Source organism: Haemaphysalis longicornis, unplaced genomic scaffold, assembly GCF_048455015.1.
Source record: "Haemaphysalis longicornis isolate Haplotype H1 unplaced genomic scaffold, Haemaphysalis longicornis Haplotype H1 scaffold_10, whole genome shotgun sequence".
Lineage (NCBI taxonomy): Eukaryota > Metazoa > Arthropoda > Arachnida > Ixodida > Ixodidae > Haemaphysalis > Haemaphysalis longicornis.
This window is the reverse complement of record NW_027526204.1, coordinates 28,982,587-29,054,675: the sequence shown is the minus strand read 5'-3', so window position 1 is coordinate 29,054,675 and position 72,089 is coordinate 28,982,587. Positions and strand designations below refer to the sequence as shown.

General features: G+C 46.4%; 1 pseudogene; it reads right to left on the bottom strand.

Moving 5' to 3' along the window:
- Positions 1-16,916: 16,916 nt before the first annotated feature.
- LOC144158030 (uncharacterized) lies at positions 16,917-57,210 on the bottom strand (annotated as a pseudogene).
- Positions 57,211-72,089: the final 14,879 nt, after the last annotated feature.

The window sequence follows — 72,089 nt, the reverse complement described above, 5'->3', positions numbered from 1 at the left end:
CAGAGCTTGAAAAAACAGGCAAAGAAGCAAGCCAAAGCGAAGAAGAAACAGAGGATTCCAACGATTTCAACAGAGACTCTTCTTCTGAAGACGACGATTCCTTCAGCGATGAAGATCTGCGGAATGAGGACGTCTGTCAACCAGTCCCGTCGGACATGGTGAGCCCCAATTTAATTTCCTGAAGCCGAAACAATTGGTACGGATGTTTGATTATCGGTCTGCGTGCACGGTGGCCGATGTCATGCGCACGATCTCCGCAATGCATTCTTGTTTGGCCCGACGAAGTAGAAGCCGATTATTTCCTTGAAATGAGCAAAAATCGAAAATTTTCACTTTAAAACTAAGCAAAAATCGACGCATTTCTCGAAAAGTGCGTTTTTAAACATGCAATAATACGTTTTGCTAATGAGAGATAGGCATAAAAATAACTTCTTTTCTTCTTTTAAAGAAACAACTTGTCTTAACACAAATGCTGGTTTGACATATGTATACTCGGCCACTTATGCGTGCACTCGCCTGCCCGAGCACACATTCACACATACTTCATCGCACTGTAGTGGGACCGCATTCTTCAGTGAGGCCTCCTCACCACACCGATAATCTCTCTCCTTCAAATAGTTTAGATGAGGATGGTTGAATCCTTCTGGGGGTGAAAAATAGGGAGAAGCTAAATGAATCTACCAATTCAAGGGTTGCTAGCAGTAATTTTGTGGTGGGAGACAGTGGAATTCTGCTCAGCTATGTGTTATGTAATAAAGGGCTACAAAATATTCTGTACTGCCTGGGGTTGTTCAACGGACATCAAAATTGGACATCAGGACATCAGAATGAACACCCACAAAGCATTTTTTTTATATTTTGCATGCAACACAGGTACAGCCGCCAGAGGCTGGAATTAGGCTTGCAATTTTGTGCGCAGCACCACAGTGCCTTGGCCCTTATTCCACTGTGGCAGGTACAGGGGGGATTAAAAGAAATACCAACAGTGGAGGACACAGCCTCTGATGCATGCCGCACTGTCTGGCGCTGCACTGCCAGTAAGCTGCACGCATGCGTAGTTCTTTCAGAGCGTGTCAGAGTCGTCTACTGCTACGGGAAATGCTCGATAAAGAAGCGACAGGTGGTCATTTATTTTGTGGCGTCTTTTTATGTTCTACCACCACTGAGCAGCCTGTTATTTACTACATTCAGGAGCGAAGCGTAAAGCAGACTGATTGCAGCCAGCATGACGTCCTTCAATGACCATCCTGCTCAGTGGCGACGCAGTGTGAAATTCACCTCAAAAGAAACGACCGGCGTGGCTTCTTGATCAAGCATTTCCCTTAAATGCAGGCCACACTCTCAGGCGTTCTCGAAGAAGTGCACATGCGCGCAGCTTATTGACTTTGCAGCCAGATGGTGCAGCATGCGTCCGTGGCTGTGCGTCCAGTTCGCATTTCTTTTAATCCCCCCTGTTCCAGGAGGGGGATTTAGTTGTGGCAGAAAGAACTTGCAATGTCTATAGACAGATTATTGCTTATTCTAAGCTTACATCACACATGCACCTGCACAGCCTGCTATAAAAGACAAGTTAAACATTTTGGTTGCATTACGACTGGGAGCATACCTCAGTACATAGACACTACAGAGCCAAATGCCACCAGTGTGTTTTTTATCTGCTCTTTCCTTTTCATGAACTGTCACATGTAAATCTGTGCAGATTTCATGTAAACAAAGAGCCTTGTGTGCTGTTGCTGAATGCTTATAGGAGGACAAAAAGAACTGGGTCTGTTATTTAGACTAAATTCTTACGTTAGCTTGTCCCATGGTTAGAAAATAGTTTATAGGTATTTTGTAAGGATATGACTGAGCGTGCAGGAAATAAGGAGGACGAGGCTCGCAAAGTCAGTTGCAATGCAAAATGTCGACGTGCCTTGACCTACCCTTGTCATATGCCGTGGTGGTGAAAGCCTAAGGCATTGTGCGACTTGTGGAAACACATTTCGTTCGATGTTGATTCTTGGGAGTGTAGCTACCGACTTAGAAAAGCTGGTAAGGTGCTCAAATATGGTTGAATACGAATGAACTTTACACAGGTATTTACGTGTTGACTGCCGCGCCAGGTGTGGATACCGAATTCTCACTACAAAGTTCCCAGACTACTTCTGGGGACTTTGGTTTGAAAAATTAGGGACTACACTTCCAAACACTGTGGGTATCCCCCGCACTAGAAGATGTCCCCGTGCCTCCCCATTGGATTACAATGCCAAGAAGGTGTCAATAATGCGTCGGGAAGACCTTTCGTCTGAGCACTGCGCATAGCCAGGTTCACTTAGCTGCCCACTGGACAGGCCGTCCACTCCATAGATTGTCCTCTTTTGGCCCATGCCATCCCATCATTGAAATGGCTCGGCTGTTAGTTGAAATAAGAGAATTACGTGGATGTTTGGGTCTACAAAAGATTTTGAGGCGCCTGCGTACCCTTGGGAGACGACCCCACTTGAACGCCATGTTGTAGGCAGCAGGCACCAATTTTGCCGATCGTGACGTAGACACTAGAAGCAGTGTTGGTGTGCCTTTTTGGCTTGAGTTGGTTCAGGGAACAGCTCGATCGTGACACGTATTAGATTATTTGAGAGGTCGAGCGTTGCACGAATTAGGAGTTCTTCGTCAACCCAACCTGTGTTTGCCAATTGGGTGCTTCAGGAGTAGGAGCAAGCTTTGGCCTCCAAACCTCATGTATGGAATTGGCACATCAACTGGGGGCAGGGCCGCTACGGCTCCGCATTTGATTGGAAAAGCACCGTTGACGGGCATTTTACCAGCACTTGGCTTGAGCGTCAATCCCCCTCCTCCTGCACACCCACCCACACACTCACATAGACTTTAAAGAACCCGTCATGGTGGTTCGGTGACTAAGGCGTTGTGCTGCTGAGCCTGAGAATGCGGGTTCAATCCCGGCCGCGGAGGCCACTTTCAAGATGGAGGCAAAAAGCAAAAAAGCCCGTGTGTCAACATTTTGGCGCATGTTCAAGATCCCCAGGTGGTCGAAATTAATCCGGAGCCCTCCACTATGGCGTGCTTCATAGCCCAGCTGAAGCTTCGGCACTTAAAACACCCAAATTTTTATTAGACTTTAAGGGTTCTTTTTCGCCAGGCCATGTCCAGTTGGCCCATTCTTTACCAGTACCATGTGAGCGTTTGCTGCCATGCTGAACTGAAATTGGCCCATGGGCTGTTACATTGCTAAATTAAATTTTCCTGCCTTGAAGCATTGGTATACTGCCTGCCTGCCTGCCGAAACAAGTGCTGGAAGTCATCAGAGTGGAGGCCAATACTTCTATGCAAAATGTGAAAAAAATAGTGTTTTCAAATAGATTTGGTGATCTACACATAAATACACTGATTATTTGCTGTTCGTTGCGCAATGTTGAAAAAACCAGCATGAGAATAAAGGATGCAGATGAACTCAGTGCAAACAACAAACAGCTGGCAATGTTTTTCTACATGTCCCTATAAAAGTGCCCCTTGCGTATGCTTGGTCTGACTACTGGCATGCTAACGCAGTACAAGAGATGAGGGTCAGAAACGAAATGTAAAAAAAATCACTGCAGGCATTTTTGAAGTTCTATTAATAAATTGTAGAGTACACATTTTGCCGTGCTCTTTCTAAAATTTTAGTCATATAATACTATAACAAAGTGAGATAGAGGGCGACACAGTAAACTTAGTGGAGGGATAAGGGAATAAAATTTGTCGCAAGGAATTCATTTGGATGACTCAAGATAGGTGTGGTTAAAATTTTATGGGAGAGGCCCTCGTGCTGCATGTTGAGGGTGAGCACCATAACAGCAGAAGTCCATTTTAATTAACTGGCAGTAGGTATTGAGGTAGGCCAGTTGCACTCTGCGGTGAAACAGACTGGGAGCTCACGAAGGCCTTGCCTGTTATGAAAACAACGCACACCTCCAAAATGTCACCAGTACGTACGTTATCATGTGCTATGAAAACTGATGCTGTTTAAAAGCTGGTTTACATATTGTTCAAGAATGGCAGTGAATGGCAGTTGTTACTGGTTCATCACCACAAAGGTCAAGATGGATTGGCCTGTTTGGCCTGCCCAAGAGAGGAGTTATCTCCTTGTAGCCTGCAGAGTGATTGGCGGGCTTTTTTCTCGTCAATGGAAGCTCATGCGCTTCCAACACTTTGGTCCCGCACTCTTATTAGGAACTCACCGCCCCCCCAGCTTCTTTCTTTTTCCTTACACTTTGTTGGAGCTCTGGCTGGCTCCCCATGCTGCCATCAATTTCATGGCTTATCAGGAGGCCCTCTGCAATCCCATGAACTGGATCCTCAAAGTGATCCACCCCAACTTCCAGAATTCCAAATCGTCGGCACCATGAAACTGAGCTTTGGCATATACCCGTGCCACACGTCCACGAAAAATGACATTACGTGCTTAAGGCCTTAAGATTTAATGCCGTTATTTCGCTGCTACACGCAAAAATCTAATGCCATTTGCTACAATGTCATTTTTGTTTAGGGAGTTCCGCACAACTCATTCACCTTCACGAACGCCTTAAATCTGCATACTCTTGAACGCGATGAGCACCAAATGAAACCAATGGAACTGTCAGCACCAGAGGGTTGAAGTGGAAGGGTAGCTGAACTTCGAATTAAGAGGATTTTTTGTGCACTCTTGGTAGCGAATTTCTGAAGAAGACGAAGTTAACGAAAACAGTGGCAAAAGGCAAAACATCATGTTACCCGTCGTGTTAAATTTTTCGGACTTGGCTACCGCTGGCACGGGACGGCCGCTGCTGAAGCCACTTTTAGAAACGGCTCGCGCCATTTTCAAGAAAACACTATTTCTCATTCCTTGCGCTGCTGAGTACGAGATCGCGGGTTCGATTGCTGGCCGCGGCGGCCGCTTTTCTGATGGAGGCGAAAAGCAAAAACGCCCGTGTGTACGAGATTTCGGTGCACAATAAAGATCCCCAGGTGGTCAAAAAATCCGCAGCCCTACACTACGGCGCGCCTCATCACCTGCTTTGCGTCGGTGCGTTAAACCAACAGTCAAGTCAACTATTTCTCATTTTGTTTTCTTTGCAAAAAACATTTTTAACCCTTGTACGACACTTTTCTCCACGTTAAAGACTTCTAAAATATGAGTGAATGCCTTTTGGTCGTGATCGCCATCATGCCTAACCCATTTAATGCCTTTGCGTTTTCGCGTGTAGCACGGCCCGCCTAATTTATGTCATTCGGTATCTTTAGACCTTAAACACTTAATTTTATTTTTTCTGTACGTATGGCACGGGTATTAGATCCTTAATAGTACACCTTCACTTCTCTCTCTCTCTCTCGCTCCCCCCCTCCCTCCCTCCCTCCCTGCAAAAATTTCAATTCAGAACGGCTTTTTGGGCTTGTAACAGAAAAAAAGCCTGTCAAGAGCTTTTGAGGTTGATTGTAACGAGCACATTGTTTATGAATTTAATCTTTGTGTAAGACAAACAAGTCAGTGGTCACATGGGGAAGCATGTTATTTCTTGTTAAGAACTGGCCGCATGCGAGTGCAAGAATACCTTAGTTAGAAAGTTTCATGTGTGATGTCGAGGTTCATTGTGTTGCTAACAGTGCAAAGTATCCGTTGTAGTTACTTCACTAATAAGCATTTTGTGTTTCTCTGTGCAGGATCAGCCACTGTTTCCAGGCTCAAAGATTACTAGAGCTGAGAGTGTGCTTCTGACAATGGGACATAGCCTTAGGCATTCCATGTCTAAGGAGGCAACGGAGAGTGTCCTAAAGCTCGTGGAGGCTCACCTTCCTGATGGGACAGACTTTCCCTCAAGAAAGTATTCTTTTTATAAGAATTTCTTTGCGTGCAGGAAGAAGACACGCCATTTCTATTGTCAGTGTAAGGCATACATTGGTGAACTTGATGACGCCACTGATGTGATTACATGCTCCGACTGCAAAAAGCCACTCCAAGTGAAATATTTGGAAAAATACTCATTGTATTTTTCTATGCTTGACCTGGAGGAGCAGGTCCGTACTGTTCTGGAGGAACGCGGCACTGTGCCAAACAAATTTGCTCCTTCATATGATGTCGGTGACATCACACAGAGTGCAGCTTACCACAATTTGCCACTACAGCCAGGGGACCTTACAGTCACATTTAATACAGATGGTGTGCCGCTGTACGAAAGTTCCGGTTTTGGAATATGGCCTTTACTTCTTCAGGTAAATGAGCTGGCCTACAAAGAAAGTACACAAAGGCTCCTCCTGGCTGGCCTCTGGTTTGGCCAGAAAAAAACAATAATGAACTGCTTTCTCCTCCCTTTTGTGCAAGAAATGAACTTGCTTTCGACCCAAGGGGTTCGCTGGAAAGACAGGTCTGGGGCAGAGAGAACATCTAGGGTTTTGCCTGGCCCATGCACTGTCAACACTATTGCAAGGCGAGATGTAATGGCCATGGCACAGTTTAATGGCGAGTATGGCTATGCATGGTGTGAGCAGCGTGGTGAAATTGTTTCGAAGGGCAGAGGGCACTGTCGTGCATACAGTGCCAAAGTACCTGTCCAAAAGAGACGGACCGATGACTCTTTCATGGAAAATGCCAACAAAGCCCCGACTAAAAAGAAAAAGTCCAGCTGTCGCATCAAAGGTCTCAGTGTCCGCCCCTTGCTTAGTTACTCCAGCTTTAGTTGTGGATTCGTAGTGGACGACATGCATGCTGTGTGTTCAGGTTTTGTCAAGTCTACGATGTCGGTTTGGCTGGAATCTGAAATGTGCAAAGATTTCAGGATTCGTGAAAATCTTGAGGAGGTGAATGAATTGTTGGTACAAATGACACCGACCTGGGAACAGTCTTGCTTGGTCGCCCACTTGCGATGCGTGTTCACTGGAAGTCGTCAGAATGGTAGAATTGGTTATTGTTTTATTCCCCTGTGATGCTTCGTGGTTACATTCCTGCACCTAACTACAACAACTGGATGAAGTTCGTTGAAATGATGCAGTGCATGCTGGCTGCAACCATATCAGTGGAGGTTCTTGGACTGCTGAAAACTGACATGAGGAAATTTTTCGAGGAGTACGAAGGCTTGTATGGTGAAGAAAGCATGTCATACAATGCGCATCTCCTCATTCACCTCGTTGACTGTGTAAGTGACTGGGGTCCTTTGTGGGGATATTCCTTATACCCATTTGAATCTATGAATGGCAGATTAGGGAAATTTGTGTCTGGCACGCGGTATGCAGAAGTGCAGATTGTTGACAAGTTCAACATTCTTTATGCTCTTCCAAAGCTATGGAGGCATGTATCCCAATTCAGGCTACATGAATATGATTGCGACAAACACTTCGAGCGTCTTTTGAAGGGATATAGCCTAAAAAAGAATTGCGTACGTGTTGGGGGTGTACTGCTGCATGGAAAAGGCAAGCTAAGAAATGGCTTGCTGCACTACGACAAGATGAGCATAGGAAATTTCCGCTAGTGCGCTGCCGTATTGGACAAGTCTAGAAGTTCGAACTCTTTCATTCATTCAGGATCCATAATTGGACGCATTTCAGACACCATGGTAACCTGCACCTGTGGGCAAGCAAGGGGAAGGTGCAGTTGTCTTGTGACGCATGTCAGTCTTCATATTGAAGTGTTTAGGTCAGTGCACAGCGTTATAACAGGCAAATACAACAGTAGTGGCACTGTATTTGTGCAGGCTGAACCAACAGGTCAATTTGTGACTGTGGCAGCCACATCAGTGACTAAGTGTGTGGTGATGAATCATAATGGTACTGTTTATATGTGCACTCTGTGGGATGAACTTGTTCTTGAGGCTAAATAATTGTTTTTTGTTGAGCCAGTTGTAATTGTCAATTGTAATTCATTGTAATCCATTGTCATTGTTTATTGTAATTGTAAGTTGGAATTGTTCAATTGCATGAAATTTAATTATTCAAGCTACAAGGTGTGGCCGTTGCCCTGCAGTGGACACAAATAGCTGATGATGGTGACACTTGGTAATGTGGATCTGGTGTTTCACTTTTTTTAGGGTTTTGTGTGCCAAAGCAGCGCCTGGCCTTTGAGTTATGCCATAGTGAAGGGTTCCACATCAATTTAGACCATCAGGGGATCTTTAAAGGGGTCGTGAATAGAAAATGCATTTGTCTTTGCTTAATTTTGTCTGCTTGAACGGCCTTTTAAGAACATAAATCCCAAGCATTACCGGGGTTATGAAAGTCCGCAAGAGTTACGAAAATCCGTTCAAAATTAATGAAACTACGCGCGATGAGAAATCGCGCATAATCGTTCCCTCTCAACTCGACCGCGGACAGCGCGACGAAAGCTGCGCGCTCTCTCCCGGAGAAGGGGGCGGCTCGCGGCGTTCTCTTCGGCGGCCTTCGATATATCACATGCCGGGTAGTTTTCTCCTTTTCTCCGCAACGCGGAGGGGCCAATTTCCGGTCTGGTGCCACAAAAAAGCAGGCATGGGTGCCTGCTCGCAAGTGCGCGCTCGGGCTGGTAGGGCGTTTTTGAAGCAATAAACGTTTGTAGTCGAGTGGTCCCGTTGAAAGGAAAGTATTGAGCTCATCACTCGAACTCCGCGCGCACTCAAAACACAAAATAAACGGCAAAACTGTGTCTACAGGTTCAGGCATAGAAGAGGTTCGTACACAGCGATGACGACGACGGAAATGGGAGAATCTAGCCGCGAAGTTGACTAGTGACAGCCGATCGGGCAGCCATGGCCTATGTGACAACCCTTAGGCCATGCCGGGGGTTGCATAATGAGGACAACTGAAGAGAAAGCGGTTGGTTTTTCCGCGTCTTTCACATCGATTTGCGCGCTCACCGCGTCACGTGCACGTGTAATATTTGCCTCAGGTATTCCTGGCACTGTAATCTAAACGTCGCGCAGGTTTACTTGCACTACTCAAAGAGTGTTGCAGGGTCCCTTTAGTTCAGCTCTGCTTGCTTGTCAATGTGATGTCATAGCTGACGTCAGCAAGTTGCCAGGGAAGATGATGTGGGGAAAGTGGCACTGTGCACTTGTCTCGTTAACTGCAGGATAGACAAAACTGAACATTCCTTCTCTTTGAAGAACTCGTGACAGGGTAGACCGAGGACAATATTGCCCATGGACTGTATTGTTTAATCTGGTAATTAGGAAATGTTCACAACTTGCTGGAAAGTTTAACCCCGATCTTCAGAAAGCAAACTTAACTTACTCCATACGGCAGCCTTTTCGAAAGGTTGGAAAGGACCAGAATAAAAAACGACCAAATTGGTCTCAGAAACCTTCCTTTAAGACACCCTTCTCGCAGGAAGTTAGGCACCTGGAAACAAGGCTAATGTGCGACATGCCAGTCCACATGCGGCATGTGGGTGGGAGTTGACTTTTGCACCAGTAGGGAAGGCCGTCTCAGTGGCAGCGGTTTTGAAGCACCCAAATCAGCCTGCTCCATCAGTATGCCCTGTCCGTACCCCAGTAGAGAAATTGAAGGGTAACATCGTGACAGATATTTGATCAGCACTTGCACTAGTAGCGCGGTTCATTGCGCAGTTTTTCTCTACACTATCACTCGCTTTCTCGAATGTGTAACTGTTTTCCCCCATATGTTGTCTTCTTGCGGGCGACGGGAAACTGTAGCTATGCCTGCCTGTGTCGTTTTGTGTGCGGAGGCAGTGTGGTGGTGCTGGCGCTCACGTGCTGTCCATGACAGCCACTGTGCATGTGGGTAGTTTTTGTGTGCAGGGAACGCTTCATTCTTTTCAGCTTTACCAGTGTCTCGCACACAATGCATGCAATCTACAAACTCAGATAAGCTATCGTAGTCTGCATTGTTGGTTGGGAAAAGGGCATGTTTAAGGTGAATCAGGAGCTACCTCAGGTAGAGCTTACTTTTCGTACTGAAATCTCAGGAAGAGCTTGCATTCTGGCATGTTGGTATTGCATGATTGTAATTTCAGCGCATAAAAAACACTGAAGGACAATACAGGGAAACATTGGGCTAAAATGTCTAATCTCATGTGTACCTCTTCACTAGTCTTTTAGTCTTGTATATTCATGCCTGATAAACAAAAATTTAGTTGGAAGTTAGCGCTTATCCCCGTCTTGTTTTTTTTAAAACTCGTTAAGGTGCCAAACTGTGTCGGAAGGAAAAAGTTCTTCTTCAGCTAGGTTTGTGATGCATGGGTTAGACACAGAACTATGAAAAGGTGGTTTTATTGTTTGCCTGGTTTATTGAACACTAAGTGACAACCATATTTTACCACCTACATCTTTCATAGATAAAAAATGAGCCTGTTATGTCACTACAGGCCTTGTTTTAAATAGCAATAGACAGGCTGCTGCTGCATATTTTTTTGGGCTGTAAGAAGCATTCAAAAGTTTCAGCGGGAGTAAGCACGTTGCATTGGAAACCTGTTGATTTCATGCTGGAGAACTAGTACAGTGGAATGCTGATAATATTGCAGCATTTCCCGTTGTACAGTGTGAACTTCCCGCCAGGTACATAGTGGTGTACCTTCCCGTTTGTCTGTTAGGCGGTGCTCGAAAGCAAGGAAGAGGACGAGGAGTGCGCGCCGAACATAAGGAAAAGAGGAAGAAGACCGTGGAACGGTTGAGGCTAGCCAGAGCTCGTTGCTTGTGGGCACAAGTCGCCTTGTCTAATAAACCCAGTTTGCCTTTACTATTGTAACCATCGTTACAATATGACTTTCAAGGAACCGCGAGGAAGTGTCGTATCACGGGGGTTGTCGTGCGACCGGGGTGCGGGTAAATACCGGCCTAGTCGACGGTCTCACACGACAGGTGGGCTCAGGACTTATTTAAACTAGTACATTCAGCACATTCTCGCGCACACTGCGTTCCTTTCACTGAAATCTCGTTTAAACAAAACATTGGCTTCAATGCACGCTGCGAAGGTGGTTGGAAAGCAAAGCTTTAAAAGACACCCACGATTTCCCGTGCGACTCCACTTGAATTGACACGTGGCTCTACAAAGAGTGAAACCAAAGTTTCTGCCAGCCATTACAAGGAATTCGCGGGGCGGCATCGGGAACGCAGCAGCAGCGTCGGCGAAAAATGTCGATTTATCTGTGCCACGGTGCGTCGTATGAAGTGGGTAGTCGCAAGTCCAGTGGACGTATCAGCGTGGTTTCACTGTATCCATGCTTTATTCTTTGTGTATAAATGTAGTTCTTACTATGGTAATTTTATAAACGGAGCATAATCCTATCAGCCTCCAATATTTGTGTTCAAAGGCTGGGGAATAAATAAAAAAGCATAACCATAAAGCAGTTAGTTCCTTGGGATTTATCACCACTGAAACATAATCCAAGGTTCTTAGTTAATATGCAATTGGGTCAACGACAGCAAGTGTAAGCATTTTCCATCAGTGGTTTTATTCTAGGAGGTTTGTGTTGTTTGAAAATTTTGTTTTCACCGTGGAAAGAATTTGATAAAGTAAGCTTCATCCCTGAAATGCACGAGTGTAGTCATGCCTCTAGCTTTCAAGTTGTGGAAAATGTCAATTTGCGGCATTACAAGTGAGTAAGATAAGTGGCGCTAAATGAATTGTGGTGTTGGTTCTGTACACTGTATGGAGAAGTTTCAAGGGGAAAGATCCCTTTATCCTGCTCTAGGTAAACCATCATCTGTCTCTCGATAAGGCATGTAGCTGACACATATCGATGACATTTACGTTTCCTTTGTGTATTTATAAATGGTCATGAATTTGCAGAGGCCTCCAAGCTGCTGAAGCAAGCCAGAAAGATTCTGTTTGGAGCGGAAGAAGGTGTGCCCAACGTGCGAGCTTGCCCCAAGGTAATTTCCTCTTGTGTACCTGCATTTGTTTGAGCTTTGCTAGTTGTGACAATTTTGTGACCATGACGGTGCCAACCTGATGTGAAATTTGGTATTTATATTACCGTATTTACTCGCGTAATGAACCCACCTTTTTTTCAGAAAATTCGGCATGAATTTGGGGGGAGGGTTTATTATTCAGGAAAAAATTGTAACAGCTTTTTTAAAAGTTGAAATTCCACACAATAAAGTTGCTAAGAGAAGCTTGGCAGAGCCTTACCATTTCAGTAAAAACACCTGGGTGATTATGTAATGGATTTTTTTTTATTCTGAACATGCCAGTGTCCCCCTACTCGCCATGGAGCAGTCCTCCTCACTGAAGTCGCTTGCGGCTTCACATTCGTAGTCGGCCCACAACGCGCAGTCTTCTGTGCCGTCAAGACACTCCGAAACTTGTTTTCTCACACCTGAAACTTCCCTTTTTTGGGCCTACGAAGCACACGACGATCCTTGTTCATTGACCAAAAACTTTATTTTCGCCCATAGCATACACGCAGTGGGTCAATACTCAAATGCTGCCAGCCGCGCGGTTTCTATGTGCATCAACGCATGCTCCACCACCTTCAGTTTAAAACTGTCTGTGCAGCTCATGTACTGGCCCATCGTACGGCGCGCACCAGGAGCACAAAAAAAGGTCGGAACACAGCTGAACAACAACGCCATAGATCGTCATGGCGAAGTCGCGGAACAGCAAGAGCAGGGGAGTGCGGAGTACGTTTAGTGTTTTGTTCGCACACCGCCAGAACCAGCCGGTATGGCAAAGAGAAGGGAAGGAGTGCGGAGTGCGTTTTGCGCTTTGCTCGCACGCCGCAAAGTTTTTATGGCAGAAGGTTTTTGTGTTCAGCAGGCGGCACACCGCAAGCGTGCAATTTTTAAATTGTGAGCCACAGCATTCCCACTCATGTCTCCGAATAGTGTTGAGATTTCTTTTTGTTGGAATGCGTTTTTAGCATTTATGCTTGTACTGTGGCGCAATATCAAGCTACTGTGATCGTCTACAGCATCAGCAACCATGCTGAGATAAAAACATATCTCCGCTGCATTTTTAAGTGTAATTCACTTCTTAAGCAACCCTGAACCTGCGTCCACCGGCGATGTCCGCGCACGTGGAGATGGGCGCGCGCAGCCTGGCCGCTGATATGGCACATACCCACGTGGGGGATTGGCCAGGAATCTCCTCGTCTTCCTTGGCAACGGGGGGAGATGGGCGCGCGCTGCCTGGACGCTGACATGGCACATACCCACGTGGGGGATTGGCGAAGAATCGGGCGTGAGAAGGGCTAATGCACCCGCTTAAAGGAGTACTGACACGAAATTTCAAAGCTCAGATCCGCTCTAGCAATCAAGTACAACGACAACACAAATAGGTGTCTGTGCATGGCACATACCCACGTGGGGGATTGGCCAGGAATCGGGCTTGAGAAGGGCTAATGCACCCGCTTAAAGGAGTACTGACACGAAATTTCAAAGCTGAGATCCGCTCTAGCAATCAAGTACAACGACAACACAAATAGGTGTCTGTGAATAAATGCATCTTTCTTTCTTTGTAGTTGTGTGTGTGTGTGATCTCTCTTTCGCGAACATTACCGAACCGCGCAAATTCAACTTCTGCATTCGCACTTTCACATTCTTCCCCTCGGGGAAATGCGAGGAAATTTTTTAAAGATGCTTACCTCCATAAGCAGCACTGTATGACAGTATTCTTTGATCTTGAAAAGGCGTACGACACTGCTTGGCGGTACGGCATCCTCAGCGATTTGAAGTCCTTTGGTATGTCGGGTAAAATGTGGAACACGCTTGCAGTTACCTCTCTGAAGGAACGTTTCGCGTGCGAATTGGAACTGCACTCTCTAGAGTTCATGTGCAGGAAAACGGTGTTCCGCAAGGTGGAGTTTTGAGTTGCACGTTGTTTATTGTAAAAATGAACTCTCTTCGGAAGGCTCTGCCACCAACCATTTCCTGCTCAATCTATGTAGATGACGTGCAATTATTTTTTAAGTCTTGTAACCTGTCTATCTGCGAGCGACAAGTCCAGCTTGGTGTTAACAAGCTAGCTGGCTGGGCAGATAGCAAGGGTTTAAATTTAATCCAGTGAAGTGTACTTGTGTTTTGTTTTCGAAAAGGCGCGGCATTCGGCCGGATCCAGACATCAAACTCAATGGTGTCTCAATTCCAGTCAGAAATGAACACAAGTTTTTAGGTGTAGTCCTTGACGAAAAGCTCTCGTTCATTCCACACATAAAACAACTTAAACATAAATGCTTAAAGGCCATGAATATACTCAAGGTTCTCTCCCACTCTTCATATGGGGCTGACAAACAACTTCTTTTACGTGTTTTTACCAGCCTGATAGGTTCACGATTAGACTATAGAAGCGTTGTTTATGGGTCAGCAATTAAGACATCCCTCAAAATGCTGTACCCAGTGCTTCATCTGGGGCTCCGGTTGGCATGTGGCGCCTTCCGGACTAGCCCGGTCGAAAGCCTCTATGTGGAGTGTAATAAGTGGAACCTACAACGTCAGCGAGCATACACAGATCTCCTTTTTGCTTTTAAAATTTAATCTATGCCACACCATCTTTTTAAATTGGCTTTTTATGATACGTCTATGACTGCACTACTCCTAAACCGACCATCGTTCTCTGCGCCCTTCTCGTACAGAGTTAGAGAGAAAGCGTCAGAGCTTTCTGTCACCTTTTTAGACACCATACAAAGTTCTCAAACAGATTTTATAGCACCATGGCATATCCGCCCTGTATCATGCGACACATCCTTCACACATGTAGATAAATACCGAGCTCCCACACGTGCAATTCTGCAGCACTTCTTGTATTTGCAGCAGAAGTATCAATTTTCTGAATTTTATACGGACGCCTCTAAAACTGCCACCTCTGTGTCCTGCGCGGCGCATGGGCCCGGCCTTAATGTCACTAGAACTCTTAACAGTAATACCAGTATCTTTACGGCAGAGGCTTATGGTGTACTTCTTGTTGTTAATCATATCCTTCAAAGTCACATCCCACAATCCATTATATATACAGACTCCCTCAGTGTCGTGCGGGCGTTGTCGTCAACAAAGTCTTCAAAAAATCACGTTGTAAATCTAATAGTCAAGGGTATTATGTCTGTGTATGTCCACAAATTTGAACTAGTCCTTTGCTGGGTCCCTGGCCACTGTGGTATAGCCGGGAACGAAGCAGCGGATCGAATGGCCGCTGCTGCTACACTCTCGAATACAGTAGACATAACCACATTACCCTACACCGACGTGAAACCACACATCAGACAACAACTTCGCAAAACATGGCAAACACACTGGAGCGAACAAACCGACAAGTTACACTTACTAAAACCACACTTGGGACCATACACCACCGACACACGCAATAGATACACTGAAGTCGCCTTGGCTAGATTACAGATAGGCCACACTCACGCAACGCACTCGCACGTGCTCACTGGATCTCCAAGACCTCTGTGCAGCAGGTGCGGAGAGGCCCTATCCGTGATCCACATCCTCATAGAATGTAAGGCACTCGACACTACACGACGCAAACACTTCCCTCAACTACACACACGACATATTCCACCACACCCATCATACTTCTTAGGGGATGATGCCATGTTTCCTGTTCAGCCCACCTTTAGGTTCCTATCAGAAGTTAACTTTTTACAACTCATCTCATACCACCCATAGCTTTACCCCTGGTCCTATACACCAGCCACCTTATTTATTTTTCAACCACTCTTGTTCTTCACCCTGGCCCTTTACACCAGCCGTACTCATAGTTTTTAACTGATTTTATTTCGTGTTGTCTCCTCATCAAATAACTTTCTGTTTGGCGCTCTTTGCCCGTGTCGGCCTTGCGCCAATAAAATCAAACCATCATCAAGACAGGGTATCGCCACATCCAACGAATGCAAATTGTTTAAAATGCAGGTTTTGTGGGAATATGTTCATCAGTAGGCGAGTCAGCGATAAAAAGCCATGGCACATGGAGACAGGAGGTAGTAGATCCTTAAAGGTACCTGGTGCTGTGCATCAGTAAGCGATCCGTCCTTGCCATCCTAGTACAGTCATTACGTGGAAATGCATGAATTGGTGACAGATTTTGTGGGTGTTAAAGGTGACCTCTTCTATGAAATTGCACACAAATGACCTCTTCAATGAAATGTTACCAGACAGCAAAGTGGCGAAGGCCTTCTGTCATGGAGAGGCAGCGCACTTACACAGCATGATGTTCTTTGGCCCCTTTTCATTTACTTTTTTTCATTTGCGCTACGAGAGATAGAGAGAAATGTGGCATTGTTTGATGGGTCTTCAAATGATTGCTTACATCGAAGCAAGTAGATATTCCAAAATCTGAAACCTCAGTTGAAAAGATCGTCGAGAAGGGACTGGCAACATCAGAAAGATAAAGGCAGAGCTTGCAGCAACAGTTACCGATTTAATATTTTCAGCTGATACCTTTGCTGACAAAGTAAGAGGAGAGCAACATTACGTACGTTTGAAAACAGTACAATTGAATAAATAGCCTGAAAAAAACAGCAAGAAAAAAAACCCTCTAAACAGCAACCAAGAAAAATAAAGCTGGCGGAGCTTTCACGAACTCCTTAGCACCTACCTAAATTTCGTGCGCTAATGTTTTAGGTATTGCACAATAAGAAACTTTTGCATTGTGTTAGAAATATAATCTCCGATTATTTCAAAGACACATTACATGTGGTCATTGGAAGTCCTTGAAAGCCCTTGAATATTTTATTTTGGAGCCTGTACGAACCCTTAATATGATGGGTGGCGAACACAGCAGCTAAGTGTCTTGGCCTGCAATCAGTGTTGAGCTTTTTGTTTCTCATTAGAGCATGCATTGCGCTGGCTCTCACTGTGTGAGTGCAGCAAACAGTGCCTGGTAGCAGTTTTGTTTTGAAGTAGCAGCTGTTGCTGTTCACCATATGTGGGATGTGCACCTCTACCAAGTAATTTTTAGTACTGTTTGTGAAAAGAACTGGGCTTGACGCCACAACAGGGCTATTGACAAAACTGCTAAATGCTTCTTTTTTTTTGTCAGATTCACATTGGATTGGGCGTGTTGGTAGAGGAACCAGGACTGGTGGCCTTGAAGGAGTGCTGTCCCGGGGCTCCTGCAAAGTTCGCGAAGGGCCTGCTGAGGCAACTCTTCACGAAAGAGGAACTCCAGGGCAAGTCCCTCTATGGACGCAAGTCCAATGCGCATCCTGGCTGTGTGCAGAGAGAGGGCCTTGACTCGGTCAAGGTGAAAGCCATCATTGGTAGGTAGCTTTTCCACTTTCGGTAGTACATGTACCCTATTATCTTTGATATCCTATATATGGATATATGGGTAATCACAATGAGTTGATTCAGTCTTCAGTTGATGTGTGGGGGAAATCAACCATTTAGAGTCCAACTAAAGTTTGGGTTTGGGCTAGTTGGTTCATATTTAAACTGGGAAACGGCGCTTTAAACGACGACAGCGAAGAAGAAGACACAGACACAGCGCTAGTGTCTGTGTCTTCTTCTTCGCTGTCCTCGTTTAAAGCGCTGTTTCCCAGTTTAAAACTTTAGAGCCCACATTGTGGTCGACATATGTGATGCTGTGAATGAGTTTTGGTGTTTTATAAGCAGCCTAGGTGTGAATTTCAGTCTATTCTTCAAAACAAATGGTACCAAGACTGAACATCTCTGTGCATGAGATCTGAGTACAGGGTCGCTAACCCTGCCACACAGCACACAACTGGCACAGCACGTCACAAATTTCCCCGCTATCTGTGCTGTTCTGATATTTTGGTAGTTCTGTGCTGTTCTTATATTGGTCATAAACATCGCTGGAAAGTGGCTGGGAGTTGCCACTAATTAATGTTTTCCTTAGCATTTCCATTAATTGTTTGAATTTTGAAATATAATTGGTATCGTTATTGGGACGATTAGGGCAAAAGCCTGTCATTCTGCGAAAAAGTGTTGTCGCCGTGGTTGTCCGGTCAACAAAATGGTTGCCGCTGTAAAGAGTAGAAAATAAATGTGGGTGATTCGATGGAATTTGAACCTGGGTCACCACGGCACCAGTTCCTTGCGCTACTACTGCGCCATCTCTGCACCTTGCCAGCGGTGGAACAAAAGTTGTTGGTCATTTCTGGTCAACGATGACAAGTTTTGTTTTTGTTGTTGCTCCACCGTGCGCCAACGTACAGAGATAGCGCTGTGGTCTGGCCAGGAGTCGAGAGCTTGAAGAAGCCAATGTGCTTGCTTCACATAAATCGCAAAACTATGAAACGTAAAAGTTGTAAAGTTCGTGTCGTAACACCTGAACGTGATGTCATGTGAGTATAATAGGTGTACACCAACCATAAAAAGCCCCAATTCTAGGGAAGCTGTTGCGTGTGCCAGTCTGCTCTCTGGTGTAATCGAAAGCGACAAAACGAAATGGACAAGACGCAAGCATGGTGTCGCAGAAAAGAAGCTGGTCAAAGTAATATGCGCCAAGGGACAAAGAAACCAAAGCGAAGATGTGCAAATACAATGTAGCGGTAACGAATCTAATTACTATGCCCAGGTTTTCGCCTTGAAAGCGCACGAGTTCCTTGAGGAATTTTATTGCCTTTATGACCGCTTTAAAGCAGCCATGAAGAAAAAATACAAGTTTGTGTTATTCGAACGATCTTGTGTTTTATAGTGCATCCAGTGCTTGTTCGAATGCAACTGATGCTTTATTCACTGAGAAATAAATTAATTGAAGGTAAAAATTTGATTTTCCCGCTAAATCGTGTGTTTTCGTGGTCTGCATTGACATCACTGGAACCGACCGCTCTGGAGACGATTGGGAAGTTTACCGTTAGTGAACCTAGATGGCACCAATATACCCCGGCAAGCCGTTTGCTGCCTTTGGTTTGTTTTTGTCCCTATTTAAACCTGGGTTGTTTTTGTTTAGGGAGAAAATCGTTTCGTGAAACACTGTGCTCGTTCAACAAATATAGTCACGTAAGAAAACGTTGGTTGCATCAATCCGCCAGTGTCGTCTGAGACAACCCCAAAGCCCCCCAGTCCTGTGCAGCTAAACCAAGCATAGTGCGTGCAGTACCAACAGCAGTATGCATCGGTCCTTCTATGTTTAAGTATGCTTTCGTAACTTCCACTGTTCGTCCCACCATTCTTAAGGCTTCAAAAAGAATGTGCCCTGAAGTTAAGCGCAAATCGCTCGTTCGGCAAGCTTATAAGCTCTGCCTATTTTGCTTTTGCCGGCCTCCGCCAATCGCAGAACTGGCTTGTATGACATCATAGGTTCTGTTGCGGGAAATTAGCTAGTGGATCGCATGGTCATTCCCTTTTGTCCTAATTATGAAGCTTATTTGAACGAAGTTTGTTAAAAGTGGTGTCAGGATGATTCTAATGATGCAATCTTTTGAATGAACCAACTTTTTTGTTTTCTCTTCATGGCTCCTTTAAGGTGCTTCCACATAGCATTTTAGTAGCAGTCCAGGTACAATAAGCTGTTGTAATAATTTATTTCCACTGCTTTTTCATTATTGTTTTAAGGGGAATGCAGTCTAGCTCATTACAAAAAAGATTCATTCATACCTCGTGTAGCATGGAGAATAGATTTACTTTACTATAAGGTGAACGTTGATGAGCCTTTGCACTTTTTGTGATGTCTGGTGTTCGTTTTTTTTTGCGAACAATTTTGTTTTAGCCACATTTGTTGTCATCAAGTTGTTTGCAATGTGGAATACCATTAAATACTATATACTTTCTTGCTCCTCTATTGCAAATGCTTTGCCTGGCCCATTTTTCCTTAAAACCTTGAAGTGCTTCAACTTGTGGTTCTACATAGAGAATGCTCTCGGCGAAGCATTGTGCTTTGTTCAGCAGCAAATTCGTGTTGTAGTTTCACAGATGCTCCTTAATGTGTGTACACCGTTCATTGCCAGAGAAATGATACAACACAGGGAGACGTGGTAGGCCGTTTTTGCAATGGTGTTAGCAAAGCAAAAATCCGCATTATGCTGAGGCTCGTGCTGCGGTGCCATTTGCTTGTAACCAAAATCTTGGTGAGAATGGCACAGTTTGCCTGTAATGGCTCTCACTAAACCTGTTACCCTGACTCAAGGCAGCTGACAGGGAGAAGTGTTGTCACCCACCCATTTAACCTTCTTTGGCCAATTCTGCTTTTGTTAGTCAGGTGTGGGCAAAACCTGTAAACTTTTAACTTCCTCTTGGAGGAATACTTCTAGAGAGTGACGAATTTTGAGTTACCCAGTTCAAAAGAAAAGTGCTAGCCGGTTTTTGTTTACTTTAGTCTCATTATGCTCCCTTATTATTTTCTCTGTGTAACATCGGAGCGAGCTAACCTTCCCTTCTATGGGGGAGGGAGCACTTGTGGGAGCAGCCGCCAGCTGCGGGAAAGGGGGAGGAGGCAGGGGGATTTTGGCGAATGATGACGACGCACAAGTCGGCCATAGAAAGCTTCACTTTAAAAACTGCTGTTGCATATTGCTAGGCTCAGAAATGCAGCACTAGATAACCACGAATTTACTACCGCAATTCTATGTTCAAGTGCATGCCAAGTTTGTGACATTCTCTGAATTCGTTTGTTTTGCAGCATACACAAGCACAGAATTCAAAGTGGACCCGATCAGGCTTAAGGCAAGCCTTTCGTCCCTCCTTTGGCGGAAATTGAAGTGAGGCTGCTAAAAGTACCGCTAACAAAAATAAAGCCTATGTAACTAAAAAACAGCAGCCACGTGACGTTTGTTTGCATGTTTTATCACAGATTAAATGCCCACATTGATTTTTACGTTTCTTCCCACACACACGAATGAAAAGTCCCCTGTACAGATTTATTGGCCTCAAAGTTTGGTTTATGTTACTTTACTGAGTGTCAATAAGTACTTGATAAAAATTCTTTTAAACTCAATAAAATGTGCAGAGTATATATTCAATTTAAACTGTATAGGGAACTTTTATAGAAACTTAATAGAGTTAATCTACCAAGTTTCAATAAGTACTCGATAGAAAAAGTCTTTTGAAACTCAATAAAAATTTTATGCATATTCATTTTAAACTCTGTAGGGAACTTTTATAGAAACTTAATAGAGTTAATCTATTGAGTTTCAATAAGTACTCGATAGAAAAAGTCTTTTGAACCTCAATAAAAAGTTTTATACATATTCATTTTAAACTCTATAGGGAACTTTAATAGAAACCTAATAGATCTAGTCTATCAAGTACTCGATAGAAAAAGTCTATTGAACCTCTTCGTCCCATTTCAATAGGAACGCGGTGGCCAAATAACGTTTGAAACTCTATAGGCAGAGTCAATAGAAACTTAAAAAGAAATCATTAGGTTATTTCGACAAAACTCAATAAACTTTCAAAACCAAAGCGATAAAAATTTTTATAAGGGCGTACGCACCGCTGATCGGGAGCAGCAGGGCGTAAGAAGAGGCACGCGCTGAACAGGACAAGCAAACAATGCCCGCGAATCATACCCGGGAAGTCGGTGCGAATCCGCTTTCACAATGTTAAACCCTCACAGATTTCTTATTAGTTTAGAGCTTTGTTCTTAGTTTTCTATAGAAAATAAATTGTAGTGCGCGAACATTTATAATCACTCCAACGCTACCAATCAGAGCTGTGAGCCTAGCTGGAACGTAAAGCGCACGACAAAATTCACTTTTTCCACATCAAGATGCCCTGATCTAAGTGAACGTTTTCACGCTAGTAGAATTGCTGATGCCAACGCCTCTTTTTCGTATCACCACCTCCTTAGTAACTCGTTTGATGCTTTTTGCCCTCGGGGTAATTCGTTGCAGATCAATATTATCTTCCGTATACCCGTCACAAAATAATTAGATACAAGAACGCAGAGCTGAGGTTTTAACTACTCTTCTACACTCTTAAAAAAAAGGTCGGAGCATTCACTAATGGAATACTAACAAGTTACTTGTCCCAGTATACACTAGGTACTTAGTAACTGGAGGTAGTAAATGTAGCACTTGTCAGAATTACTAACCGAAGCAGGCAGTAAGTACCACTACCCCCACTAGTAAAGTCCCAGCGATAGCACTCTTCTGAGTTACACGCGTTTACTAACTGGCCATGCACAACCTAGTCATAAGCACGACCTCAATCTAGTGCTACCACTTCCTACACTCAGTTAATTTACTAACCATGCCGTTGTTAGTGGCAGACTCTACGTACAAAACCGCGAGGTAGTAAGGTTCGTAAGGAGTTAGTAAATACGGCCGTTACTACCTTTTTACGACCTTTTTTATTAAGAGTGTATTGATTTAGATTTTCAGAGGGTTTCGGACCATAAATATTGGCGTGATTTTAACTACTCACCACAGCTGGTTTAAACGTATATGTTCAGTCGGCAGCATATCTGTTGAAAATTTGACTACCTACAACGAACTATCAGTGCAGCACCAGAGGAAACGAAATTACTAATGTGCAAATCACTAACTGCTCCGGTTCATCATTACGCCTCAATTGTTTTGTGTCCGTATAAACAATACAGTTTAATCAAATTGAACCCATGCAAAGAAAACCAACCTGTTTCATCTGTCGTCACTATTACCTCATTCTCACAATTCAGCCCTTTTATCCTTAAACCTCGCGTCACCTTCTACGCGAAGCACTAAAAGATGAAGTGAGATATGGAAGTAGAAAGTGAAGTGAACACGCCACAAAGTAATACTAAAGATTAAGTACTTTAGGGATTGCTTTCTGAAAGGAAAAACTTAAAAAAAATGTCTGGTAATAAAATAATTTTCTAAGCATTGTAGTATGCCGAATTGCGATATTTGTGGCCTCTACAGACCAATACTTTGTGCTGTTAGGCCAGTGCAGAAGTGTATTGTCTTAAAGTTATTGTTTGTGGCGACACATCTGTGCCGCAGCGGAAAAAAAATTAGGTGACAGCACTGCAACAACTCATCCGCTGAATGCGGTTGCGTATAACGCGATGCCTATCTGTATTAAGAGAACAAGCCGTAATTTTCTATGACAGTTCTTCACCCGTACAAGTTCTGTTCAGTTATTTCAAGGAGGAACCTTACGAAAGTCTGAGGCCGAGCCATTATGCGTAACACTACACCAACCGTGATTCATAAAGAAGACCGGAATATTCTGTCGCCGTCTACTTAAAAGCAAAAAACGCTGTGAAACAAAAAAAATGGCCGCGTATCTGCTCCTTTTGTTGCGAATGTCGTCAAAAGACGATAGTCTTTGTAGATATTTGCCAAGGAAATGCCCCTCTTTGCTTTCCCGCTCACCTCTCATGCTGTTCCTGTACCATCGCGCTCATCGCAAGGTGAACACACTAAAGATTTGCGCAAGGTGATTTGAATTTACCGCGTTCCACTGCTACAGGCCAGGTTCCTCGATGCCGGTGCTGCAGTACGGCGAAGACGCGCGCGAATGGAGGCGGCCGACTACAAGGTTTATAGAACCGCGTGGCCGTGCTCCACGTGCGTTCCAAGCAGATCGTGGAACCTAGCTAGTGAAACCTTTCGTTGCTGTTGCCGCATGATTTTTCATATGCCGCCAGGAGGCTGCGGTTTTCCGCAGTAGATGTAGAATATATTTTGCTATCGAAAAACCAAGCACCCACGATTTTTTTTTATAAAAGAACACTGTAAATATCCCTTGTGTACTAATTTGCTGTCTTATATTTGCGTAATGTCTTGTTCTTGTTCAACAAAGTTGACAAGTATGAACTCATAAACCGGGCTTAGACGCTCACATTTGGCTATGAGTATATAAGACTATTGCGCAGTATGCATTTTACTTTGGCCGGGTGGCTGAATCGAGTCACAGACGGACAGAAAGACCGACAGACAAACAGACAGACCAAAATTTCTGAGTTTAAGTAGCCCAAGAAAGACTACCGTCTTTAAAAATTCGGGCTCACCCATTCATAATAACATTAATCGTCCCGCATACCTTCAAGGGCTACGCCATCTGGCAAGTCGCCGACTCCGCCTTCCTTGAAGACGTTTCTCGTGTAATTTTTAATAAGTGCCCTGACGGTTCGTAGGTACACAAGACAAATATTTTGCCGTTATGCTTGGCTATGCCTGTGCCCAGTCTTTTTCTTTGTTGCCCTATGAGCTGAGTGAAGCGGCTTAAGTCGTCCTGGTGTTGGTTTGCCCTTTTGTGCAGCTTGACTTCGTCGCACCAGGAGTCTAAGTTCTTCCTTCCTACGCATGAACAGAGCGGGCAATGGGGCAAGGTGGACACGAAGTGTCACAATCTTGGCGAAACCGTTCTACAAATTTAATTAGTAAGTCCTGCAGATTACCTGAGCGAAATCCTGTGCAGGCGCATGTAACTCCTCACCGTAATGGTCAAACAGTGACGGTTTAATATTCCCGACTGTTTAGGCGACAAGGGGTCAATTAAAGCGCACGTAACATGCACAAGTTATTACGTCGTTAGAAGAAGATGGATTGAAATTTTACCCGTCTGTTTTGTGGGGTAGCAAATACTCTCCAGGGTGGCACTCCTGGAGTTGGCAAAGCATGATTCTAATTCAAAGCGCGGCTAAAACTAATATACGAGGGCGCCGGCTGTGTATCAAGGACAAAGGGGCTGTGTGTCCTCGTCCCATAGCAGTTTTCTACACCTTTAAGGGACACTGAAGTGACTTTGTCAAGCTCCCGTTTTTGCTTTTACTGCGTAGACTGTCTAAAGTGAGCACACTTTTCATCAGTTACACGAAGAGATAAGGCGGTTTTTTAATTTGCAAAACCTGAAAGCAGAAACGCTACCGTGCGCAGTTTTTGCCGGCTCTACCAACTAACCGCAGTGACGTCCAGTAACGGTGCTACGTGATTGAACAATGTCCAAGCTTAGCATTCAAATACGTTTCAGTTTCGGTTATGTGAAGCAACATGGTTGGCACCCGACATTATCGTTCGATGGGCATTCTCGATTTCTCAATATTCGCCACCCCACGCTTCTGCCCTATCGGCTGCAAGATGCCTAAGACAAGCCTAACAAAACGGTTTGAAATCGTAGCAATCACTATCCGAGGCCCACGCAGTGGACGAACCTCCTCCGCTTTACCGCAGACGCCCAAATGCCAAGCGCTTTTCCCCCCCTTTTGGAGCTTGCCTCATTCATTCGTGTACCACAAAAAACGTGTTCGCACGAGACCAAGGGTCTGCTGATTCTGGCCTGTGCCTACACCCCGAAAGTATTCGGTACTTAAGGCAACATCACACCAAGGAGAACTCGCAAGTGCGTCAGTGTCAATCTCCGCCCGTTTTGCAAACTCGGTCGTACAGCGATGAACGTTACGGCCCGAAAATGGTGAATATAGGATAAATGACATCGGCCGAAAATCAAGAACTCAACTTACAAAAAAAAGAATGTCCCCTCGAGGATTCGAACTTGCAACTTGCATAATAGTATAGCTACCACATCAGACGGCTCGGACACAAGCCAACACTGCCACGGCTAGAAATACAAGGTATATAATGTATACCCAGTTTACATATTTATTTACTTTAGCATTTCAAGCATCTGAGATGATTTTGTTTTATTGCTCTCGTGCAGTAAGCGTCCCCCAAATTTCCACGCGGAAAAGTGTCGATCTATATTTCCTCATGTGCGCTGGTGACATTACGGTGTGGTCAGTGCATCCAGACCTGTCACGGCAAGCCGAGTGCCTCCAGCAAGCACTAACAGACTGCCAGAGACGGTGCAAGTTTGCGGGCCTCACTCTCTTGCAAGAGAAGACTGCTTTAGTTCCCGTGGCCAAAGCGTCGGCCCGCCGCCTCCTTGCAGTGTCACACTTTCACTGCAACTGAATGGGGACGACATGCCTACTGTTTACCGTCTTGAAGTCCTAGGACTAGAAAGATGGGCATGAGGGTCAGCAGATCAGTGGCTCCGATCTGCTCGACAGAAAGCCGGACAGTCGTTTGACCTCACTCGCCGCATCTCTCAGAAGTCTGGCGGGGCCTGCTGGACGATTGCCCGTCTCCTAGTGCGTTCCGTACTACAGCCACAACTCACAGTTCCAGCACATGACGCAAGCGGACTGGGCTCGGCTTGAGGCCATCAACAGGGCCGCCATGCGCACCATTACTGGCCTCCTTGGCATAACACCAATTCCACCGCTACAACCCGAAACCCAGCTAAACACGCTAGGTGAGATAATTCATCAGCGTGGTTCCGCTGGCCTGCTAAAGCGTGGATGTGTAACAGAGGCAGCAGCTATCGATGCATATATGGGCCTGGTTTCTGATACTATGCAAGCCTTTTCTGTGACTAGACCACCCTGGCTCTACCATAAGGTGACGGACAACATGCCCCTGGCAAGGGTAAATGTGCGAACCTCTGGCCTTCACCAAACTCCGGATGCAGCCCTCCTTCATGTCCTTCACTGGGCGCCTGCGACGCAGATACAAGTCATGCAGGCTTTCGTAGACGCCGGGGCACACGGCTGCCTCGTAACCACAGCCTTGGCTTGTCCCTCTCACCCAACCTTAAACCAGTGCTGCGCCTACGAAACCTTCCGCCCTCTACCAAGCCTGTTGGCAGAACATGCTGCTATTCGGGATGGTCTCCAAGCGCTTGCATCGACAGTAACTACCAGCGTGAAACTGAAAATATACACAGATTCAACGAAAGCGATACGTGGTCTACGTCGCGTTGATCGTAGCACCGGCATGTCGGCGCGTATTCACGCGATCCTGTACACACACCCATACTCTGTGCGTGTTTTGTGGATTCGCCGGGATATGCTTCCTACCCACATAGCGGCGGATCGTGCCTGTCACCGTATAGACCCTCCACGTCCGCTACCATTTCTTCCCGTGTTCACCCTAGAAGAACTGCTGGTGGAAAAGAAGAACCTCCGCCGCGCCACGCGTAATTTATTTCCACCGCGTGGAACTGACCTCCCCACTGGGCTCGCTTGCTGGGAAGAGGTCCTGCTACGGAGGCTTCGAGTTGGGGTGGCCTTATCCCTAGCAGAGACGCACGCTTGGCCTGCCCGCTATCACGCACCGCTTGCAGACACCTATCCCTTTTATACGGTTCCTGCGTCCGAAGCCGACACGAGCCACCTTCTATGGACCTGCCCTGCCCTTCAAACCTCCCGCCTGCAACACCTCCGGGGCACAGGGCTCCATCCTAGGAGACCCCCTTCTCTACAGCGGTGGATATGGGCTGTCAGTACCGGTCTGTGCTGACGTTTCTGCGTGAAACTAATGTGATATTGTATATATAACGATTATGCCGTAATGCAAACTCTTGCAAAAAAATTGTGCGGTCGTGCTGCTGACCACTGGACTTGTTCACTCACAGCAAAAAGGGCTTCCTGCACCCTATTTTTAAGCTGTACGGTAAAAGAAATTTCAGTCGATTTTATTTCGTTTGAACCTATGTTAGCTTCGCTTACTCTTGTCCTGCCTTTAATTCGAATTAGGCCTATCAGCGTAGAAGTCAGCGAAGCGTCGCTTGTGCGCTTGTGCAGCGCTTGGGTGGAGCGAACTGCATTTGGAGGTTGATTCAGTGTAGAAACGAACAAACAAATAACGGCACATTCGTTCATTCGCAAACTTGTCGTGGCTTGGTTTCAGCTGAGCGAACTAATTGCGACGACTTAGGGATGTGCCGCTCAGGAGCGAGCCGGATCTTTTGCGCCGCTCTTTTTGAAGAGCGGGTGAGCTGTGGCTCAGCAAAAGTAGGAGGCGGTTCCTTGGTAGAGATGGACCCCTTTGTGTCGAATGGGGCGAGCTACAGCAGAGCCAACTGCACGAAGAGCCGTATCAAATGAACCAGTTGTTTGCTGCAAGGCTTCAGGATATTGTGCTCGCGCACGGCGGGCGTTTACCTACTACCAGGCGCGAAATGCAAAAGAAAGATTCCACAGATCCCGCCGTAGTTCCCGACAAAGGCTCGCCCGTACTGACAGCCGTTCCTCGAGGCAAGTCGGGGCAAAGGTGCCGCAAGCAGAAAACAAGTAACCCTCCCATTATTCCGCTGCCAGAGACGGATATTAAGATTGTTCTCAGGCCTAGAGGCGGAATAGCTCTGACATCTGTACCCGTTGCCATGTTGGCAAACCTCATAATGACGGCCGCATGCTTAACCCCCAACTACACAGACCAAGTCCGGATACAATCGGAGCCGAACTTCATCATCATCAGTACTTCCGATGAAGAACATGCCAAGAGATACACCAGCGTCACTGACCTCGAACTCAACGGGCAGCAGTATCCGGTCGCACTGCACGTTTCAGCCCCAGCGAAAACTGCGTTCGGCGTTATCTTGAGCATCCCCAGCACAAACACGGCTGGACAAATTCTCTGTAGCCTTACGCACTACAACCAGGACAGGGGAATTGCGGAGGCAAGAAGGCTAAACACATCGAACATCGTCCAAATCTTCTTCAAAGGAACGAAGGTGCCGTTCTGGGTTTGGTTACCGGGAAGCTACGTGCCGATGCAAGCCGTTCGAACAACAGACGGAAACTTGTAGAGCATGCTGGCGCACTGGCCACCGCCGCGAAGTCTGCTCTGAAAACCAGCCACAGCCATGCTGCTCACTGTGTGGGTTGACCAACCCTATAGATAACCACTCGTGCGTTCTCAAGTGTATAGTGTGTGAAGGAGCCCATCACACGTGCTCCGCGGACTTTTCCCGCGGTTTCTAACCGCAGAGGCCATCACCCACGTATGCACAAGTGGCCGCCAACTATCTGAATCCCACAGTTGGGACCCAACACGGAATAAACAGGTTCCAAAGACCTGTTCCTCCGGAAGTTCAAACAAACAAGCCCAGAAGAGCAAGCCCAACCAGGCATCTCGGTCTCCCAGCTCAACAGGAAAGATGAACGCTCAACGACTCCCATTTTTGTGGCTCACTACAATCTCCGCTCACTCCCCCGCCAATCCCCGAAACGTTCCAAAATGTGTGGAGAATGATTCCCAGAGAACTGACTCAGCTCCGCATGGAGAACGAAAAGCTCAGGGACGAAAACTAGGCTCTTCAGTGAGCTGTAAAAGTGATAGCCGACAGGTCAATCAAGCCCCCGTTGCTTCTTTCCCACAATCATTCTCAATGCTTCCGCCCCCTAAGAGACGTGCAACACAGGCGCCTGAGCCGTCTGGGGAGAGTATGCCATTCTCCGAAGACAGGCTCGTAACGGTCGAGCACACTGGCCAGCCCGCTCTCGAGGAGCAAAAAGCTGAAAATGCCCATTTTCATCTAACACTCTTGAATAACCAAGCCGCTATGCAAGCAATGTGGAGGTCTTGAAAGCAAAGGTCGCTAAGTTAACGGTTACCATGGGTCTAATATTGGCCCCAAAGGTAATCTCGCAACCTCTCCCTGATCAACCTGTGACGATGCTCAAGATTTCTGGGACTCTATCAGTTTGGCAGCGGAATTGCCGGGGGTACACACGAAAAGAAACGCCCTTCAGCTTCATGTCCAATGCCAATATAACATTTAAGATATTATAACCATTCATTAGGCAGGCACAAAAATCCAATTGCCCGGTTACAAAAGCTTCCAGAGCTCCGATTCACACCTAACTGCTGGTGAGGACGCTGGTTCGATTGCCGGCCGCGGCAGCCGGTTTTTCTGAAGGAGGCGAAAAGCAAAAGCGCCCGTGTGTAAGATTTTGGCGCACGTAAATATCCCCAGGTGGTTTATATTATTCCGGAGCTCTCTACAAAGGCGCGCCTCATCCCTGCTCTGCGTAGGCGAATTAAATGCTACAATCAATCAATCAGACCTAACGGCTGTCAAGGTCTAACGTAATCTCGCAGCGGATCGTGTGCAGCTAGCGGAAACGAAAATTCCGTACAATATAGAAATCATACCCCGCAGGAACAAAGAAGGCCACGATTGGTCCTCTGTACTAATCTTCTTGCGTCGCCATCATCATCATCATCATCACCAGCCTATCTACGCCCAGTGTAGGGCAGATGCCTCTCCCATTATCCTCCAATTAATCGGTTCCGTGAATCTTCTAGCATAGCAGTTGCCACACCTGTCACCTTGGCTGAATAACCTAAGTTCATGCACAGCATTGTCGAAACTTGCAAAACCCACATAATGATCAGAGTTTTTGTGCTTGTATCCGGGCGATGGGGGATTGAGCACATATTATATTCGGCGCTTTTCGTAACTCATGATGCTTTGATGTGATTGTGACAATGATGATGGTTACATGAAGCGTGAACTTAAAATAAAGGTTAAGGCAGATTTCAATTCTTTCTGTGTTCTTTGTTCAGCAACCGTGCCCATTCCTTTCATCAATTGCTCTTTCTTGCGCGTTTATAATGAAATTACTGTTTTTATTGTTCTGAATCGGCGCCTCCTCTACGTTTATCAGCCAATCCAATTCTCTAACGGCTTGTGGTAATGTTTTTTGCCGACAAGGTATTGCTTCGCCGAATTTTTATAGCTAGTGGTTTTAAAGCGTGTACAACAGTCCGTTTCAGACCAGTTGGATACTTTGGTGTGGCAGTATTCTCCATTAGAATGTTTATTACAATCTTAGATTTATTAGAATAGTTTCGCTTAGCATGCACGAGCGTAATCAGACAATGAGCTTATTCTTGCGGAATTCATCCTCGCCAAGCTAGGTGCCGGGGTCCCAGAAAACAATGCATTCCATTTGACGTTATTAAAAAGTTTTTTGTAATTGCTCAGTTACCAGTTTTGTGGACCCCGTTTAGTTTTGAAGCGAGCAATTCTTTGGCACCCCAGTGGTTTTACCTGCGCTACTGCTGCGGTTGCTCCTTGGCTGGCTACGCCAGTGATTGATTGATTGTAGGGTTTAACGCGCCGACGAAACGCAGGTGATGAGGCGCGCCTTAGTGGAGGGCTCCGGAATATATTGACCACCTGGGTATCTTCAACGTGCTCCAAAATCTCGTACACACGGCCGCTTTTGCTTTTCGCCTCTATCAGAAAATTGGCCGCCGAGGCCGGGAATCCAACCTGCTACCTCGTGCTCAGCAGCGCAACGCCTTAACCACTGAGCCACCGTCGCGGGTCTGGCTGTGCAAGCGAGCATGCAGCTTACACCAAACGTTGTCGGTGGAGTATCGCGCACATAGCTCCCTGAAAGAGACTCGTGAGGGTAGGTGCCATCCTAGAGGGTTGCCCGAGATAAGGCTCGCCTCCCGTACCGCAAACGAGGGGTCGGCAGGTGGAGCGATTGGAGGAGTAAGCTCAAGTGAAGGGAAACTCTGCTCGGCTAACTGCGTGACAGCGTTTAATAAGAACTCGATCTGTCGGGTTGCCACTTTTTACGTATATGTGCCCTTGACTATTCGTAGTCAAGAAACTCTATGCAGAACTTGCAACCTTTAAGGCTACCAATGTCGGGCAAGCTTGTAGTGAGATACAGAGTGTGTGCGCTGTTTTTTCTTTGCAATCTTTGCCATTTCCCGTTTTTTGTGTGCATCCTTATAAACCCCAATAACACATCTTGCAGAGAGGATGTGGAAGTGTTGAATGTTGGGATAGTTGGATATGGTCCACTATACACAAAATAGAGCGCAAATCAACGGTGACGAGAAAACATGAACCCACAACGAGCGCTCCCCAAAATCTGTTTTACAAAACGTATCAAAAGTGTAAATACCTGAGCAATCATACGACCCGCGCTACATGCGTCAGTATGGTCGGCACACATGCGAAAAACAAAAGTGACAATGTGAAACCAGATGAAAAGTTGGGCGAGTTCGTACCTGTTCATGATGCAATGTAACAGCTTAATAAACGACGAGAGACACACAAGAAAAATCACAAGAGACGGGCGCTGACTCACAGGTAGTATTTTATTGGAGAGGAACAAACATTTGTAGCCGACGCGTACAATCTGATGTGGAAACAAACAAAATAAGCTGCTTTCATCATCATCATCACCAGCCTATCTACGCCCACTGCAGGGCAAAGGCCTCTCCCATTATTCTCCAATTACCTCGGTCCTGTGCCAACTGTGACCAATTTATCCCGCAAACTTCTTGATCTCATCTGCTCATCTAACTTTCTGCCGCCCCCTGCAACGCTTGCCTTCTCTAGGGATCCACTCTGTTGCCCTTAATGACCAGCGGTTATCTTGCCTTCGCATTACATGCCCTGCCCACGTCAATTTCTTTTTCTTAATCTCTACTAATATGTCTTTAACACCAGTTTGCTCCCTGACCCACTCCGCTCTCTTCTTGTCCCTTAATGTTACACTATCATTTTCCGCTCCATTGCCCGCTGAGCCGCTCTCAATTTAGGTTGAACCCTCTTAGTGAGTCTCCAAGTTTCTGCCCCGTAGGTGAGTACCGGTAAGATGCAGCTGTCATACACTTTCTTCTTCAGCGACAATGGTAGGCTGCTATTCATTATCTGAGAATGTCTGCCATATGCACCCCACCCCATTCTGATCCTTCTAATTATCTCTGCCTCATGGTTGGGATCTGGGGTCACAACTTGGCCTAAGTAGATATATTCGCTTACCACTTCCACTGCCTCGCCACCTATCTCGAACTGCTGTGCTGTCCCGAGGTTATTGATCATTACTTCAGTTTTCTGCATAGTAATTTTCAGCCCCACGGTTCTACCCTGTTCGCCCAGTGCGGAAAGCATGCTTTGCAATTCCTCCCCCGTGTTACTTAGCAAGGCAACGTCATCAGCAAATCAGAGGTAACTGAGGTATTCTCAATTAACCCTTACTCCCACCTGTTCCCAATCCAACGTTCTGAATACATCTTGTAAGCATGCTGTGAATAACATTGGAGAGATTGTGTCTCCTTGTCTGACACCCTTCCTTATAGGAATTTTACTGCTCTCCCTATGGAGGATGATGGTAGCTGTAGACCCATTGTAGATATCCTCTAGTATTCTTACATAATGCTCATCTACCCCCTGGTTCCGTAATACCTGAATGACTGCTTTGGTTTCGACCGAGTCAAATGCTTTCTCATAATCTCTGAAGGCTATATATAGAGGTTCAGTATACTCAGCACACTTCTATATCACCTGATTGATCGTGTGAATATGGTCCATTGTTGAATAACCTTTACGGAACCCTGCTTGTTCTTTAAGTTGACTGAAATCTAAGGTTGCAGAGATTCGGTTAGCGATTATTTTGGTAAATACCTTGTAGACGACTGACAGTAAGCTGATCGGCCTTTAATTTTGCAAGTCCTTCATGTCGCCTTTCTTATGGATTAGGATGATGTTCGCGTTCTTCCAAGTTCCGGTACCATTGCGGTCATTAGGCATAGCGTATACAGGTTTGCCAGTTTTTCAAAGCGGCTTTATCAAAATCTAAACGTCTGATAAAGCGGCTTTATCAGACGTTTAAATTTTGTTTGTTTTAACCACATCAGGTTTTACGCTTCGGCTACAAATTTGTATACCTTTCCAAAAAATATACTAGTTGCGAGTCAGCGCTCGTCTTGTAAATTTTCTTCTGTGTCTCTTGTCGTTTATTGGGCTGTTACATTCCATCATGACAATCTGAAGCCACAAAAGATGGAAAAGAAATAAATCAAAGATGACCGGATCACGCACATCCCCTCGGGCAAGGCTTCACCATCCATGCCCGGAAGCGGCATCGAAATTACGATTTCCCGTTGCAACGTATACATACATCAAACCTGGCGTGGAACATGAGCAGGAAGGGGAGAGTGAAGAATCTTAGTTATTACGGTAGCCTCCAACTGGGCTTAACAGTGACCATGTGTACATTGTTAAGCAAACAAAACAGATTGTAAAGGAGACGAATGGTACAGGCACTAGTGAAAGAAAAACGGCAGTGTGCCAGACTCCGCAGCCGCGAAAGCTGCATTGGCAGTGATTACCAAATTAAAACCACCCACGACAAAGAAGACAGGCCCGCTTCTGTGAACCCACTCCACCACCATCTTGGATAATGGGCATTAAAGGCCTTTCGTCGGCTACCTTGCGTTGAGCAATACATCCCCTTAGAATTGATCGAGGGTGCTGTGGTCCTGACCTCTCTATACGCTGGAACTCAGCTCCCGGACGCTCCCCAGTGCCATGGCTACTCCTCGCGAGACTGAGCCCCCGCCTCCACCTACTTCGACGACCATCATCTGCTCCGGTTCTATTCGTCAGCGGGATCCCCCATTCTTCAATGGCACAGACGAGCAGGATGTAGAACACTGGCTCACCACGTACGACAGAGTAGGCACCCACAACAACTGGGATGACAACGGGAAGCGGAAAATTACGCCCACTTCCCCTCGCGGGAACCATGGTGTGATACGACGTTGAGGGGGGTTCCGTTGGGTGTTTCCGTTGGGTCGATTAGTCGAATTGCGTGAAACGCGTAGTGAACGTGAATTGCGTTTCAATCACATCGTTGTGTTCCCCGCGAGGGATGCGGCGCAAGCGCAAGAGCGGGCGACCGTCGACTGAGAGACCGGCCGGAGCGCGGCACTCCGCTTATATGCGCAGCGCACCCGAAGGAGAGGAGACCGCGGAGAGAGAGAGTACTGCACATGCGCACAGCGCGATGATGATGATGATGATTGCTATTGGTTTCCCCTTTGAAGCGGGCTGATGACATGTCATCTTACCAAAAAGGACTAATATAACCATGTTTTACACCCTTGGTTTAATACTAGCGCTGCTAAGGGTAGGCACTAAAGCACTGCGTCATAACCTTTTCCGGCGGCGGCAAAGGTTATGACGCAGCATTTTGAACCACTCTTACGTACTGCTTCAGCACGTTCTATCGAATCAGTAGGCACATGTACTGCCCGGGTGTTCATCCAAGACGTTCTGTACATTGTTCACTTCATTGACCTTCCTTCATGCTCACATGACGTCGTCCTGGGAAGGGAATTCCTCTCCCAGCACATTCCTATCCTTGACGGCGCCCGAGCCGAAGTTGAGTTGTTTTCACCGCTTGATATACTATCTCAACTTTCTCCAACACCACTTTCCTTAAAAGTTTCTGTAGCCGATGGCACAGCTATTTCTTAATGCTCCACCATACCTGTGCCCTTAATCTGCCATTTTCCTTTCGACGTCAATGCACTTTTCACGTCATCGCATTTGTTCTGCCAACGCCGATGTCTGTTGCTTCCTTTCGCCTCGCTCAGTATCCGCGATGGCCAACCCGCCCTGTTCGTTTATAATCCTGGGGCAAGTCCTTGCTCTTTGCTCCTTGGCGAGTGCCTTGGGCGCGCCGGGTCAATGGAGTCCGCCATTTTCATCGCCGCTTTAGACGACCAGCCCCACGTTGAGGTGACCAGACTCTGCCCACCTCCTGCCACTGCATCTCGGCTATCCCTGGAAGTTTTCGATCGTACGATCGACGCCCACCTTACGCCGCCCCAACGAGACCAACTGATTGAACTGCTTTTTCAATTTCATTCATCCTTTGACTGTGCGCAGACGTCGCTTGGTCGTACCACGACGGTCAGCCACCCTATCGACACCGCCTCCAACGCGCCTTTACGTCAGCCACCTTACCGCGTTGCCCCTTCCGAAAGGAGTGTAATTGATGAAGAAGTGGGTTACATGCTCCAGCGCGGTATCATTGGACAATCGAACAGCCCCTGGGCGTCGGCGGTGCTACTAATGCGGAAAAACGACGGCTCTGTCTGTTTTTGTGTCGACTACCGTGGCCTAAGCAAAATAACTCGCAAAAATGTTTACCTGCTACCACGCATCGACGATACCCTACATTGCCTTGTAGGGGCACAATATTTTTCGTCCCTTGACGAAAAATCGTCCGGATGGCCGTTGCGGATCGTCCGAAAACAGCCTTTGGTACTTCCGAGGGTTTATATGAATTTACCGTCATGCCATTCGGCCTGTGCAACGCGCCCGCCACATTCGAACGGATGATGGACAATCTTCTTCCCGGCCTCAAATAGAAAATATGCCTGTGTTACCTGGACGACGTCGTAGTGCTGTCACCCGACGTTTCCACTCATCTACGGCGGCTCGAGCAAGTTTTAGCTTGTATAAAGGAAGCAGGCCTTCAACTAAACCTAAAGAAGTGCCAATTTTCTTCTCGCCAGCTGACGATCCTTGGCCCCGTCGTTTCCCCGGATGGCGTTCTTCCCGATCCGGACAAGCTTCGTGCCGTGGCTGAATTCCCGAAGCCGACCGCGATCAAAGAGCCTCGTCGCTTCATCGGGCTATGCTCGTATTTCCGCCGCTTTGTGCGTAACTTCGCCTCCATCATTGCGCCATTGACACAACTTTTTGGCAACAAGACGGGTCTTTTGGCTTGGTCATCGGCTTACGACAAGGCCTTTACAACCCTACGTCACCTCCTCCCGTCCCCGCCAATTCTTCGCCATTTCGACCCGTCGGCCCCAACGGAAATCCACACTGATGCGAGTGGAGTTGGTCTGGGTGCTGTTACGGTTCAAAGAAAGGCCTGGTTCCACGAATACGTGGTCGCCTACGCGAACCGCACACTTACACCTGCGGAGTCGAATTACTCTGTTACTGAGCGGGAATGCTTGGCAATTGTGTGGGCCCTCTCGAAGTTTCGTCCTTATCGGTATGGCCGACCTTTCGACGTAGTCACCGACCATCATGCGCTTTGTTGGTTGTCGTCCCTGAGAGACCCTTCTGCTGACTGGCGCGTTGGGCACTCCACCATCAGGACTTTGACATCCGCGTTGTGTATCGCTCTAGCCGCAAGCACCACGACGCTGACGCCCTCTCCCGGTGTCCGATGTTGCCTGACGAGACGACTTATTCCCCCTTACAGTGCTTTGTATCGCTCGTTGACATGAGTTCGATCCCGATCCCGAAGTGTGCCCACGCATATTCCTCCTCTCCGTGTGGATAGTGTATCGAGGACGATTCGCGTCATCTGAAATGCTACAGATTGTAGCAAGCAGGATGATGGCGATCCCGCTCATTAAAAAAGTGGATGGTAGTGTACCGTATTTGGGGGTTCTAGTGGATGCTACACAAGAGAGCAGAATTGCACATTTCTGCCGCTCTCCAGAAACCGGGTATGATAGCTGCAACATTTGATAAAGTACCACCATCACGTGTTACCCAATGTGTTGTTAGAAATTGATTTTTAAGGCAGTGTCTAGCATTCTGTTCAGAAGAAACAATAACAAAAGCTAAAGATTCCGTCTAAACAAAACCGACGTAAGATATATGGTTCTGTCTAGACCGAATGAAAACCGGCTGATCACACGTCACTTTCCATCGTTGTATTTGGTGTAGAGGTTACGCCCCTCCTGACCAGCCTTATTTTCGCCGGTTCCAATCTGCCGCAGCTCTTTTTTTTTATGTGGCTACAATTTCGTAACAGCTGTTATTTCATGCCCGCTTTACAACTACGTGGGGAGACCAGTCGGTCTTGATTGTTTACTCAACCGGCTTAACCTCTGACGCTCCTTATTGCCTAGGATGATTTATATCCATCGCTAGAGACACGTTCGATAACTTGTAATTATAATATTGATCAGTAATTAAGAGTGACTTTGGAAACCTCCCGGCGTGGCCGAGAGGTTGGGCGCTTTGGTGCTGCGTTTGTGTATTTAAATTCCATGGTTTGAATCTTGAAAAGACCTTACATTTTTTTGTTGCTCGAGGGCTTGATCATCATTATTTTACAGGGTAAACAAACGGTGCCGGAGTACCTTGCCTTTTAACAGACTAGTGACGTTCGACGGTAACCGCCATATCAAAGCAGCGCAGAAATTTGTTATGCTTGCACTTTCTGCAGTCGGTACATAACATCAGGATTAAATCACGTAGCAAGTAAAGACGTTGTGCGAGTTGCGTCTTCGTTTATCATCCTATCTTACTTGGTTCAGATGTGACGGTAATGACTTGAAATACATTTCGCAGCATTGCAATATTTGCCCTTAAACATACGTAGCGATGAACGAAGGCTGCCAATTTATTTATTTTTTGTTAAAGCTAGGGCCCTAATAACTGTAGTTAAACAATCGAAAATGACTGCTCATAAATGCCTTCAACAGAATGTCATGGTTAATACAAACGTGTACGGGAACGCACGCCGACGCAGCGGCTTGCGCGTCTCCCCCACTACATGCGTATGCGCACGTGGCCACCGAACTACCCCGACGCCCGTACGACGTGTGATGTCGCGTCCATGCTGCTAGGGAGAAAATTATACAAACTGTACGAGCCAGCTTTTAGGTGCGCAGAACCTTAGGACCGGACAATGTCCCTCCTTGTCCATGCGCATAGCATTTACAATCACCAAAAATGACACAGGCACTGGCAGGATTAGAGCCTGTGTCTCCTAGACCAGACAGAGTTAGTGACAGTCGTCTTATTTATTCGGCTTCGACCGTGAGTTAGTATTCCCGAGAGTCAAACGGCTTACTCCCTCGCCTGTAACGGTGCGGAGTACCTTAGGACCTCCCAATGTCCATCCGCGTCCATCCGTGCGCACACCTACATCAAGCGAAAATCAAGCGAAATTTGATTTGATCCGGCAGTCGCTGTTTTATTTAGGAACTAATCGAGGTGCAACTCACGGCTCAAATTGAATGACAGCCGGGGCGCAAATAGGATGTCACTCAGGGTGCAACTTGGATGTCATTTCGAGTCTCTGTACTCCGCACCCTCGCCATCATCTATGGAGTGAAGATGCTGCCATGTTTTAGTTTTTGTCATGCTTTGAAGGTCGTATTTTTAGCACGTAAGAAACCCATTGTGCATGGGACAGGGAACGATATCCAAGGGAAGACGGTAAAAACCGACACACACCGGCTTGTGTTCGCCAATTAGGCAACCCTGCTGGGCCGCTGCTCTACTTGAGAATTGTGAGGTGGATGAGTGCGCCTGTTAAATACCACCTCGAAGCAGGAGCTGGCGACGATATGTTACGCCAGTTCACCCACAGCACCCCAAATAAATATTTTTTATCCCATAGCAAGTTTACGCATTTACACAGCGCATCAGTCAACGGAGGCTTAATCTGCATCGGTGGCTCGTGTGCTTGTAGCCGTACGAAAGCTTGATATGAAACGTGAACATTGATCTGGAAATAGTGTGATCACTCTTCTATTTTGAAAGCGAAAGCTTTTTTAGTAGGACCGACGATCTTCTGTCAAAAGAAATGCATTTGCCGTAGACCAGTTGGTCGACCAAAAAAGTCTAATAGGATTTCTCTACCCACGGTGCGTGTGTGAAACTGGGCTTCCGTTGCGTCAAAACAGTTACTCGAAAGTCGCGAAAAATAAACTGCTCTGTAGATAAGATAATATACGCACGGATGATGGAAAAGGAGTAGACCGTATACCTTATCTCATAAACCACGTGTCTTTATACATTTAGATTGTTCATAGATACGTTTAATTACTGCGCAAAAAATAGCCGCATGGGTTCCTTCGCCGTTTAAAATTACCGTCTTCCAAGATTTGGTTATCGATTGGGCGCACTTGAGGCGAAGGTTTAATGCAGTTTTGATATTAGAAAGCTTTCGCGCTTCTTTCAACCTTCTTTATTAAGAGATGGTAAAATTTTTATTCAGTGGCGTTACGCGTACTGTGGGCAGAAATTGCCGTGGTCCTGCAAAACAGAATAGCGAACTATAGTCATTACATTGCGGGTGTTTTTGACAGGAAAGAACAATTCTTCATGTCGCTATTCCTCGTGCCATTTATATATCCTAATGTGATCTGAGGCACACAGCATAGCCTATGCGTGCACCTTCGGTGCTCAAAAGCTCGTCTGATGTTTGTTAGTATTACCTATAGATTATTTTATGCACGTGTAAACAAATTTAACAGTGCATGTAAGCTACTCTCGAAGCAAATCAACCGAATTTAAAGTAATGCTTGTCTCTGTTGGCCATCAGTGGCGTACCCCATGTTCGCAGTAGCGATTACTGCCCCTTCCAGGTTCTTGAAAAGCAGTAATACAACAAGCCTACTGCATATCATGGATGCGTACGCATCGCAATAATTTATTTGGCCCCCTTCCCGTGCGTGTATACACACGCGGGAGTTCTTTTGGTGCTTGGCGCGCGTAATTTTGTGCTATAAGGGTATTTACAATCGTCGTATGTATAGCTTGGTTTCAACAACCTGCGCGAACCCTCGCAATGCTTATATTATCCTCTGTGCATTTCAGGAAAGTTCTTGAATGTAGGGCTTTGCAACTTCAGTGGTTCCAAACATTTTTGATGAATAACTCATTTCGTGTCACCAGGATTCGCGTTTTATAAAATATATGTTGAAGTGTAAAACGTTAGCATGGCGTGCAGGTATCGTGAAATGCATATTTCGAATCGTCGAAGGGTTCTTTTTTTTCAGATACTGTTTCTATATGATATATAACCGAAATGAAGCGTCAAAAATATTCCGATCACCAATGACGCAACAATGTTTTCAGCGAAGCAGATGAGTAGCAAGACATTGTGGCACAGCAAAGTATGCCTTCACGCATGGCAGGGCTAATGGGTATGTTGCTATTACGACCCAAATATAATATTATGTATTTACACAGCGCATATCTCAAATGAAAGGTGGATGTGAAGTAGTGGTGCCACGTAAATCATGTGCACTGAGCTTTATGCGTGGAGCCTACGCACATGCATGCTAGGCCGGAAAAATGAAGAATAAATGACTTGAATACATGCTCATTGCCTGTTTTTAGTTTTATTCATTGGTATCCCCCTAAAGTCACCAGAGTGGCGTGGTGCTTTCGAACACAACATGATTCGAGTTAGATCTATTGCAACGACGGCCTTTCTTGTTCGTTTTTGCAACAAAAATATTGCCCTTACGTCGCCTTTGCGGCGCTCGCTTAATATCCTCGTATGATGTAATGTAGTATTGATGTGTGCCTTGTTGTGTATTGGTCTTCGGCGCGCAAAACAATGTTTGAAGTTTAAGTTAGCATGCCTGAAAAACTAAAATTTCTGTTAAAACAAATCTGATGTCTGTAGTCAGGCCTGCCTTTTCTCGAAGAGTTTATTAACCAAAGCAAGGATATTTTTGCTATAATGGCTTTCGTTAGCTGGCTCACAGAAAGGGAGGTTCGTGGTAGAGGTCACTGCAATGGCCAGGCGCTTTCAAAGCTACATAAGCTGCTGCATGCCACCGAGTACACGCGGAAAAACGGCTCGTTCTTCCGCACCATTGTGTTTCACGCCCACCACCACCCCTACTTCTAGAGCTACGTCGTCACGCATGCGCACAATTTTCTGTCCAGAGATAATTTCTACAATTTTGGCCGCAGAGAAAACGAGTAATCCGCGGCCAGATGCTTGTGGTTCGTCTTCGGACCTCTGGTGGCCAAACATAAAAGGTTAAATTCTTTGCCAGGCGCTTGCCATTCGGGTTCCGGCTTCCGCTGGCCAAATGAGAAGCGATTACTCCGTGACGAGACGTTTTTGTTCTTCATGAGACATATGTAGGCCAAAGAGACAAATTACACTCAGTGGGCAAACGCTTGCCATTCGTCTACGGACCTTGGATGGCCATACAGACAACGAAGTGTCCGTGGCCACACGCTTGCAGTTTGTCTTCCGACCTCAGCGGGCCAAAAAGGAAACGAAAAATCAGTGGCCGGAAGCTCGCCGTTCGTCATCAGATGTATGGTGACCAAAGAAGAAAGTTTCGCCATGGCCAGGCGCTTGCCCTTGGTGTTACGACCTCAGCTGGCCAAACAGACAAGTAGTCCGTGACCAAATGCATGCCACAGAGCATAAGTTCTCTGGCAGTCCGAACTTTGCCAATGGCCAAACAGGCCAAGGATCCGCCAAACAGGGGGCCGAAGGTTGGCCACGTTTTCTGTGCCGCCTGGGTTATACAAAAGTTCTGATAGCTGTCCAAGAATGCGTGATTACCGCTGCTCCGCTTTCCCTAATTTTAACTTTTTCCCCGTCCACCAATAATCTACATTTCTACTGTCACAATGACTAAAAGTATAACATCGTGAATTATGTGGTTGTTGCCGATGCAGGGTGTTACACGGTCATTGCTTTCACGATTTTTTGCATGTAGCAGTTTGTTTTTTGGGGTTTGCTACTCGGGCAAGATTTCTCACTCCCTAAAATGAAAAGCACCATTCATTCTCTCGTTTAGGCATTTGGCCTGTTTAAAGACCAAAAATTAAATAACCGCGAAGACCGCCTTCAACCCACTGAAGCACAGGAGAGCGCACACTCTCACTTCGGCAGCCGAATGTTTCGGCCAAGGGGCAGCCTCTGTAGAATCCACCGTGGTCCTGCGTAATTCTTGCCAACAGTGCCAAACCTTCCCCTAGTGGCACGTGACGTCTGAAAAACGTCGTATTAATCGTCATGGCAACGGGGGGGAGGGGAAAAAGGAGGTTACCCACGTCATGGGCGCTGCTTGCGTCATTTTTCTGTGGCACCCGGGACGGGCCACCACGCGCCGGCAACGCAACCTACGTGCCTCGGAATGGACGTCGCCTGTCGTTTGCTATGTGTGTGCAGCAACATGTTCATTATTTGAACGAATAAAACATGCAGGTAGCACTGTGTTTGCTGGTGTAGAATTGTCTTTGTCGCAATAATAATTGGAGCGCTACACAAACATTTGTTTTGCTTTTCTTTTATGCAAAGCTCATTCGAGGATGACTTTGATTCGAAACCGTGAAAAAATATGACTAAACTCATTTATTGCATATACATTTTATGTACACACTATTTCACTCTAAGCCAAAATATACACATGCAACTTTAGGCTTACGGTAATGCACAAAAGAAAAAAAGCGTGCTACATACACAATTAGGTACACAATAATTTATTACGAAATAAAAACGTTGGAAGCTCTAGTCACTACACAGATTTTTTTTCTAGCGCACGCCTCGGCGTGAGAAGAAAACCACTTGGAAGTTCCGCTCAATGTATAATTATTTCTTGGGCATGCCTCGAGACAGGGAGGTTCCTTAAACGATCAAAAACTTTGTTTCAGTTCAGAGACCCAATAATCGGGAACACAAATTTAAAAAAAGCGAGCACAGGTATTCTTCAAGACCTGCCTTTAGGCCAACTTACGCAAGCTCTGAGAGAAATGGTTGCTTCAACGATTAAACTGCATATACTTTCGTGAAACCATGTTCACACCAATAACATGCAGCGAGAAAAAACTGTTGCAACAGAATTTTCGTATTATTGACCACTCATTGCTTGATTCCACCTATGTACAAACATATTGCGCCACCACGTCCTATGGTGGCACAATACAAATCGAACGCACCCGTATTTTTAATGGTGCGTGAACAGTCTGCTTACTGCGGGGAGGGTGGCGGGGGTGGTGAAGACCCGCAGAAAAAAAGCGTTCCTCTATTGTAAGACCCATGTACTGAGTTGATTACTTGCAGATATCGGCTAGATTGTCACAAGCTACCCTCTGGGTGGCGCCTTTTACCTCTGGGTGTCTGGGTGGCGCCTTTTACCTCATCCTATCTGATGCGGCACGATGGTTCTAACTTTAAAACTATGCAACCGCAAACCGATTCACGATAAGATGACCAGGAGCGGGCGCGCAGGTTAGATGGAACAGCAAAGCCGGCAATGCTACTTTGCGCAATGAGCGTAATGATTGCAATTACGGCTGCAGACTAGGCATGCATTTCGGGTTGGCCTGCCACGACTCCCTGTGCAAATCGACTAGCAGAACACCGCGGTATTGCGCTAAATTTTTCAGAGCCCTGATACAACGCTTGGCAGACGTTTCTCCGACGTTCTGGAGCAAGATAACGCAGGAACAATTGCTTAGGGCGCAGAAACTCCTCGCCACCGATTACCGTAGTAGCAGGTACGCAGTGAACGGCAAGATGTGCGTACGGTTGAGCTTGCCTTCTTTATGAGCATATAAGCCGTGATGAGTTCGGAGGCGTTGAGGAGAGTCACCAGAGGAAACATCCAATGAAGTATCAAGCTGTCCTCGACTTGGGCCTTAACGAAGCATGAAACATGCTGTACGAAACAAAAAAATACATTGATAAGAAATGTGAGTCGTGGTTTAAGCAGTTAATACAGCAGTTATTAAAACGAAAATGCCGCCACAAATTCGCTGTAAGAGCGAGAGTATGCACGGCGAAAGCGCGTTCACTTTTGTTAAACCTTTGCGCACCGGCAATAGCTGGGATATATTTGCACATTAGTTTTTACTCCAAGGCATCCGACATGTCGAACTTCACGTTGCATGCGTGAAGTATTCGTAAAGAGAGGAGCGCGGTCGGTGGGCTTTTTAAAATTCCCTATAACTTGTACACCCGCCCAATTTTTACCAATACCACGGGAGCGTCGACCACTCGGTCGATCAGCGCCGTATGATGGAGCGATACGGCAAACTCCGCGAGCGTAGCCGCATACCCACTAAGCAAAGGCCGCTGCTGCCCTCGTCTGCTAGGCTGTTCTAAGAGTAGACAGCCGCCCGCGATTTTGTTATTTGCTTATCACACTTCCCTCCAACCCACCTTTGACGGTGCGAAAAGGGCAATTGAAAGTGACTGATAACAGCTGCGTGAGCATTCCAGGGACCCTTTAACGACATTTTTGGGTCCATGAGTACACTGTGTATATATATTTTATTTTTACATTAAATAAATGGACAAACTTCTAAAACCTTAAACTTAAAATCTCATTTTTTGCGGGTTCCTTGTAGCGTTTCTCAGGTATGGTTGACGAAGTCAAAACTATGAGCACCAGAAAGCTGCCATTTCCGTAACAAAGCTATGGGATCTGGAACGTGGTTTCTCAATGTGTTTACGCTGACGCGTTTTTAATGTGAAATGCCCAAAGAAAAAATGCAACTTGGACGAGCACTTTCAGTTTATTGCGGGGTTCATTTACAAAAATTGGGCCTGGTGGGTCCGTCAAGCTGCTTGGGCAGCTTTTTTCCGTCAGCCCTTTTCACGTAATAAATGTATAAACTGGCAAAGAAACTTAATCTTTATCTTTAAATCCCTTTCAAAGAAAATTGCAAAATAAGCACCTAGACGGACCTCTGTCAAGGTTAACGCTCTCGTCATCCAAATTAATAATAACTGAATTCCCAGACTCCACCGCAGCAGCCACGCGACGGGGCCCATGTAGGGTCGCTACAACATCCGAGTCCATCTTCATTGTCTCCCACTCGGCTTGGATGTTTAACCAAAACTCATCCCAAATCGTGTGCTGCAAACTAATTTTTGAAAGGTTTGTTTTCACAATGCCTCAATAATGCCCAAGCCTGCGCCTTGGTGCGGCCATTTCAGGCTCATCACGCCGAAATCTTGAAGATGAGTTTTCGCCGCAGATGCTGTGTGCACGGGGGAGAGGTCATGCTGCATAATGAAACATCCGTCCGGAAACGGTCCATACACCAAATGAGGAAGGAGCTGGTGTCTATGATGTCAAGATATGATGCTGAGCGAAATCTGTCTTCAATCCTGTGTCGTGGTCCCAGCCCGTCTTTACTAATGAGGACCGAAATATTCACCGATTTTCTCCCGCCAGCTCTGACGGGCTGGACGTAGGCTGGCTCGTACTTCTGAAATAAAAAGAATCAGCAGTGATTGAGGTTAATAATTAAATCAGTAAAAAATGAAGAAACAGCAAAAACAGTAAGCTCGCAACGGGGACAAAAGACGAACACACAAACACCCGGAGATTAAAACAACACCCTGAAAAATACACACACGAGCATTATTAGGCTCGTGTTTGTAGACGAACTTTGTACCATCCGGACGATAGAGTCTGCACTCTTGGTTCCACACAGCGCACACCGTACATTCGTCGGTGAAAACCACATTCTGCAAGTCTTCTGCTGACCAGGCAGAATGGCTTTGTGGAAACGCAAGCCGTTTCGCTTTAGCACTTGTTGAAAGCGGGGTTTTTCGGCAGAAGTCTCCCTTCTTAACCCAGCTTCACAAAGCCTGTGCCGCACAACGTCGTCACAGACTTCGATGTCCCTCGTCACAGGCACTGTCCCTTATTTGTCCTGCGGTAGTCAACGGGTCTGAAAAGGCGGCAGAAATCATGGCGCGATCCTCGTCTTCGGTAGTTTTGCGCATTTAGTGTCTTGCTGCGTCGCCAATGCGCCTTTCGCCTCGAAATTCCTCGATTGTACTTTTTACAGCTGACTGCGTAGCCCCAGCGGCGGCAGCTATTTTGCACTTTGCCACAAACCCTAGCCCACTTTTTCACAACGCTTTATCCTGTTTCTTGGGGCACCCGACTGGACATTCTAATGAATATGCAATGCCTACTGAAAACGAAGGCAGCCACAGTTCTTATACCATCCTAGCAGCGAGAAAAAGCCCTATTATCTTTTGATGCAGGCGTATTGTTTTAAAGTTGCTGGAATTTGGTGATTTCGTGAAGGAACACTTCCATGATTTGGTGTATACAAATGGTTCATGCGTGCAGGCAAACCAACTCAAGAAAGCCCAGTTGTAAGATAAGCATGAAGGGAAGATTACCAGACGTATTAAGCGGAATTCATTTTCACAATTTCTTATTGCGTTACCTTGTAATAATCAAAACAGTGGCCAGTACCATTTCGACAGATATTTGGAAGCAAAATATGAACGAACAATACATTGATTGCGAGGTTCCTCCTGCGAAACTGATTACGCTATTTTCAGTTGCCGCCACGTGCCTTGTCCTGAAGGAAAGTTTCTAGTATGTCAGGCACTGTGAGAAGCGAATAAAAAACCGGGGCCGGCCGTCTGCTCATGGAACAACCTAGCAGACGATGGCAGCAGCGGCCTTTGCATAGGGCGCCAACTTTGCCGTATCGCGCCATCATGCGGCGCTGATCTACCGAATGGCCGACGTTCCCGTGATATTGCTAAAATATTGGGCAGGTGTACAAAGCTTATTTGCCTTCCTGTCATCTTTGGGTGAGACGAAAAATTTCGACGAACTGTTTCACCCTGTGTTGCTGCACCACAGAGATGCGCAGGACTGGTGACGCTCCTACCTCCGCGGCCCCACATTTACAACGCATTCGAATATATTTTATGATGCAGCGAAACTTTGAGTCCGAGGAGACGTTGAGGCAACCCGCGTAACTGTTCGCACGCCGGCTTGCTCGCACACGCACCGAACTGCACCACCGTGCACGCCGAAAGAACGAGAAAAAAGGAAGTCAGCGCCGGTGAGCTGTTGCGCATACGTCAGGAGGCGCAGAGGCATGGACGGTACTGAAAGAAAAAAACGTGGAGGGAAAGAGAAAGGAAGGCCACGCCGCAGCCCCTCCCGCTATGATCGCCCCAATTTTCCAAACAGAAAATAACCAAAGTCGCCGACCAGTGTTTCGGCGGTCCGGCGAAATGCCGACGCAATACCGCAGCCGGGCTGTACTGTGCACCCGCAAGCAGAACGCGCGCCCGGTCGTGGGAATGACCGTGCAGTTTCTTCGTTTACCACCAGATGCCGAAAAGGTAACCTTCGCCAAGTGCTTTTGGCGTTACCAGGCTGCCCCAGGACGTTCCGTTTCCCCACCTATCTTATTCTTGCTCCGTGGGCTGGCCCCAGTACTGTGTAATTTTAGTATAAAATTTTTTTTTGCGTAGGCGTCTCAAATCACTCCTAGCATCAGTACTATAGTTAACCTAGTGCTCCTACAGCCATCATGCAAAAGGGTAAAAAATTTTATTGAAAGTTTGCGTAAATTGTTTATTACAGAAGCACTTTCCAGTTGCTTGTTAAAGTTGCTTGTTAAAGTTGCTTGCAGAAGTTTCTCTAACGGTCTACGAATTACATTACCTGCTTTATATTTCACTGCTGCCACTTCAAAGATTAAAATACAGAACAAGTTGAAACGGACAAGGACAGGCACTGTTTTTTTGTTGAGGTTTATTAGCAAAACCATGAAATATACGAAACAATAGAGAAGCACATAGTAAAAAAACAATATAAATGGACATGATGGAGTAAGATTGCGAGACAGTGGTGTCATCCACCAGTCACGCCGGCAAAATAGCTTATCTCTTTTGTATGTGGCGTGATTGATTGCATGCTACCACAAGAGTACCCCATTTTATAGACCATGAACGTTTCAGAAACTTCACGTGTGGGTTGGACTGGGTACATGCTCACAACCGAGGCATGGTTACAAGCGGCCGTGTTTAATGCAACGAGTTTTCAGATCATTCCCCTGAAACGTCTTGAAAGAATTTGTATGCTTGCACAGGCGGTGATTGATGAAACGCCATATCTGCCTTGTGTGCGACTTTTCGCAGGACAGCGGGACGTTGTACACAACACATTGGCTGCATGCCGTGTAGGGTCTGGTATACCTAATGCCCCAATGTTAAAGCTGCAGTCATCGCTGTTCAATTTTTACAGAGCGTGGAAAGCTTGTTGCGGTCTACAAAAACCAGTTTGACGCCAGACTTTTTTTGCATTTCCATTACCTTGTGGGACAAACTGTGTAAGTGTGGGATGGTGATGGTTGGTTCATTTTCTTTTTTGAGGTTCTTCTCGGGCCTACCTTTATGCATTTCCTTCCGTAAGACTCCTGCAACGCTCTCGATCAAACCTTCGGGGAAGCCGCCTCCTTCAGCTACCATTCTTGTGCTTTGAGATCTTTAGGACAACGTAACGGCAATTTCTCTCAAAAGCATTCTGCAAGGTGGCTTGAGCGATTCCCCACCCAACCACCTTAGCGTGATCCGTTGAAAATCTCTGTAGGCTTTTTTGGGAACAGGGGAATACTACCAACAAACGTGTTTCACGTGAAGGTGCAGCTTTAAATCCGCAAACTAAACTCTGAGTTACCAGAAGTTACCTTGTTAGAATCAAGCCTAGAAAGGTCGACTCGAAAATGCCACAGATGGGGTCAACGTTTTGCTCAGACGTCCTGCCCTCTGGGCACTCATACAAGCCCAAAAAGTTCTCAACGTATCCAAAGTGGTAGTCCAGTGGTACGCCCCTCGTCGTTCAGCTTTCTTCGTGTCCTGCTCATTGCGCTGTTTTAATTATGGATCCCTACCGACTCACCCAGCTTCGCACTCTCGTTCAATATGCCATTTCTCCCCATTTATATTGATAATTTGTAATATTTTCAGGTGCCCCCACAGGAAAATGAAACAAAATGGGAGGACGCAAAAACGCTAGAGCAGACATACGTTGTGCCTTTGATGTTGGGTTTTCTAAAGGCTTCTTTGAAGGGAAAGGTGTCCCCAGATTACATGTAGTTTTATATTGGAGTCTTGGTCGATGCCTTCAAAACTCTAGTGGCGTGTGTAAAAAGAAGTAATTGGCCGCCCTCCCAGCTGGTTGGGGAGGACCAGCTACTTTTGACGCTCGTGCCCTAAAGACTAGGCCTTTTATATAGACACCGGGCAAAAAGGTTTGAAATTTCGCCCATCAAGTGTGAGAGATATATCCCTAAGTATGCTCAAGTGCTTTAAGAATGTCATGAAGTACGTTGTGGTGTAGCTGCAGAAATCCAGGATTCAAATTAACATGCCGCAATCATTCATTGAAAGTGGTCATGGAGACACTACTTGCAGATTTTCTTGCACGGAGGTATTGCTTGAGAGGCCAAAAAAGCAAACAGCAAGGGCTGAAATGTACAGCACATACAAAGCCATTGCACAGTGAAGTTTTCTGCTGTGATTGCCCCGAATGTCTTTTTAATGTACGTCTGTTTGAAGGCCAGGCCTCAGACAACTCCATACTGAGGCACTGGGGAGTTGAGGAGTACATCGGGACAGTTTATGTCATAATGGCCGACACAAGCTTTACCCTCGACTCATAATTGCAAGTGCCAGAAGCCAAGCTCAATGTGTCTGCATTCACGAAAGATAACTGCCATAGCTTAATTCAGCCTCTCTTACCTGCCTCTTGAACCTTATTCTCGCACTTTTATGGTCTGTTACGCTTGGTCTCTGAGCTCTTAACCAACCACTGTTTCCATGGCTTCCAGTAGCATCCACAGCCAAGTGAGCCTTTTGGGATTCCTCTATCTCTTCTTGCCTGTTTCTCGCAGCATTGGTCTTCTTACGCTCCTCACAGCCTATGTAGGCATGCGTGCCATTCACATTGCAAACTTCTCCTCATATGGCAGTCCGTTCTCTGTTTTCCCTTAAGATGTTGGAATTCGATCGCAAGTCTGGTACAAAACTGTACAACCTGCCAGTCACTTACATGGCTGCACACAGAACATGCTACAATTTTGTGGTTGTGATGACGTTATGCTGATGCATAACGGGAAGACCACTTTTAATTTTGTGCTTCTAGAAGGCTGTGGTGCTTGCTACACTTTTTTGATAGGGAAGCATTGCCAAGAACCTGATTTAGAAATTATAAGTCCCATGTTTCAGACAAACTGCAGCTTTTCGAAAAGGAAGTTACTAGCACAAGGTGGATTGCATTAGTCCGGAAACATGTGGAGAGAGCCATAAACCGGATAAAAACGTACCGAATCTTAAAAGTCAGCTTTCCACATCAAGGGCAATAACACCACAAACGTGATGCTACTTGTTTGTGCTGGCTTGTGTATATTGAAGCTTTCCTGATTGTCGAAAAAAGAGTGGCCAAAAATCAAACTTGTCAGAATCGTAAGAAGCTGATACATGACCAATGTAATACCTTTGAGCCTTGTTGTGTCATTGTGTTCTCAATTTTTTATTTCTTCATGCCTTCAACGACTAACAGATAACATGAAAGAAGATAACAAAACCCAGAAGTTTATTGCATTTTCTTTCATGCCCACAACAAAAACACCGCGAAAGACGTCGCAAGCATCTGCAATTTACATTCCAGCTATTTGCTGGCATTCAGCCAGATCGACTGTGCCCTGGATTTAAAGCTCATGCAGTTAAGGCAACATGTTGGAGAAGTAAAACCTTTTAAGTAGTAGCAGAACACTGTCAATGCAGGCTGAAATATAAAATATGTATAAACAAATAGCGCGTTTTAACGACTGCATAGAAAAAACACATCGCCGTCTTTGTAGAAAACATTGTCAGCTGTACCTGGCCATAATGACCATCTGAAGAGTTCTTGGTCAGTGCGTAGCTTTATGGTGACGTCGTACTGTCCACTGTGGACCAAGTCGTTGCAGTACTCAACAAAGGGACATTTTATATCTAGAATGACATTATAACCCTCGACAACGCCATCCGGTGTTGCTGTAGCCATGGGTTTTTGTTTACGTGAGTTCCAGGTCTTTCAACGACAAACTATATTTGGTCTGGAACTGGCTACGGGCAACCTCCTCGTGTTCCAGACAATTCCGCTTTGCAGCCTTCCCGTGGAAGTTTGGGTTCGTAATGCCTGCAATGCTTTTTATAGCTGGGGTCGTGGTTCTTTTTGGAACCTTTTTGGTGTTTGAAGCAGTAATACGAATCCACCACGACACATGCCACAAATAGATTTTGGTCCCTTGTGGATACTTCCAGAGTAGTTTCCCCTTACCTCGACTGCACTATGTTTTGCATGTAAAAGTCGTACAAGGCCTGCAGCTACGAGGCAAGCTTTGGGAATCCTGATGCGAGCTGTGCGGTGCAACCTCAGCAGCGTTCGGGCGTTCTGGCTGGCGTAATGGAGCTGCGAGTGTTGCATGTAGAAGCGTACCTGAAATTGAAGCACAAAAGTAATTTATTATGTTGTAGTTAGGCAAAGTGGTCGGGGTGAGTGCTTAAAGGTACTGATCCTCCCAGACCTCGTTTTTCAGTGTTTTGTTTTGTTTTGCAGACAAAAACTGATTCCTAAGACCCACCAGGATAAATAAAACAAAGTATTACCTTCAGTTCGCTACAAAGTTAATGCATTTGTAATGTCAGGTGTTGATACCGCAGCTCAAAATATGCTAAAGTAGCAGCTCTTTTTGTGCGTACTCATTTTGGCAGCAGCATTTGCGACTACAAGACCACTCCCTTGATTCACGTCTGCTCCGCTTGCAGCCTATGTTGCTGACACGTCATCGCTGGATTCTGCTGCCTCGTGTTCCTCAGTGGTTTATTTCACGTGCGCCTGCGCCACTGCTCCGCAAGTGTGCGCTTGAGCGTTGGCCCAAAAGACCCCTTTTGAGCCTACGCTGCCTGCAGCCTGCTGCGCCTCCGTGGTTCTTGTCACAACTAAGAGGGTTCTGAAATGCACTTCCAAGGACACTCCTGCTTGATTTGGCAGCAGCGTTTGCGGCTACAAGACAGCTCCCCTGAATCACGTTTGCTCTGTTTGCAGGTTGGTTGTGTCAATATTCAATCTATTTCTTCCTGCCTAGCCGCAACTGATGCTGCCCAGAGTTGTTTTGGTGCTCTTCTGTTTCATGTACTGTCTAGAAATGGCTAAAACTGCTGAGCTGACTAAGAAGATTGCGGCGCTGGAGGCTTTGCTCGAAGATAACTTAAATGGATGATCGGTGCACTTGCCGGGAAGTTTAAAACTAAGTTGGAAAACTCGGGGCTTGGTGAACAGGCTGAACTCGCTGAGAGTGTTAGCTTCTAGAGCAAAGAGTACGACCCAATGAAGGCCCAACAGGCTGAGCTTATAGCGTCCAACAACGAGCTTTTGGCAGGCCACGCAGCCCTTGAAAAAAAGGTGGCCGAGCTCGAAAAGTACTCCAGACTCAACTACACTGAGATTAAGTGAGTGCCGGTGACGGATGGCGAAGATTGCCATGATATCTTGCAGCGCATGGCGAACGCTATTCAGTGCCCTGTGGAGGCTACTGAAATCGACGTCGTACATCGTGTCCTCACAATGTTAAAAAACCAGAACCAAAAAAACATAATCGTTCGCTTTTGCTCCCGTGAAAAGCAACTTCCTTCGCAAGGCGCGGAAAGCAATGCTGTGCACAAGAAACAGCGGGCTCTCAGGGAAGACAGATGCACTGTCTGTGTCAATGAGAATCTCACATTTCCAAAACAAGAAGTTGTTTACAAATGCTTTAGCGCTTAAGAAGGAAGGCCCCTGGCCACTTCTATGGACGAATAACTGTCGGATCAAGGCTCGCAAAACGGGGGACAGCAAAGTTTTTTCGCATGGCTACTAAGCGTTACTTGAGGTTTTTCACATACCCCAAAGTCCTGTACCCTCTGAGTAATTGCCCCAACATTGCAACCGATGGCTTTGCTGTTCCCCGTATAAGTCAAATTCTGTCTTCCTGACAATAGGAACTACCTAATTCACTTCAATGCACGAAGCCTTAAGAAAAACCTCGACATGATTGAAAGTTTTATATGTACGCTCAACCACTTTTTTTGTTCATATGTATATCTGAAGCATGGCTCTCTAAATCCGACAATAATATGTACAGTTTCCTTTCATATCAAACAGAGTATTGTGATAAAATTTTGGGTATTCATGGAAGCACAGCAGTTTTCATTTCACCTAATATATCGTATACACGCAGACCTGATCTGTTGTTTTTCACAAATCCTTGTGAATTGGTGTGGATTGAAACAGATCTGTCATTCCTTCCACATGGTAACAATATTGTCATTGGGTGCATTTGTCGTTCCCCGTCATCTTCCTTCACTGAATTCTTGCTCAACCTAGATACCATCTTATGCCAGCTATCACTTGAAAATAAAGACGTTCTGTTAATAGGTGACATAAACATTAACTCACTGGACACCGAAATTAACTTATACGCTGCCTACACAGACTGCTTTTCTCGATTTGGATTTGAATATCTAATACATGCGCCTACAAGATGCGTGCGCAATGGTCCTCGCACGCTAATAGACCACGCACTGTTTTACATATCACCGCAACCGTTTTCAGCTGCTCTTGAAACAGATATAACGGATGGTTTTCGTGTTTTGCTTATTTTTGACGCTCAGGGAACAAGAGTACGCAACTCCTGCGTTATTTCTGTGTTTCACACAGAGATTTAAAGAAGCTATCGAGGCGACCGACTGGTCTATCATTAATTCGATAGATGATGCAGAGGAAGCACTGCAACACTTTTCTTATGAATTCTTAAAATCCGTTCCATTTAATACCAGAACGGGTAAATGTAAAAAAACATTCACTTATCCGGAAACTCCATGGATGACTAAAGGGCTGTTAGTAAGCATACGAAAAAAAAGATAACCTGTACAAGAAAACGAAGAGACAGCCTTTTCATTCCAATCTAGCTAAGTGGTACAAGAAATAATGTGGCATCCTGAACATTCTCTTAAAACGGGTAAAAAAACGGCACCATGAAAATGAATTTTGTAAGCACAAAAACAACCCCAAACACAGTGGAATCTATTGAATACATGGCTACACCTAATGCCTTAACACCAAAATAACCCAGAATGAAATAATCTTGACGGAACCCACTCACATTGCTAATGCCTTTCGCGATTATTTTTCGTCTGTTTATAATAATACCCCGCAGTCCTTGAACGCACAACTCGGTTTGCGCCGTGCTAGTTAATCAATCTTTTTATTTCCAGTTACAGCAGAAGAAGTGCTCTGTACGTTTGGTACGCTGAAAAACACTAGCCCAGGTATAGATAATATTTCTATTCATCATTTGAAGCTAGTTTCCAATTTATTCGTAAATACACTCAGTCACATAATAAATCTTCTCTTTAAGTCTGGCACTTCTTTATGTTTTCTGAATAAAGCAAAAGTCGTACCTATTTTCAAAAAAGGTGGTCGCTTGTTAACATCCAATTACCATCGAATTGCCATTCTTTCTTGTCTAAGAAAACTAATCAAACAGATATTTGCCAAACGTCTGAACAGCTACCTCAATACATGTAATTTACTGAATCCATGTCATTCCGGTTTCCGGTCTGGATGTTCGACTAACCTAGCATTACTTTCCTGAATGGATTTCCTTAAAAACTATTGACTCTGGAAATTTTCTGGGTTCAGTTTTTTTTACTTTACAAAGGCGTTTGACACGATTATTCTTAACATCTTGTTTAAAAAAATGGAAGCTAATGGCATGACAGGACCACCACTAATATTTTTGAAAAACTATTTACTTAACAGGCAATACTCTGTATATGCGACTAACGCTCTTTCTAAGACTAGAACTTTTAACCAAGGTGTGCCCCAGGGGTCAATTCTAGGCCCTTCACTCTTTATTTTGTATATAATGGCCTTCCGGATTGCGTTAGTTCTTCCCATTGCGTTTTGTATGCGGATGATACAACCATTTCTTAATCTGATAAATCATTAATATTTCGCACGTCATATTTGAATGCAGTACTAATTACCGTTGTAAAGTGGTGCCGTGACAACTGTTTCGTGATTAGCCCTAAAAAAACTAAATGCATGGTCTTTCGGTCTTCTCAAAAACCGATCACTTCCTTTCTGGAATTAAACCTTGGACGTCATTTAATCCCGACTTGTGACGATGTTACATTCTTCTGTATTCACCTCGACCCTCACCTTACATTTGTTCTAATTTTTCTAATCTCAAGCACAAAAGGACTTTCTGGATACCAGCTTTTATTAGGGGTAGCCGCTTTTTTTCTCATACAGCTTTATTTTATTTTTGTATTTTACTTTCGTTCACAGCCATTTTCATTACGGCATCCTCATGGGGCAACACATACTCTTCTCACGTTACACCTGTGCATCATAATTAAAACCAATGTATTCGCATCATAACATTTAGTTTCTGCCACTCCTCTGCCTCAGAGCTACTGCGTCAGAATAACATCGTATGAATCAAAGCGCTATTTCACTATAAGTTAGAAATGTTTTTAGATGCGAAGCATCTCTTGCTTGGGGGGATGTCCCGCGTCCGTGCCCCGTCCGCAGCGCCTCTGATGATGATTGTGGCAGGATGCCCTTGGGCATTGGCGAATCAATGAATCCATCAGGAGATAGCTTCGCGTTCAACCACCGTCGTCATCTTCTCGTAGAGGAATCGCTGAAGAAGCAGAAGAAGACAATGCTGCGATGAGGAAGGTGTGTACGTGGCTCTCAGCTGGTGCACCAACTTCAACAACCTTTACTTCACCAACGCTGACGGGGACTACCGATTCTACCACAGAGACGAGAACATCGACAAGAACATGATGAACTAGTTTCGGTGCCTCGAGAACCACCGCCTACTCACCGTAAAACAACAGTACTTGCGTGCCTTTGCCACTGGTGTGAACCCGGACGCGGAATTCCTCTGGCGCTACTAAACACCAGATCACTCAACATAACGGCAACACAATGGAACCACACGGAACCCCCATGATGCTTAGCATACTCCTCAGGGTTCCCTACGGGAAGATGGTGTTTTTTGTTGCAAATTGCTGCATTGCAAACTTTCATATAACCTTATCGATGTTACTATATTGCGCGGCAAAAGCACCGCTAGGTTTTCAAGCAACAACAATTCCTTATTACCGACTGTTCACACTAATTACGGAAAGAAAAGTAATTGTTTGGCAGGTGTCACATTTTGGAATAATTTTTCAATGGCTATCAAATCATCCCCGTTCCTAACTTGCTTAAAAAACTCTGATATATTCTTTTGCTGTAGTAAACACCTTGTTTTTTTGTTCTTATCTATCGCGTATTTTCCTGGTGTTCTCATGTGACTTTGTTTCCAGTTTTGTTATCAACGAATTGGTTGATACTAGTTCTTTTATTAGGTCCGGCTACCTTTTTGAGTGTATGTATACGATCGGCTAATTTTCCTTGTAATTTTACACTGCGTACTGATCCGATGGGCTCTGGTTCCCAAACGCTGCGTCCATGCAAATATGGTATGTAGTCATAATCCAGGTTCCCCTTTGAGCCTCTTGACTCTGGGACCCTCGTCTTCATACCAATATGTTTGTGTTGCGTTTATGAAATAAACTTTCACTTTCAAAAAAAAGGGTCCCTATCAATAGTGATTACGTTATCACCGTACATACAAGTTTGGTAGTTGACTGAAGTTTGAGTTTACTTCATGCTGAGGATTAAAACATGCATTGCGTGCAGCTTCGAAGTGCAGTGGACTCCCGTTAAGGCGAACACTATGTTTAAGACAAACAGCATTTCTGCTCTCTTGTAAAGTGCCCAATGCAAAAAACTTCCGCTTAAGACAGATTTCTCATATTACGAACAAATATTTAAGGTGAATTCAAGTTGGTCTCAACGCGAGTGTATTCAACTTTATAAAAGAAGCTGCCTCTCCCCAGCTACCGTAGCGATTTTCGGAAATGAGGAATCTTCAAAGAACCTCTTCCTGCCACTGTCGTTTCCCAGGAATTTTGGCACAGCTTAAATCTTCTTTGTTTTAACGTCGTCGTCTACTATCCTTTGTTTCCTCTTGAGTTTTATGTCAGCCACGGCAGCTGTTTCGACATTCTTCTTGGTTCCGCGGCTCCACGCACTTAAAGGGGTATTTGGCTGGTCTCCCCAGTTAGTTGCTTGCTCACTGCCATATCTACTTTCTAGAGAAAGGCAACAACATGGCTGTATACCTTCCTTCTTCCAGCCATGCAGGTGCAACCATCATTCAAAACTTGTCCAGTTCACCTCTACCACACCCATGCGATATGGTCTGTTTGAATTGATTGAGATGCAGCACGTGCTCCTGTGAAGGCATATTTCGCTATACCCTTTAATAGGGCTAGCTCCTCATCAATACGATACTGGATCTTATACCCATCCCAAAAACTTCGCGTGTACGTGTATGGTTCCGTGTTTCTGAATGCATTGACTTTACGCAGGTCAATTGCTTTGTTTGTCAGGAGATCGTACAAAACTTGGGGATTGTGAACTTTTGGCCAATTGTTTACGTCATGTTGCCAGCTGGTTATGATGCTTCGAGGCTGGTAGCGCTTGCCATCTGCGAGAAGGTTGAAAGTAACTATTTAAACTGTGCAATATAAATTTTGTCATGAAATTGCGTTATGCCGGGGCCAACCAAGATCCCATTGACATCATATCCGTCACGGATATGACATCGCCAGAAAAACTGATTGACGCGCCTGTGTCGAGATTCCAGCCACGAATCCTTTTGCCGCAACAGGAGGTGCGAAACGCGCTTCAGACTGCACTACAAAAAAATTCTCTCCATCTTCCCGCTAGGGGAACCCTGGGGTGATGCAAGGCATCTCACGGGGTTCAATTCGCGTTTTCGTTATGTCAGTTACCCTAATGTGGTCGAAGTGTAGTGAACCTTAAATGATGCTCAATCACATGTAGATTCGCTGGCTTCGCTGGTGCTAGCATTTCTCGTATCTCATTGTCTGGAGCTGGTTACGCTTGCGTTAGCGAACGCGGTAGTAGGCATGTTTGTGCCCATTTCAACTCATCGGAGCAGCAGGTGGAGGAGCAGTCGGAGCAGCTGCAGCGAGAGCGACTGATGGAGCGACTGAATAGCGCCGAAAGCGCGCCGCAGATGCCGCGGTTATATAGCCGCTCCACGAGAGAGAGTGATGAGAGAGAGACGCGCATGCGCGCTAACGCACATGTGGCATGGCGAGGAGAACGAGAGAGAGTGTAGCATACGCGCGCTAACGGCGCACTGACGCACAGCTGGCATGGCGAGGAGAACGCGATAACGCAGCTGGCAGGCGAGGGAGAAAGAGGAGGGTTGCGGACGCATGCACGCCGGTTGGAACGACAGGCCGAGTGTAAGAGATGCCTTGCATCTAAAAGACGCTTAAGCAGAAGGACCAATGCGCCTTATATTCTTCCCTTCAGATGGGGCTGCCATCTAGGAGAGGCGAAACGAAGTACTGCATCAAGACGATAATGAGCAGCGACAGTTGGCACCTTGTCGCGAGCTCCTACATGTATGGAGAACGCGCATCGTAAGCTGCGGAGAAGCCTTTAAGGCAACAACGCTCACTTGCGGAACTCGCGCTCAGAACACGGTCCGCTGTTTCTTCCGCTGAAGCGGACCGTGTGTTCACCAAACGATTCGCTGACAACCCGTTTAGTTTCGTTCGCACTGACGGTTTGCCAGCATCTGTGGTTTCAGTCGGATTTACGTAATGCTCCGGCACGTGCAATCCAGTGTAGAAGAGGTAATTTTAAGCAAACAGCCGCACAAAAAAAAGAGTTTAGGAGTGAGCTGGCAAAACTCCTGGTTTAGAATGTCAGAGGATATTTCCTTCATAGCTAGTTACAGATATGATTTGTTTTTTTTTTGTTTAATTTTCTTCTAGAACATTTTATGCTTACAGAGACTACGACGCGCAGATAAGGATTTGGGGAGGGGGGTGAGTTGCAATGAGTACGGCTCTCAACAAACCGCCTAGTTGTTTTTAAATGCAGAGCATTTCAGTAACTCACGATGTCACCCGCGTTGACTTCCGTAGTCCGCATCGCTCCCCCTACAGTATATAAAAAAATAACACTTACTGGCGGCAGGTTTCGATCCCACGACTGTGCGGGCGGAACGCAAGCTACATGGTGCTCTACCCACTGCGCCACAAAGCCGACACAGAATGAAAGGTTATGAACGCGCCTTATATCCTTGACTCATTCAACCATCGGCCACAGGTGCGCCCTCTCCCCGCGTCCTCCTCGCCTTCTCTCCGCTCGCAACACCCTCTCTCGCGGCGTTCGGTTCGGGCGCACAACAGGTGGGGACGTGCGCAACACCCTCTCTCGCCGCGTTGGGTTCGCGCTGAGCAACAGTCGGTTCGCGCGCAAGAACAGGTGGGGGCGCTCGCATCGCGCTCTCTCGCCGTGGTCGGTTCGCGCTTAAACCACATATGTCGTTCGCGCGCGCTCCGGTCGCTAGCATCTGTGGCGTGATCGTGACGTCAACATCACGCGTTCGTGTGGTGGCGCGATTTCGGCGCTATAACACTCTCTCGCGAGGGGCATTTGATTGGATTCGATTGGATTGGCTTGGCTTGGCTTGGATTGGATTGGTTTGGATTTGGATTGGATTGGATTAAAGTGGAGTGTGTTGGATTGTATTGCGTGATAGCCGCTCCACGTTGCGTCATAGCCGCGGCAGGGGGTTCAGGGCACGTTTCACGTTTCACTATCGACTTCATCGACAATGTCTACGCTGGAAGACAACAATTACAACAACAACAACCAATACGTAATCCATACGACTTGCAGGCGCGCCCCCCGCGTAAATGCTCTGCATTTGATCACGCCCCTCACGAGGGGGATGTTTATACACGTTTTTAAAACGTTCCCACGCAACCGCGTCGATGGTTGAAGCGCAAAGCGCTTCTATCTCCCCTCTTATGCGATCGACGAAGGCAGCGTTGTCAAGGACCCTAGCGTTCATCAGCCAACGACTGCCGACCTTTCTTTTGATTTCAGGCCTGATTTAGAGGGAGCATGCTACGAGGCCATGAGCTTCCCCCAAGGTTTGTTGACCCGGTGTCTCCCTGGCTTGGCTTGTAGGTGGCTGCACCGCCGTGTTTCCCGCGTGCCTTCTGTCGCGTCTCCACTCCCGTGCGTGGTGCTGCGGCGACCTTCGTCGGGAGCTCCTTGTCCGCGTCGTCACAGCTGATCCCTCCTGGCTGGTCGTTCAGGAAGGCAGCCCCTCTCCCTCAACATCGGTGGTTTTTCTGTAATACAGGTTATTTTGCATGTGACCGAGATGTCAGGTCCGTTACAGTAGATTCATACCTACAGCAAAACAACTGCCCCTTCACAAATGCTACGTGTGATAGCTTCAGTATTTACACACTACAGAATGACAACACGTATTTCAAGGCTGGTGTGCCTTATATGGTAATGTCTACGACTTTGAAATCACTCAGGCGGTGTTACATAGCGTGTTACGGCGGTAATTATAACGCTGAATACCTGTGAAATTCCAACATCGCAGCGAGGAGAACCGTAACAACAAATGAATGACGGGGTCCTGTCGCTCTTCAGCGTGCGAAGTTACGAACTGCTGTGACGGGCCATGATGGCTCAGTGGCTAAGGCGTTGTGCTGCTGAGCACGAGGTAGGGGGGTCGATTCTCGGCCGCGGCGACCGCTTTTCTGATGGAGGCGAAAAGCAAAAAAACTCCCCCCACCTCCCCGAAGGGGATCGTGCGGAAATGCGAATGCATTGGATGTACCGATGAGTCCGCTGCAGCAAGCAGTAACGGAGAGAGGAGTGCGCTCCACTGTATTTATATACATTTTCCGAGCGCAGCGAGCGGAGAGAGGGTACGCGGAAAGGAGAGAGAGACCCGCGCAACACGCCCGCCCCGCGCGCGAGCTCTCTCTCCCGCCGAGCTCCGCGATGCGAGCGCCCTCACACGCCCGAGCGCACTCCTCCTCTCCCCTTGCCCTCCGCTACTCCCGCCCGAGCTAGCACCTGCTCCGGTTGCTATGCGTGCCACAGCTGTTGCTAGGGGCGAGGAGGAGCGCGGAGAGATAACACCTGCGGGCGCACGCCGACGGAGCACGACAACCCCCGACTAAGAAATGCATTCGCATTTAAAAACGCCCGTTGGTACGAAATGTCGGCGCGCGTTAAAGACCCCCAGGTAGTGAAAACGATTCCGGAGCCCTCCACTACTGCGTGCCTGATCGCCTGCGTTGCTTCCGCGCGTTGAACCCTAGAAATATTATGTAGCGGCAAGCCACAGTTCCAGCGGCAGCAGCGTGACGCAGGCCCACGGGCGCTTTCACCCGCCGGAGGGCTCGCGCGCCCCGGGCATCAGTAGATAGAGACCCCACGGCGTTCGGGATAAAAACCGGCCTTGCTACGTGGTCTGGTCGTCTCTGTTTCAACGCCTCCGTGGCATGCGCTCTACAGTTGGTGAACCGGACGTGATATCCCTCCCAACGAAGTTGTAGAGCCATGTCCAGCAACGACCAGAACCAGCGAGCACCGCAAGCAGCCGGCAACGAGATCGCCGCCCTGGCTATCCACTTGCCGCCGTATTGGGAACACAACCCGGCCATCTGGTTCCTCCAGGCCGAGTCACAGTTCGCGCTGTCTGGCATCACCTCCCAAGAACGGAAGTTTCACTACGGCGTGAGAGCTCTACCAGCGACTGCTGCGGTAGAGGTTGCGGACATTCTTGCCTCCTTCATACGCAACCCTCCAGCAACTTCCTACGACCAACTCAAAGCCGCGCTCCTCGAACGTACAGCAGCATCTGAGCGCACGTGCATACAGCAGCTACTTTACACCGAAGAGCTTGGCGACCGCAGACCGAGCCAACTCCTGCAGCGCATGACCCAACTCCTCGGCTCACGTGCCCAAGCCATGGACGGCCCATTGCTGCGCGCGCTCTTTCTGCAGCGCCTGCCTGCGAACGTACAAATGGTCCTCGCAACAGCGTCATCCATGGATCTCCCTTCGCTCGCGTCCCTGGCCGACAAGGTAATGGAAGTAGCCAGCACACCTTCACCTATTGCTGCTGTGGCCGCGACGCCAGCATCACCAGCCCCTCGCACGACGCCAGCTCCTGCCGACGAAGGTGCGTCTGCGTCGCCTGCCAGTGTCGATCACCTGTGCGAACGACTAGAGCAACTCGTTGTCGCGGCGACGAGGCGAAACAGCTCAACACATTCTCCCCGCCCGTCACGCCGACGCGACCGCTCGTCTTCCCGACTCCGTGATGCCGCTCGGGGACGCAGCCCTACATCAGTCCCGGTGTATGCTTCTACCACCGCCGTTTCGGCGCAGACGCTCGCCACTGCCTCTTGCCATGCTCATGGACGGGAAACGGCCCGGCAGACCGCTAGCGGCGACGAGCGGTTCTGGCCCCATTGAAGAATGTCGCCTGTTTCACATCGTCGATCGCACCACCGGACAAAAGTTTCTCGTCGACACGGGAGCGCAAGTCAGCGTCTTGCAAGCTTCACGCCACGACCGCACCTGAAACGCAGTCTTCTACCTTCAGGCAGTGAACGGCACGCGCATTCCCGTTTTCGCGCAGCGATCCCTGACTTTGAACCTGGGTCTTCGCAGAACTTTTTGGTGGATTTTCGCGGTCGCGGACGTTCGCACTGCCATCCTTGGTGCGGACTTTCTTACCAAACATGGCCTCCTAGTCGACGTCAAGCGACGGCGACTTCTCAACGCCACAACCCTCCTCTCAGTTCAAGGCGTCGTAGCGACAGCAGCTGCTGACGTAGCGCCTTCCTGCGCTACAGTTGCTGAAGAAACGTTTGCCGCCCTGCTGAAGGAGTTCCCCACCGTCCCGTCACCACCCGACTGGACTCAGCCTGTGACTCACGACGTCCGTCATCATGTCACCACTACCGGACCACCCGTTTTCTTTCGTCCGCGACGTCTCGTTCCCGACAGACTCAAGATCGCGCGTGCAGAGTTTGAGCGCATGCTGGAACTTGGCATCGTCCGACGTTCTTCCAGCCGCTACGCATCACCCATGCACATGGTACCCAAGAAGAACGGTGACTGGCGACCTTGTGGTGACTACCGATTCTTGAACCTCTCCACCATCCCAGATCGCTACCCCCTTCCCAACATACAAGATTTCACCGCCAGTCTGCACGGTGCCATCATATTTTCAAAAATCGACCTTGTACGGGCGTACCACCAGATCCCCGTCGCTGAAGAGGACATATACAAGACGGCCATCACAACACCTTTCGGCCTTTTCGAGTTCATCGGAATGCCGTTCGGCCTCAGGAACGCTGCCCAAACGTTTCAGCGTTTCTCTATACAGTGACGCGCGGACTGCACTTCGTCTATGCTTGCGTGGACGATCTGCTGGTAGCAAGTAGGTCCCTAGAGGAGCATCTTCACCATCTCCGCATTCTCCTCGAACGCTTAGCTGCCCATGGCGTTGTCATCAACGCAACGAAGAGCGAGTTCGGTGTTCCTGCCCTCGACTTTCTGGGACATCGACTGGATGCAACAGGTATTCGGCCCCTCTCCAACAAGGTCCAGGCCATTCTTGACTTCCCAACTCCAACGTCGGTCACCAAGCTTCGCCAGTTCCTGGGTCTGGTAAACTTCTACCGTCGCTTTATCAGGAACTGCGCCACTCTGCTTGAGCCTCTCGACCGCCTGCTTTCCGGGAAACGTTCTACCACTGAATTGGACTGGAAAGCCAGTGCTGAGGCAGCCTTCCATGCCATCAAACGTGCGCTGGCAAACGCCGCTCTCCTCGCTCACCCAAATCCAGGCTGTCCACTCGCGCTGATGACGGACGCCTCGGGTTCTGCTGTGGGAGCTGTCCTCCAAAATCACGTAAATGGCGCATGGCAGCCCTTGGCCTTCTTCTCAAAACGTCTAACCCCACCGCAGGCCCGGTACAGTGTCTTCGGGCGTGAACTTTTGGCAATGTATCTGGCTGTGCGTCACTTCCGACATTTTCTTAAGGGTCGTCAGTTCACCATCTTCACTGACCACAAACCCTTGACGTACGCCATCAGCCGGCCCGACACCCATTACACGCCACGAGAAGTGCGGCAGCTTGCCTACCTGTCCGAGTACACGATGGATATCAAGCATGTCAATGGCGTTGACAACACAGCTGCGGATGTTCTAAGCCGCGTGGATGCCATTGCCTCCACTTTGCCGCTTTTAATTGCACCCGACCTCCACCTTCTGGCTGCTGACCAAGCAGACGACACGGAGCTACTGCGTCTTCGCACATACCCAACTGCGCTCCAGCTCGAAGACGTGACACTCGACGGACAGCAGATCGTTTGCGACTTGTCGAACGGAAAGCCACGACCATTCGTACCCAAAACCTGCCGTCGCGAGCTCTTCGATGCCCTGCACAACATGGCCCATCCTGGGATTCGAGCCACGCAGAAAATCATCGCGGCTCATTTTGTCTGGCCTCGAATTAACGCTGATGTTCGCAACTGGGTCCGCGCGTGTGCATCATGCCAACGCGCAAAGGTTCACCGGTATCCAGTTCCGCCGGCAAAGACGTTCCTACAACCTGATGAGCGCTTCGCCGTCGTGCACATTGACCTCGTCGGTCCCTTGCCCCCTTGCCAAGGCTACCGCTACCTACTGACTTGTGTGGACCGAATCACACGCTGGCCTGAAGCCACACCACTACCCGGCATCTCCGCACCCACGGTAGCGTCAGCATTCGTGTCGACGTGGGTAGCGCGCTTCGGATGCCCATCATCCATCGTCACCGACCGCTGACGGCAGTTCGAGTCTGCTTTGTTCTCCGAGCTCCTTCACCTCCTCGGCACGACTCGTTTGCGCATGGCAGCGTACCGGCCACAAACAAATGGACTCGTCGAACGCTTTCACCGCCAACTTAAGGCCGCGCTCACAGCACACGACTGCCCAACACGGTGGGTCCAGCGCTTGCCCCTCACACTTCTGGACATACGCACCGCCTTCAAAACTGACCTGACGTGTTCTTCGGCTGAACTCGTTTTTGGAACCCAGCTTCGACTACCAGCCGACCTGTTCGAGGTACCGTCTCTAGCATCTTCCGCCGCGGACTACGTGAAATCGCTGAGATTGATCCTAGCTGACCTTCGACCGCAGCCTACACGGGAGCAAAACCAGGAGGACCTTATGTGCTTCTGGACCTTGAACAGGCGACACATGTGTTTGTGCGGTACGGACCCGTGCGCCGCCCATTGCAACCACACTACGTTGGCCCTTTCCCTGTAGTAGAACGACACTCGTCAACATACGTCATCGACATCAATGGCTTATACGTCACCGCCGCCGACATCAACCCTACGAGTCCTCCCACTGTGGCTGCACACCACCGTGACCATCATGTACGTTGGGGCCATCAGAGCGTCACACCAGCTCCTCTCTTGGGGGGGAGCCCTGTAGCGGCAAGCCACAGTGCCAGCGGCAGCAGCGTGACGCAGGCCCAAGGGCGCGCTCACCCGCCGGAGGGCTCGCGCGCCCCTGGCATCAGTAGATAGAGACCCCACGGCGTTCGGAATAAAAACCGGCCTTGCTACGTGGTCTGGTCGTCTCTGGTTCAACGCCTCCGTGGCATGCTCTCTACAAATACTAACAGCTCTGGATTGCCGAACACTGTGCGGGAAGCCACATGGCATATTACCCGAACACACATAGCCGATTTCCCAATAACGATATGAATATTCAAAAGAAAACCACGGCTGGGGTCCAAAAAAACCCCCTACCTCGACAATTCGTGTTGTTACGCCCACTTCACAACTGCCGATAATGCCTTTATTTTCATCCAAAATGATGTAGGAAGAGAGAGAAAAAAAGCTAATCTGGTTAGCTTGATGGCGCTCTCTCCTTCTCGCATAATACGTAGATAATTCAAGAGGAACGCAGCACACCACAAAGCGTAAAAAAAGGAAGTAAGAAAAAAATCCATGGCGCTGTATTTACAGGTGTTCCGAAAAAAAGAAACAGAAAAGAAAAAAAAATGGAAATCGGCCGCGACTTTCACAAACGCTTTCTTCAACACTGGAAGAACTAGCAGGGTAGTAAAACAGCAAAGCAAAATTTAAACATAAACAAACAAAAAACACCTTCAGAACAAACTTCTCCATTTCACACCGCAACGTAAGGTTGACACGAACAGTTCAAAACTAGAACTAAGCATAAACAAGAAAACACTTTTTGCTTGGTAACGCTGCGTTGATAGTAGGCCAGCGCACGGGTACGGGTACAGCGTACGGGTACAAACAACATTTGCAACATTAAAAACGCTTTTTACACAGAAAAACAGTTTTGGCAGTGAGATAGCGAAAAGAAACAAACCATTCATTGCACTCAATACAGCAAAACAAAAATAGAGAACAGCCACGATTAGCTTTCGTTGCGGCGGCACATAAACACTCGTAAATCCCTTTTCTTCACAGTATTCAAATTTATATTTGAATTTATGCAAAAGTTTAACATCTCCAGAATTTTATGTCTCAACATTTGTTCTTAGTACTTTGTTCTAAACGAGGGAATGTTACAAACGCCATGGCTGCGTGTTGCGTGTATCGCGGGATGTTTATGTAAAGCGGCTAAACTGTGAAAGAAATTACTGGGCTTTTTATTATAGTCATAAATATTATAGACAGTCATTAATTCGTATTTTAGAAATAAGAAATGTGAAGGATAATCATACGAGACGTTTGCTACGTTTCTTAGCATTTTTTTCTGTAATAGCAAATACCAAAGTGGTGTCATCCGCATAAATGACAAATTTTACTTGGATATCAATCTGTGCGACATCGTTTACGAAAATATTAAATGAAACTGGGCCTAATATGCTGCCTTCTGGCCCACCTGATAGGATAGGTTTCACGGCGGACGTGTGCTCATTTATCTGAACGAACTGCATTCGGCTGCCTAAATAGGATTTTAAAAGCATCAAAGGCGTTCCCCGGAAGCCGTAGTATTCTAACGTTTTCAGTAAGAGTGAGTGATCCAGATAGTTCAAAGCTTTAGTTAAATCCACGTATATACTAACAGCCAACTTTCTTTCTTGAGAAGCGTTCAAAATAAATTCTTTTTGCTCTAAGAGTGCAAGCTCTGTTGAGCGGCGCTTCCTGAAACCGAATTTAGCGTCCATCAGCAACTTCAGCCTATCGCAGAAGTGAGACATTCTAGATAAAATTACTTTTTCCAGTCCTTTTGAAATTACAGGCAGTATTGACGCTGGGCTGTAGTTTCCGATATCAGTCCTGTCGCCTTTCTTGAACAAAACACTCACCCTGGCGAGTTGCATATGTTGCGGGAAAACACCTTGGGATAGGCAAAAGATACATATATGTGTTAGGATCGGTAGTATAAGATGTAACACAAACTTTACGGGTTTTACTTTAATTCCATAGGCATCGCAGCTTCCGCTGTTGTTCAATTCTAGAAAAACTGATTTCACGTCGTTATCGGTTACCGGGCGCAAGAAATATGTCTCATCACTACTGATTTTAAAAGTATTCAGTGCATTGCTACTAATACCTCCTTTTACTAAATTAACAAAATATTCATTGAAAGCGTTGGCCAGACAGCCACCTGTCAACTCGTTTCCACCTTTAATAATCTTTGTTACCGAATTAAAATTTGCAGCACGTTTTAAAACTGCGTTCAGTTTTTTATGTAACAAATGTTCTTTTTGAAGTATCGTTAAAACTATTCGCAAAAGTAATTGTTTCTTGCGGTTATCAGTTCTTTTTTTACTTTTTATACAGTTTATCTTTCGTTTTAATTTAATAAGCAGCTCAGGAGTGACCCAGGGTTTGTAGATCTTACCACATTGCCAAAGGGTTTTCAATGGAAAACACTCCTTGTACAGAGCTAAAAAAAGTATCAAAGAAGGAATTGTAGGCGCGTTCCCCGTACGTTGTAATAAACAAATGTCGCCAGTCCGAAGTACGCACCTTATCTCGAAAAGCGCACATATTAGTATCCGTTACTGCTTGATACAATATTGGTGGCACAATCTGTTTCTTTTTTAAACTGGTTTTATAAAGGCATAAGTAGACGCCATTGTGATCACTGATGTCGCTGATAATTACACCCGATTTTAGTTTTGTTGTATTCATATTTGTAAAGAACAAGTCAAGTAAGGTAGCAGTTGCGCCCGTTACACGTGTACAAGCCACACTTACGTTTCTGCATCGAAGTGACGGTATAAGTTTTCCGAACCTATTTTTCAATGGAGTATCTAGGAGCATATTGATACTAAAATCACCACATAAAACAATATCACATTTAATTTCGCTTGCATAAGCTAGCAACGATTCCACAAAAATGTCAAAGTTAAGCAGGTTGCCATCAGGAACGCGTTAGACGACGGAAATGATAATGTGATTTGATACTAAGGTTAAGATTTCACATTCTTGATTCTGACAACAGTATTGCGATAGTATTTTGCACGAGATATTTTCCGCACCATCAATGATACCACTCCCCCGGGGCCACTAGATCTATTCTGTATGAAATTGTCGTGCGCCGGCGTACGAAACACATTGGTACTGCAAACGCACCAAGTTTCAGTTAACAACATTGTATCGAATGCTACTTGAAATTTATTGAAGAGCCCTTCAAGTTCAGTGGTTTGATTTTTAGCCGATCGGGTGTTCAAGTGAGAGTTAACGAATGTGCTAGTTCCTTTCGACAAGCATTTTGAAAATCCCTTGGCTGTATGTATTAACTGTCCATTTTACTGGAAATCACTGCCAAAGACCCATGCGCAAAGTCTTCGGCTAGCGAATCTAGATTCCGTTCATTGCGTACAATGAAAGCATTATCACCGTCACCGCGTTTCGCAAGTATTTCGTTGTTCCTGTGCCAGGCATATCCGTAGCCGTTGTTCTGAGCCCAGGCATTTGCCACTGCAAGCAAATGCCGGTTTCTCTTGGTCAAGATTTCTAGAAAGAATAAATTGAATTTTGATCGATTCAGTTCAGTTCTCTTTTTTAGAAATGCGTCCTTCACAGTGTGATTTGAGAATCGAACGATAATGCCTGGAATCTTACCTCTACTTGCCGGTAGTCTGGGCACAGAGACAACGTCAATAGAAGTTAGATGAGGAACGTTGATTTTTGAAGCAAATTTATTTACTTTCGCCAACAAGTCCGCATCCTCTGCAACAGGAATTCCATGAAATTTAAAGTTTAACTTCCTACTTTTCCATTCCAGGTCATCAATGTCTTGCGCAATCTCTTCAGCCTCGCATGCGTGCTCTCACATGTCCATTCCTGTCACCCTCTTTTTGAGTGCAGCTATTTCTTTATCCTGACATCTCAGCTGTTCAAAAATTTGGTCATCATGTTGAGCAGCCTATCTTGATTTTTACACATACGACCAAAGCGCTAGTACTCACTGGCTATCCTGAGTCATTGTAATGATTAAACACTATGAAATATTTCATTGCAACCTAAACTATGCTACTAGTGGCCAAAATCGCAGTATGCGTGAAACCCTAAGCAAAAAAACTAGTAATTGTAAGTCATAAATAACACTCGCCACGGTGGCTCAGTGGCTAAGGCGTTGCGCTGCTGAGCACGAGGTCGCGGGTTCGATTCCCCGCCGCGGCGGCCGATTTTCTGATGGAGGCGAAAAGCAAAAACGCCCGTGTGTACGAGATTTCGGCGCACGTTAAAGATCCCCAGGTGGTCAAAATTATTCGGGAGCCCTCCACTACGGCGCGCCTCATCGCCTGCGTTGCATCGGCGCGTTAAACCCCACAATCAATCAATCAGGTCATAAATAACCGCAATGCTTTCGACCGGATGGTCGAATCAATACAGATGGTTTCTACAGTGAGATTTGACGACGCTTACTGGCCCCTGCCCAAACTGCTACGCTCGTGTTTTCTTCAGATATTTGAGTGTACCGCCATGCAGTGTATTTATTTTCATGTATTCAGTTACCCTCAAGGCCCGAGGGCATTACAGAGGGAGTGGGTACATACATACATGTATAGCATACAAATCAAAATACAACAGAAAACTTGCAATCAAGTAACATCGCTTGCTAAAGGGTTTACCTCAAGGCTACGTACCAATAAAATTAGTGACAGCAACTTTAAATAAAGCAGCCTCTTTGATACCAACAATGTCATAAGGAAGACGATTCCAACATACAGATTTATCCGGCACAAATGACTCTTGAAAACACTTGGTGTGCGCTGACGGAATTCCTAGTTTATGACGATGATCAATGCTAGTGGAAACGTAGGTTGGTTTGGACAATAATTTATTTCGGAGTAACAAGTTGGTGAAGTAAATTTTATAAAATTGACACAGCCGAAACACTTTCCTGCGAAGAGACAGTAGGAGTAATGCTAGTGTGGTTTTTATTGACATGACGCTCGAGGTGCGATGTTAATTAAAAATAATGAAGCGCGCTGCCCGATTCTGGACTCGTTTTAATTCGTAGGTAAGCGAGTCATGAGCAGGGTCCCAAACAGATGCTGCATATTCTAATTTGCTACGTACCAACACTTTGTAAAGTAAGACTTTCAAGGAAACAGGTGCCTGGCTAAAATTTCTTCGAAGGTAGCCCAACATGCTATTAGCTGTCGCTGAAATCAATTCAATGTGTGTCTTGCAAGATAATGTAGATGTTATGTGTACGCCCAGATACTTATACAAATTTACTGCTCCGAGAAGAACATTAGTATTTGATACGGCCTGATACTAGTTCTGCGACGGTTAACATGCATGTACTTGCATTTGTTAATGTTTAACGTCATACCCCAAGTCTCACACCATTTCTGCACCGGATCAATATCAGCCTGCAATTCGAGTACGTCTAAATAACGATTAATTGCCCCATAAATTACGCAGTCATCTGCGAAAAGACTGCCTGAAGAAGTAATGTTTAGAGGCAAATCGTTTATATAGACTTGAAAGAGCAATGGTTTCAGCACGGAGCCCTGGGGGACCCCAGAGCCAACCGGTACCCTGGGGGAGTCAAAGTTATTAAGAGTTACAAATTGGGAACGGTTACTGAGAAAAGCAATCACCCATGCGAGGACGCGATCATCTACTTTAAGACTCCGTAATTTTAAAATGTGTAAATTATGAGGTACTTTGTCGAACGCTTTTAAAAAATCTAAAAAGATACAGCCAATGGGTGTACCATTGTCGAAAAGAAAATGCAAATCATGAATAAAACGTAATAGTTGCGTTTCACTGGAAACGATTTTACGAAATCCATGCTGCGAATCGGTAAAGAAAGAATTGCCCTCTAAAAATTTTACAAGCTGCGATTAAATCACGTGTTTCATTATTTTGCATGGAATAGAAGTGATTGATACTGGTCTGTAATTTTCCGGACAAAATTTATCACCTGACCTAAAGATGGGAATAATTCTTCTCACACTCCAATCATTCGGAAGACAGCCTGCTCCCAGACATTATACAAATATTTTTGTTAGAATTACGGAGCAGTAGACTTCAGTGTTTATTATAAACTTGGAAGTAATGTTGTTGATTCCGGCGGAAGACGAGATTTAGGGTTTTGTGTTATCTTTTGTACGCCTGCTGCGCCGAAACGAATTGCTTTCATTGGGAGATAACCACTAGCTTGATAAACGGGAGTTGATCCTTTTTTGAGGAAATCCGAGACTGCCGCTGCGAAGGTGGCACACAGAATAACAGCACAGTAATCTTTATGGGTTACCCCATCCGAAGTTTTAAGTTACTTCACGAGTATCTTTTTCATTCACTACCCTCCAAAATTGTCTCGCGTTGTTCGCTAACATATTGGGGAGTGTGTTATTAAGATATGTTTCCTTTGCTGCTTTTGTGGACCTCCTGTATTCCCCACTAGCAACGCAGTAAGAATCCCATCGGGCTTGTGAGTTAGAAACTTTAACGGACCGAAACAGCCTTTTTTTTCTTATTAGCCAACCTTTTAAAAGATTGGCTATACCAGGGAGCATGCTTCTTGGTTGTGACTAGCCTCAACGGAACAAACATTTCAGTGAGGTATCTTACTTTATCTTTGCACAAATTCTAGTTCGAATTAACAGAACGCGCCTCGAATTCACCAAGGTAGCTGTCTAGAAATAAACGAAGTTCTG